General features: G+C 38.0%; 1 protein-coding gene across 1 annotated transcript; it reads right to left on the bottom strand.

The window, feature by feature from the left end:
* Positions 1-43,851: 43,851 nt before the first annotated feature.
* CCNL1 (cyclin L1) lies at positions 43,852-63,660 on the bottom strand. The gene is made up of 11 exons (XM_070944889.1): positions 63,288-63,660; positions 62,778-62,852; positions 62,512-62,621; positions 56,806-56,926; positions 56,444-56,508; positions 54,884-54,983; positions 53,867-53,971; positions 51,855-51,996; positions 49,221-49,332; positions 48,401-48,499; positions 43,852-47,236 (listed from the first exon to the last, which is right to left on the bottom strand). The coding sequence occupies exons 1-11, from the start codon at positions 63,579-63,581 to the stop codon at positions 46,888-46,890; spliced, it is 1,572 nt and encodes a 523-aa protein (XP_070800990.1). The 5' UTR covers positions 63,582-63,660; the 3' UTR covers positions 43,852-46,887.
* Positions 63,661-72,089: the final 8,429 nt, after the last annotated feature.

Genomic DNA, 72,089 nt, shown 5'->3' with positions numbered 1-72,089 from the left:
CCCAAAATTTCTGTCGCTAAGGGAGAATTTGTTAAGTGAGTTTTGCCCCATTTTATGACCTTTTTTAATGCAGTTGTTAAGTGAATCACTGCAACTGTTAAATTAGTAACATGGCTGTTAAGTGAATCTGGTTTTCCCATTGACTTTGCTTGTCAGAAGGTTACAACTGACAAGCACTGCAACTGTCATAAATACGAGTCGGTTGCCAAGCATCTGAATTTTGATGAGGTGACCATGGGGTTGCTGCAATGATCATAAGTGTGAAAAATGGTCATAAGTCATTTATTTCAGTACCATTTAATTTTGAGCAGTCATTAAATAAACTATTGTAAGGACTATCTGTACCCGATTTTCTACTACCATACTATCTCTGCTACACAGCTATTTTTTTTAAACTGTTGAACCCATTTTCTTCCTCTCTGATAAAATCATGCTTATGTGTAGTTCCTTGTGGTTATCTTAGCAGCAATATTTTATCCAAACATCTTTTGTGGGGGAAACAAAAACTTAAACTTTTCAAATAATGCATCAAGTATATTGTATCGCTCACTCTGAAAAAAAAAAATCAGAACTAAATTCTTCTTTACATACAAATAGAAACTTTCCACAAAAAGGAGATTTGCCAGTCCAGTTTGGCTTTTCCTAAGTCAGATTTCAGTGCTGTAATTCCCCACCTAGAACGCTGCCTTCGACCATTTACTGTTGTTCTCATTCTGATTGTAGGCATTAACGAGAACGGAGTTTCTTGTTAAACGAGGAAAATGAGTATGTCTTATCTATTTTAAATGTATAAAAAACATGTGTGCATAATTGAAACTAGACAATCTGTTGGGTCATCATTTCAGAGATTCTTCCATACCAGATTCTTCAACGCCTTCAACAATGGCAGAGTGTCTATGTGCTTGAAAAGTTCTTACACATTCAGGGAGATATTCAGAAATATATTAAAAATAGCTCATGTTGAACTGTATGACACATTCAAACATCAGGAACTGTCCTCAAGATTTTTTTGATTTTTTTGATTTTTTTGCATTATGACATAAATTGCATAACGGTGACTATTATGTTTTATAAAAGTAGTCAAATTTCAATTCTACCAAAGTCCTAGGTTTCGTATTTTGGGCGCATTCTGTAAATTAAGCCATTTGAGATATGTATGTCACAAAGGTTTTGCCCTATGATGGGCCATTTTTCCCAATTAAATGTTATAGACCTGAGAGTTTTATTTTTATGTCATAACATCTGTCAGCCATCTTTTGCATTAGGCCTTCAGGCCTGCCACATTTACTGCTGTGGGAAACTGGGAGGGGGGATTGAATGGAGCAGGAGTGATATATAGTCATAATAACATTCTTTTCTCAGAGACTCAAGGACATCTTGCCCTGCACCTGGAGGGTCGTGACTGGGAGGCATCTCCAGTTGGGATGGTGCTTTGATTGGACCATGTGATGGCCATGTGGGTGTAGGGGAAGGGACTTGGATTTTTTTTTGGGGGGGTGGGGAAAACCTGGAAGCTTTCAGGTTTGGGTTTTCCCAGATGTGCCAATATGACATCTCTAACAAAAAGGAACTTTGAGGAACTTCAAGCCTCAGAGTCTTCTTTCGTTGGGGGTGTTACTTGGAACCCTGACAACATGGTTTATACAATTTGCCAACTTTTAATTCCATAGGAGTCATGGCTCCCAGATTTTGCATGAGTTCTCTAAGTTAGTCCATTGGAGGTATCTCAGAACAAATGGTTTTGCCTTATGTTGTACCATTCTCCCCAGGTAAAGGTTATAGACACAAGAGTTTTGGTGATATATAAATTTTCCTTAATAAATCCAAATCAGGATGGAAAGGGAATATGCTGAGTTCATGCTTTGTAAAAGTTGAATATTTCTGCTTTTTACCATTACTGGGAAATAATTAATCAAAGAGGGTGGGAGGACAAGAGTGAGAGAGATATCAGGTATTGTTTCTTTTTCTACTCTATCCTTCCTTTTCCCTTCCTTTTTCACACAGAACTGTGTGAAGTATGATGAAGCTTGAATATTGGCAGAACCATCCAGGGCAGCAAAGGGGAAAAATATTTTGAAAAACACAATTCAGAATTATCAAAACATAAACCTAAAATGTAATCTAATATACTTTGCTTCAGCATAGTTGCCAAAAAGTGTTTCTTGAAAGGACTCTATGAAGTATTTTAGAACTAGATCTTCCAGAGTAAGCTTAATATAAGTGGAGAAGTCTGGATTGGGGAAGATCAGCCCAAATTATTCATTCAGCACAATCAGTGGTAGGTTGCCCCCGGTTTGGACCAGTTCGCAAGAACCGGTAGTAAAACCGGTGGGAGGCCCCGCCCACCACCCCGGATGTCATCATCAGTGATCTGTGCATGCGCAGAAGCAATGCGCACAATCCCGTTGCGATCCCGTTGTGATCCCGTTGCGAACTGGTAGTAAAGGTAAGTAGAATCCACCCCTAAGCACAATCATATATTTAGACAGGGTTTCTCAACCTACAGAACTTTAAGCAGTTTAGACTTCAAATCCCAGAATTTCCCCTGCCAGCCTACTGGCTAGAGGAATTCTGGGAACTGAAGTCTAAACAGTTTAAAGTTCTGTAGATTGAGAAATATTGATTTAGATATCCATAAGCACAATTGAAACTGAAGGAACATCCTCATGAGGAAATAATGCTTTAAAAAAGAAATTGTGTCAACTCAATTACCCACTGCATAGCATTTTTTAAATTTGTTCGGATATTTGCCTGAAAGTTTTGTGAAGGAGGAGCATGAGTGCCCCTGCGTAGAAGTTCAGTCATCATGCCCCTATATTAATGTGGCCTCCCCAGTCTAATGAATTGATATAATGGCTGGAAAAACCAGTCTTGCTTGTGAAGCTATCTGTTTAAAGATTCTCCAATAGCTTGGATAGAGCATATATTGCATATACTTTCTCCATCTGCATATCTTTTCCAATCTTTATTCTAAACTAGCATGGCTCAGAGATTAAAGAATTGCATAGGTGTGGGGTGAGCCAGTACTGTAACTCTCCACCATGAAAGCTCCCTCAGTGGTGATGAGCTACTCATTTTCTCTTAGCCTCACTGGGTTTTTGTTGCAGGAGAAAAATGGGAAGGAGAGACTGTGTTTGCCACCTTGACTTATTATGGTAAATAAAAGACAGGATATGTAAATCTAATAAATAAGTGAATATGGTGGCAACTGCTGAAAACTTGAGAGATCCATCCAGCTCTCTTCAGTGTTTGCATATTTCTTCAGTCTCCACAAATAACTTAGCTGATATGTCCCCCTCAAGCAAGCCAGGAAAGCATAATGTGTATGTATGTATGTATCAGGGATGAAATGTATCCGGTTTGGACCAGATCGCCTGATCCGGTAGCGATGGAGACACATGGTTTGGAGAACCAGTAGCAAAAATCCCTGCCCCCCCCATTGCCCAGCTGAGCTGCGCGATCATCAGAGACTTTTTAAAAAATTTTAAAAGCATTTTTTCTACAACCTCTTTGGCCGAAAAAATGCTTTTAAAAGTAAAAAAAAAAGCCTCTGATGATCGCGCAGCTCAGCTGGGATCGTCAGAGGATTTAAAAACATTTTTTTACAACCTATTCAGCCGAAGAGGTGGTAGAAAAAATGGTTTTAAAAGTAAAAAAAAAAAAGGTGGCCACGCCCATTCAGTCATATTACCCCACCACCACCAAGCCACGCCCACAGAACCTGTAGTAACAAATTTTACATTTCACCACTGGTATGTATGTGTGTATCTATGTTTACACACACACACACACACACACACACACACACACACACACACACATATATATATATATATATATTACGTTTAAGTCGCCCATCTCCCTCACAGAGCGGTGCCAGCTTCCTGTTGTGTTTTTCTTGAAGGTTATGAGAGAATACTATGGTAAATAAACAGTATGCATAAAAGAGCCTAAATTGCTCAATCTTACCATTTCCACTGTCACATTTGTCACTAGAAGCCATTTTGAAAAAAAACCCCTTATTTTCCTTTCAAGAGCTGTTATAGATAGGGGAGTTTCTCTTGGATCAAGAGCGAGACAAGGTTTTTCCCCTCACATTAGTTCTTTTTCTAAATAAGAGAAAGAAACCTGATTCCTTTTCAGCCTGTTTTTCTGTCTTCGAGCGGGGATAAGCCAACAGTAACTATTGAGTGTTGTCTCGACAAGGCAGGCAGCTGACTGTGAGTGGGAAGGAAAGTGAATTGGTCTAGCCAAATAACCTCAAAAGGATGATTCACCCCCAAGGTTCACCCTGGAGCCCTGGCTTCTACAGAATAGAATACAAGAGGTTGTTTGTATTAAGAGATATTTATATTAGTGGGTCTCCTGGAAATCTAACAACAAGGATGTGGAGAGTTCAGACATCATACTCCTTACCATATTAGGATGAAATACCCATAAGGACAATTCAAAGAGGACAGCAACACTGTTTGGGGGTGGGGGAAATAACACATTCTTAAAATAAATAAGGAGCTTCCCACACTCAAAATAACTAGTTTTGATTTTGAAAATTTTTAACAAGAGTATTACTGGATTGGCTAATTGAATGAGTTATAGAAAATTAATGTCAATGTTACATTTATGAAAATATTATTTGCACTATAGTTAAATGTTGAATAAACAATTGATTTCTTGTATAAAGTGAAAGAAAAAGCTGGACATTACTGCATGTCCAGTTCTCTCCCTCCCTCCCTCTCTCTCCCACCCTAGCATTATTTATCATTGATAGTGAAATTCAAAATGTATCAGTTATCAAATGCTATCTACCAAGTCTCTGACTAATTAGGTCTGTAATAAATACTCTTAGGAAATTCTTTAGATGTAAAGAGATTCATACATACAATACATGAAGTAGTCTCAAATGTTCAAATGTGGTTAATTAATTAATGATACATTACTTAATCAACTGTCCAGGTTTCAAATGTTATTTTAGGCTTAATGTAAATTTGCAACATGGTGGTCCTCCTTTTTAGATTCCACATTCCTCAATCCATACAGAAGTAGAGTGTAGAACCAGAGTCAGTTTGGTCTAGTGATTAAGGCACTGGACTAGAAACCAGGAAACTGAATTCTAGTCCCACTTTGCACATGAAAGCTGGCTGGGTGATTTTGGGTCAGTCACTATCAGGCCACAATGGCAGGCTTGGGCAGCAAGCTAGTTGTTCAATTCCTGGATCAACCAGTAGATCAACACTCAATTGATAAAAAAAAAAGCTAATTCTGTACTCACAAGATAAATGCTAGGATGAAAAAAATTGCAATTTCATTATTTCCCTTTCTAGCCAGATATCCTAATATACAGGGTTCTCTGTGAATTTACTCGCATATGGTTTTGCAGGATTCCCAGCATCCCTGAGGCACAATGCTTCTGATTACTACTATTTTATCAGCCGTTTCTCTTCTCTGCTTATGTAGAAGAAAATCTGGGACTGGAAGTCTTTGAGACAGTTGTCTCATAGGAAATCACCAAAGTCTGCTCCTCTCCATCAGTGATATGCAATTTAATGCTGAAGCATTTTCTCTGTATTTTGGTAGTGCAGTTTCTTCAATTGTACCATTGTAATTAGGAGCCATGTAATTGAGGCTCAAGAACTGCCAAGTTTATTAACATATGTTTTCAGTCTACACTAGGTTATTTCAGTGTTAAGAAGAGTCCTGGACTGACTATTAATTTAGCAGAGCCTTCCCTAACCTGGGTCTTACCAAATTTGCTGGGGCTGCAATTTCCAGAAGCCTGACATTGGGATGTGCATTTCCTTTGCAGAATTTGGTCACACAAATTTCAATAAATGTATGAGGAAGAGGAAGATCTTTTACTCATGTCTTCAAATGACATGTCTGATGGTCAGGTTTCCAATGGCTGTGGGTTCAACATTAGTGTCAATTGTACCTATGTGTGAGTCTTCCTCTCACTAATGCTGAATACATGATATTTGTTATGAGAAACTAGGGAATAACTAGTCATCATGGTATCCAGGAATAATAAATTGATACAATTAGTTCTTGTTCTCTTCCTATTTCTTACACCATTGTGTAAGTGTTACACTGAAGAGAACCACTCAGCCACAAATCACCGGGCCAGTAACTCTTACTCAGCCCGAGCTACTTTACAAAGTTGTAATTATTGGGAGAATATGTCTGTACTTTTGAGCTTCTGTAGAAAATATAAATATTAATATAAATGGTTCTATCACACTCTGCAAACTGACTTCAATCTTCCCTGAACAAACTCATTTTATTGGAAATACTTTGCACATGATTGAGAATATACTATAACTTATAATGTTGCCAGGTGTCCACTATTTGAGCGGACAGTCCGGTTTTTTCACATTATGTTCACTATTTTTTTTCACAAAATAGTGGACATTTTTTTTATTCAAAAGCTTTATGATGAAATTAAAATGTAATTTAATATTTTACATATTATTATAATATATTTGATGTTTTGAATTTTAAGTAAAGTTTTGAAGTGATTATTTTAATACGTGTTAAAATGTTTATAAGAAAATATATAATTTAATTGTAATTTTTTTAATTTTTTTACTACTTAACACCCGCCCCCCCCGGCTTGTCCGCTATTTTTTGGAAGCAGACCTGGCAACCCTAACTACAAATCTTACATGCCCATTTGAAAGCCGGGAGTCCAATTGCTTATCAATTTTGACAGAACCAGGTTAGATGGACCAACAAAATGACTCAATATAAGGTCCTTCCTTCCTTCCTTCTTCCTTCCTTCCTTCCTTCCTTCCTTCCTCAGTTAAAAAGCAAAAAACCCAACATTTTATGAGGGAACAAATAGAAAACATGTTCCTACACTGTCTTTAAGCTTATCTCTCACCATGTAAAGAGTCAGGAAAATTACTTTGATAGAAACATATAGGAACCATTACTTAAGCAAAAGGGGTTGAAATATTTTTAAGTTCAGTACAATGACATTCGACATAGGCAAATGTCTCCCTAATTCACTGAAAATATAAAATGAGAGACGGCACAATCAGACTTGCAAGATTCTGTGGTTATAGCCAATCTCAATAAAAATAATTTTAGCCTTCATGTGGAGTTGAATACTTAGTCTTCACCTCATGGAGGTGGTGGCCCAAATCAAGTACTGGAGAAGATGTCTAAAGTAGGAACTGTAAGAATCTGCAGGGAATTGCTGCTCTACAGAGTGGGAGCTGCAACACAAGAGATAACATTGCTCAATCCATGGTGGGACCTAAAACAATGAACTGCCTGGTCTCACAGGACAGTCAGACACTGTGAGAGACCAGATGGTTCTCCAGATAACTAGGTCCTATGCCATATAAAACTTAATGGGCAATAACTAGCAGGTTGAATTGTTCATTCAAATGACCATAAATGGAGATAATATTTTCAATAGTTCTCCTTAAGGACATTTTCCGATAGTTTCAGCTCAAAAGGGAAAGAAATGTAAGACTATTTTTATTTGCAGTCTTAAAAAAATGCAGTTCCATTTCAGTTTTGGTCACAATATAATTTCCAGTTATATTCCAATATAGCAGCTGCTTCTAACTTTCCCTTATTTTGGATACTACAAATATAAATATGAATCAGGTATTAAAGTGGGCTATTCTTGAGGTCACTTGGCTTTCAATGATCATAACTTTCTGATAGTTCCATGTGGATTAGAATGAAATCAGCCTATTACAGTTTTATGGTGTAATAATTTAACCTGCAATAAAAATGCCCATTCTTCCATAAAACAGAGCACCAGAAGACTTCCCACTGCATAATAGTAGAAGATGTGTGAGTAGGAGAGAGAGGAAAAAAGTTGCACAAAGCCCTTAATTTTTCTTCAAGAAACTTTATCTTGAACAACAAAAACTGTGTTATAACTTTATAACAAGTACTTACGAGACATACAAATTTACCTCCTCCAACTTAATCCTTAATAGCTGTATTGAGATAACTTAATTTGACCTAAATATATGCATTTTAATGTAGCTTTTTAAAAAAAAAAATCAGGGAAAATAAGGAAGAAGTTACTGGGCAATTAACTAATCAATTAACAACACTGGGTGTTTCATTTACTGGCTTTCCAAGACATCTGCTTGATAAGGGCCAACAAGACAACATATATAAACCTTAATATACCTAAACCATGTCTTGCACTCTGCTTTTGTAAAAGATGCAAAAGGATCCATTATTAACTTATTTAACCTTTCATAATCAACTGAAACCCTTCCCTGGGCCTCATGTCATTCAAGCTCTGATAAATGAGGATATTGCAGCATGGCTTAGTGCTAATTTCTGCCACATGTGTACATTTTACTGAGTAATCCAGTCAATCAAACGTTGCCAATAAACTAAATTTTCTGCTGATTCGCTGTAGGCTAATGTGCTATAGAAATTGGGACAGGTTGGGCTGACTCATTCTCCCTGGCACTGCAGGATGGAATTAACTGAGGGCTGAAATTTAAACCAACAACTTAAAAATATATATGCAAAACGGACGTGAATGAGGTTTAATTAATTTCCCATTTCTGGGAATTGCAAAATGAAAAAGAACATACAGATGGCCTTTTCAATTAAGCTAAAGATATCTTCTTATTTATTAGTCTCAATATGAATGAATGTATTCAGCAGTGATCTACAAGTGGCCAAAAATCACTGCCAGCCACTACAGATCAGCAGCAATCAAACAGTTGGTCCTGGAATGGAAATGTCAGAACATACAAATGAAATGGCTGCCCTGCCTATGTAGGTCACCACTTTCAGAAGCACTCTGAGGCCCACCCCCAAACACAGGGGAAATGCCGCAAGCATTACTAGTACAAGGAAATAATCATTAATAAAAGGAATTTGGTTGGCAGGGTTTTGTTGTTGTCATTGTTTTGCTGATACCAGGATGACTAGAATTGAGTACCAAAGGAAGGGACTGAGATTGCAATCAATGGCATCCTTCCAATACATGTTTTTCTCACATAAAATAAATTAAGCCAGTGTTTTTCAAACTTGGCAATGTATAGACTTCAACTCCCAAAATTCTGCAGCCAGCATTCTGCAGAATTCTGAGAATTGACATCCATGCACCTTCAAGCTACATGTTTGAAAAATACTGTGTTAAGCTATGCATAAAGATGACTTTCTTTCAAACTGAATTCAACTCCTGGTGATGACACAGAGATTTTAAGGTAATCTTATTAATAATACGGATCTACTTTGCCATTACCTTCTGGTTTCGTTTTGTTTTACTTTTCCATCTAGCCTACAATCCTAGGATTTTCTGATAGTTTTCCATTCAAGGGCTAATCAGGTCTAACTCTGTTTTATTTGGCTCCTCTAGATGCTGTCATCAAGTTTGTATATATATGTGTATACACACTCATATATAAATACATATAGTTCAATATGCAAATACATATAAACACAGTTTGCATATATGTATACACACATATACAAATACATATAAATACAAAATGCAAACACATATAATCTTTGTTCACGTTCCGGAAAGAAAATTTTGGCAAGTTACACTCTTACATAAACATAAGGTAGCTCATTCTTAATAAACATTAGGTAGTACATTCAGAAATGAACGGATAGATAGGTTGACAGATAAATAAATAATAAATAAATTGGGATCAGTTGTAAGCCACGTGGAACTTGCAGATTAATTGGATTAAGTTCACGGACTCTGTGCAGCAAAATCAAGCCATTTCAGTCTTTTGTGTTGGGAGGACAGATGAGAAGGAGAAAGGAAGTCAGAATAAAAGAGATACAGAGTCAGCGGAGTCCTCACATTTTTTTTTTAATTTGATTTATATGCCGCCCTTCTCCGGAGACTCAGGGCGGCTTACAATGCATTAAGCAATAGCCTTCATTCTTTTGTATATTTTTATACAAAGTCAGCTTATTGCCCCCCACAAACTGGGTCCTCATTTCACCTACCTTAGAAAGGATGGAAGGCTGAGTCAACCTTGAGCCTTGGAGAGATTCAAACCAGCAGAAATTGCAGGCAGCTGTGTTAATAACAGGGTGCATTAACCACTGTACCATCAAGGCTCACATGGTTTTGGCTTCTTGCTTAAAGCCATTTGTTACTATTCTGGAGGATATTAACTGAGATAGATTGGACTACAGTGCAGTAACTACAATCTTATTTGCAGGATCACAATTCCACTCTCACTATACATTAAAAAAATTGGGGAGAGTTCATACAGCACCACCAAACATATTTGGTTCTTTGTTCAATCTGGCAGCCACCCAGAAACCAATGCTGGAACTTTTGTGGGACTTGTCTGGAATCCAAAGAAGCAATAATGAAACTGGGAAAACTAGGAAAATCTAACCGTTACCCCAAATATTTGCATTTGTGTGAATATTGTATCAATAATTTACTTTAGGTCACAAATTTCTAGATGAATCAAGAAGGGCTGCCTACCATAATGGTACCTTGGTTCATGTGATGGCTCCCCAGGAGTGTAGTTCCCATATATTTTTATACTTTCCAATAAGACTTGATCTTGGCACTTTTCTCTTTTCTATCACTGCATCATTCAAATCATGAGAAAATTACTTCTGTTTGGAGAACTGTATTTTCTAATCTGTGTTCTCCGAGTTTCTCATTCTGGCATTTCCCACAAGCTGAAATCTTTCTAAACGAATATTTTTGATCTGTTTTAAGGTGGTCTCATATATTCTACCTTCCATACATTTCCCTTCTCCCACAGTTGGCATGAAAGCAGGGGTGAAATGCTCCCAGTTCGGACCGGATCACCTGATCCGGTAGTGATGGCGGTTGGTGGTTCGGAGAACTGGTAGCAAAAATCCCTGCGCTTCCCGCCCCCATGCCTAGCTGAGCCATGCGATCATTAGAGGCTTTTTTTTTTTTTACTTTTAAAAGCATTTTTAATTCGGCCGAAAAAATGCTTTTAAAAGGAAAGAAAAAAAAGTTGCCCACGTCCACCCAGTCACATTATCCCCCCCCACCAAGTCACGCCCACAGAACAAATCTTACATTTCACCACTGCTAAAACCCCATCCAACTACTCATAACTGAGAGACTTTCCCTTTATAACTCTGCTCTTCTCCTGAAACTGCATTGGAATTCTCTCCTTCTCTTCACTGGAGTCCTCTTCATGGGAATCACACTGAACTGACCAGAAATTTAAACTCAAGACATTGCTCCAAATCCAGGATTCTAATCCTCCATTTCCTTCACTCTCCATTCATTGCCTCCCAATCCCAATTCCATGGCTTTTTAAAAAAATCCTCCTCAGATAGGAGGAGATTTTCTTTTGGTCTGAAACAACTAGCTATATTGGGATCAGTTTTGGAGCTTGGCTTTGACTATTTCCAGAGATATTACTGTGTTTTTCTTTTGTTTGGATAAATCACAATGCGCAATTTATAATGCACGAGAGAGAGAGAGAGAGAGAGAGAGAGAGAGAGAGAGAGAGAGAGAGAGAGAGAGAGAGAGAGAGAGAGTATTTTATAGGGTTCCATATTTGTTTGTCTTTTTTGCTCCACCCAAAATATTCTCCATGCTTCAATTTGCACAACTGGCTCTTGAGATCCTCAGTCTGCTTCTGTTTCTAATCAACAATAACAAAATAGAGTTGTCAAGACAATGCTGTATTATTATTATGATGATTGGGATGAATGCAATGTTTCTAAGTCACCAGAGTGTGTGTGTGTGTGAGTGTGTGTGTTTATTCAGAGAGGTGCATATGTTTACTCTGATACCAGAATGATAAATTTTACTAGCATAACTAGGATAAATTGGCAAACATATTTCAATAAGTTTAATTAAGGAACAGTATTGCTTGACCTTGTTTCTTCAATAAAAGACTATTATTCTCCCATTTCTATTTTATATTTCTCCAGGAAAAACTGACATATTAAAGTTATTTCGAAAACAGAGGTGTTTAAGAACCTGCCTGAATTATCAACTGAATCACAAGAAATAAGGAAGTCCGGAGAATGATTCAAATGGCCCTGTCTGTTTAAAAAGCACTGCAGAAAGGGCATTTATCAGATGTGTTTCTGTTTCCTCTTATTTTTCAGTTAAGTGTAATCGATTTAACAATTATTCATAAGATGTTATAATATCCAGTATTCCAGACAACGTGGAGCCCTGGTTATGGCATTAGGATAGTGATACCCTGAGTGAGTAATGCCAATATTGAGGAATTTCTTTTTGTCCTTATTGTTAGGTAAATCAGCTCATTCGTACCTCCAGGACTGTTATGCACTGAACTATATTTGGGGTCCTGCTCATCTCCAGATTTTATGATGGAGTTCTCTGTTTAAAGGTTTTAAATAAACTTTTGGATATTAGGAAACATAACATTCATATAAAAATAAAAATACTAGGCAGGATGTTGTGTGTTTATGAGTAAGTTCCAAGTTAAGCTAAGCTAAAGAAGAAAGTTTACCAGTATTCTGATATGATGTAGAGCAGGGGTCCCCAATCCTCGGTCCATGGACTGGCACCAGACCGCAGCATGCCAGCAACCGGGCCACGCAGACAAGTGAAGCTCCATCTACGGGATGCAGGCAGCACACGAAACTACCCCTCCGGTCCATGGGAAAACTTCTCTCCATGGAACCGGTCCCTTCTGCCCAAAATGTTGGGGGCCACTGATGTAGAGCATATAATATTATTTTGAAGGAAAACCTTAGGAACTGTTTTGAAGTTCTCCACCTGCTTGATAGGGAACCAGAGGGACTGTGGAATGGAATTCAGTAAGTTGATAATGATGCAGGTGAAAAGGGGACTGCTAAAGAACCAAGAAGCAAAAGCAAACAAAGTGTCAGAACATGTGATGGAAATTGGCAAAAAAGGAAGGAATTTAAAGACAAGAAAAACAAGGATCTAAGGAAGGAACTTTGCGAAGTATTTCAGTGTCTGGGGTCATGTGTTCACTTTTTGCGACCTGACTAGCAAAGTCAATGGGGAAGCCAGTTTCACTTAACAACCGTGTTATTAACTTAACAACTGCAGTGATTCTCTTAACAACTGTGGCAAGAAAGGTCATGAAATGAGGCAAAACTCACTTAACAAATGTCTCACTTAGCGACATAAATTTTGGGCTCAATTGTGGTCATAAGAGGAGGACTACCTGTAAGGGCTTACTCGTTCCTAATAATCAGCACTCTATGAATAGTTTTTAGTTTTTCAAAGTATGATATGAAGTATGACACAAGAACTGAACATTTTATCAGACTGGATTTATTTATTTTAAATTATAAATTGTATCTCGGGTTTCTGATACAAAAAGCAAATTTATTAAAATAAAACAAAATATATGCTTTATATAATAAGTCAACTCTCCCTCAAACTGAGCTCTGCTCCTGATGAATAACTAGACAGTGCACATAAATAAAATATCCATAGGCTAAAATTATACATAGAATAATTACATATACATATATGCCAGGGGTGGGTTCTACTTACCTTTACTACCAGTTCGCAACGGGGCTGTGCGCGTATGTGAAGAAGCATTTTGATGATGTCGGGGTCGGTGGGCGGAGCCTCCCGCCAGTTTTACTACTGGTTCTATAGAACTGATGCGAACCGGGGGCAACCCACCACTGATATATGTATACATATATACATACATATATACATAACCTGTTTCTCCCGAAATAAGACATCCCCTGATAATAAGACCAATCGGGCTTTTGAGCACAAGGCAATAAGGCCAAGCGCTTATTTCAGGATTCAAAAAAATATAAGACAGTGTTTTTGGGAAAACACAGTACATATATACATAAATATAAACAGTCTTTTTGGACTGTTGCCTTCTGGCAGAAGATACAGAAGAATTAAAACTCGGACCACACATTTTCTGAATAGTTTTTATCCCAGAGCTATAATTGCACTCAGCAATGAACTAAAGGGCCACCATCAGTGAGCTGTTGGACAGTATTACTTGGCCTGTTATGTGGATGTTTGGGTAGTTTAGGGGTGGAGAATTGTGGTGGGTGGGAGTGTGTTTGGGGATTGTTATGTGTGTTCGACCTGGTCTTTGGGTGTTAAGTGAATTTCGTTGTATGGGTATACTGTGTATACACGTACAATGACAATAAAGTTATTTATTTATTTATTTTATAAATATATACATACATACATATACATACATACCCAAAATAATAATTTGTTTTCCCCAAAATAAGACAGGGTCTTATATTAATTTTTGCTCCAAAAGACACTTTATGGATTATTTTCCGGCTAAGTCTTATTTTGGGGAAAATACAGTACTAAACGCCTCTGTCTGCTGACAATCTTAACTGGGCCTTATTTTTGGGGTAGGGCTTATATTACAAGAATCCTGAAAAATAATGGTAGGACTTATTTTCTGGTTGGGTCTTATTTTCGGGAAAACAGGGTACATATACATATACATTGTTTCCAACGGTGAAAATATTCAAGTAAAAGTATAAAAACATAACCTCTTTTAACTTTTCTAAATTCTCCTTTGGATTCCATGAAACATCAGTAAAAAGAACAAGGATGTAATTTATTATCTGCAAAAAATAAATATTTTCTTCGGAACAATGAAAGCAAATTATGTCGGATAATTTTGGAAGAAAGCTCAAATTTTATTAATATCGTATTTAATACTGAAGTCAAATATTTCACTTAGTTACAGAGCTGTTCAACATTTAAAATGTTTATAACCACAACATTAACCTAACGTGACATTTTTTTTCTTGCTGGGGCCCTCTGATTTAGCTCTCCTTTTGTTCCCTGCCTCTAACCCTTCACTAGCAAACTGAAATCAAAATGCTAATCTGAATATATGTTGGGTCATGATACTGAAAAGCAAAAAAAGGCAAAAATATTAAAAAGAGAGGGAAATTCTTCATGTTTTCTTGCTTCTTTGACAGCATCATCTTGTGGCTTTGGGGGAATTATTCCCCAAGGATATTGACAACCTCTGGCAAAGAAATGGAATAATCAGTCTAAATTAGTTCCACTTATTCATTTCTGTCCATCTGCATATATGAAAACGTGTGAATGACTACCAGTCATAGAAGAAAATAGAAGAAATATAATAGGGTGAAGTCAGTGGTGAAATCCAATTTTTTTTACTACCAGTTCTGTGGGCGTGGCTTGGTGGGCATGGTGTGGCTTTGTGTGTTTTGCTTGGTGGCGTGGCGGGGAAGGATATTGCAAAATCCCCATTCCCTCCCCACTCCTGGGGGAAGAATATTGCAAAATCTCCATTCTCACCCCACTCTGGGGCCAGCCAGAGATGGTATTTGCCAGTTCTCCGAACTACTCAAAATTTCTGCTACCGGTTCTCCAGAACCTGTCAGAACCTGCTGGATTTCACCCCTGGGTGAAGTATAGCAATATAATGGGGTGAAGAATAGAAAAGCTACTGAAGCCATTTGATTTTAAAGTCTGTAGTCTGGAAAATATACTCTGATAACCATCTGCTTCTTGTTACATTTATTTTCACAGATTGTTAAATAATTGATAAATAAAAAGTATTCTGAAAGGCCACTCAGCTTGTATTTTAAAAATAGGACTAATACTCCCTAAAGACCAGAAGGACAAATTAAACTGGGAAAGGAATGTGAACTCTGCTAGCTGTGTGTTACTGGTTATATTCTACAGTACAGATTCTTGGCTGCTTCTCTTAAGAAGGAATTTTGCACAGCAATGTTTTGTCCTGTTTCTATTACTTTCAGGTGCTGCCAGCTATAGCCACTCATTGGCAGCACTGCCATCTCTTGAGGATTTAGGAGTTCGGGATATATTGAAGCTGGGTTAAGAATGATGAGAGTTTTGTCTGATTCTTTTTTTAAAATTCTGAATGACAGGTTACACGAACTATAGTGAGGCATATCATGAAGCTGGAGGGAGATGTCTGATGATCACCTCTCTACTTCACAGACCTGTCAGCCAGTTTATTTTTGGAAAGGAGTTTAGTGCACCGCCAAAAGAAAAGTAGATGTATGACTAGAAATAGACCAAGAGACAGGCCGTGGCTGGGAAGAACCTGTCCTCAGTGACCTGTCACTCAGTCAACTTGATAGTTTGGAATCTTTCTCCAGTGGCCTCCACCCATTTGACTAGATCTGTCAGAAGATGTATGCCTCGGGTTCCAGCAATTAAAGAAGGTCATCTCACAGGATTCAGGAAACATACCTATTATGTCACAATACCTGTCCTCTAGAGAAATTCATCACCAGAGATCAGATTAGTCCAATCACTGCTGGCTTTCTGTAAAGCTTTGAAACTGCTTGTTTCAATGTCTTACAACCTAGAACTAAGGAGAAATTTCCTAACAGGTGAGAGCAATTAACCAGTGGAACGGCTTGCCTTCAGAAGATGTGGGTGCTCCATCACTGGAGGCTTTCAAAAAGAGACTGGGCAGCCACTTGTCTGAAATGGTATAGGGCAGTGATGGCTATCATTTTTGCCGTTGCGTGCCAAAAGTGGGGATCACATGGGGGGGTCGCACATGCATGTGCCCATACCCATAATTCAATGGGCCCCACCCCCACACATGTGCGTGTGACACACACCCCCGCGCTACCCCTGCTTTTGGCAAGCAATGGCACAGTGGGCCCGGTAGGCCCGTTTTTCGCCCGGGGAGGCTTTCTTGGAGCCTGGGGAGGGCAAAAACAGCCTTCCCTCCCTCCCCCCCCCCCCGAGGCACTCCGGAGGCCAGATACAGCCCATTTCCTGACTTCAGATGGGCCCAGAAGGCCCAAAAATTAGCTGGCCGGCGCGCATATGCATGCTGGAGCTGAGTAGGGCAACGCTCGTGTGCTCACAGATATGGCTCCACAGGCCACCTGTGGCACCCGTGCCATAGGTTTGCCATCACAGTTATAGGGTCTCCTACTCGAGTAGGGAGTTGGACTAGGAAAACCCCAAGGTCCCTTCCAACTCTATTATTCTATATACTTGTTTTCCAAGGCACAGAGGTCATAAAGTTGTTTTGGTGATATATTGTTATTTTACTATCAACTGCCAGTTTTGTTTTGAATTATATATTTAGCATTGTATGTTTTAAAGTTTTGTATTGTGGTTTCCATTTAACTTGCTGTGTGGTAAAAGGCAGCCATCGAAGTTCACACAAATAAACAAACATGAAACACGGCTAAAGGCTTCATCCCAAGCATTGTTCTCTACATATTAATGAAGGCAGCACCAGAGGGTGGTTTCTTATACCGGCAAGTAGTGCTGGGTGGATGGGAGAAAAAATCCAGACAGGGAAATCCACCAGTTGTGCAGTTATAATGCTAACTGTAAGGGCAGAGCTCTTTGCACTCTTATTATTGAGGCAAAATACGACTCAGGCACTAGGCAATATTTTTTTTTCCCAGCTGATCTTTGCAGTAGCATTGATAAAATGCATATTAGCATGTTTGTGGTCACCCTCCTCAATAAAGCGCGTGAGGACTGAGCATTTCCCCCACCCATTTATTAAAGTACAGGTAATCCAGGGGTGAAATTCAACAGGTTCCGACAGGTTCTGGAGAACCGGTAGTGGAAATTTCGAGTAGTTTGGAGAACCAGCAAATACAGCCTCTGGCTGGCCCCAGGAATGGGGATTTTGCAGGATCCTTCCCCTAGAGTGGGGTGGGAATGGAGATTTTGCAGTATCCTTCCCCTGCCACACCCACCAAGCCATGCCCACCAAGCCATGCCCACAGAACCGGTAGTAAAAAAATTTGAATTTCACCACTGAGGTAATCCTTGACTTCAGTGGTGGGTTTCAAAAATTTTTACTACTAGTTCTGTGGGTGTGGCTTGGTGTGCATAGCTTGGTGGGTGTGGCAGGGGAAGGATACTGCAAAATCTCCATTCCCACCCTACTCCAGGGGAAGGATACTGTAAAATCTCCATTCCCTCCCCAATCCAGGGGAAGGTTACTGCAAAATTCCCATTTCCTCCCAATTAGCTGGAACTTGGAAGGCAGAGAATAGATGGGGGCGGAGCCAGTCAGAATTTTTACTACCAGTTTTCCGAACTACTCAAAATGTCCGCTACCGGTTCTCCAGAACTGGTCAGAACCTGCTGAAACCCACCTCTGCTTGACTTAGAACAGTTCATTTAATGACCATTCAAAGTTACAATGGCACTGAAAAAAGTGACATATGGCCATTTTTTCACACTTACGACCATTGGTGATGTGATTTACATTCAGCTACTTGAACACTGGTTCATATTTAGGATGGTTGCAGTTTTCCAGGGTCATGTGACCATATTTTGCGACCTTCCGACAAGCAAAGCCAGTGGGGAAGCCAGATTCACTTAACAACCGTGTGACTGATTTAACAACTGCAGTGATCCACTTAACAAACATGGCAAGAAAAAGTTGTAAAATGGGGCAAAACTCCCTTAACAAATTTCTCACTTAGCAACATAAATTCTGGGCTCAATTGTGGTCGTAAGTGGAGGACTGTATTACAAACTTTACAGCGGTTAAAAAAACTAGGGTGGGCTTAACAAGGACACAGCACATTTTTGTAAATCGGTGCTTTGCTTCAACTAAGCAGCAAAAGGTTGAGGACACTCCACAGCAGCTGGAGTGTTGCTCAGAAAATTAATGTGCTGAAAAAGGAACAAGCAACAGTGAGTTTCTTTCTTACTGTGCCTCGTCATTCATAATAGGGGTCAATTGTCATTCTGTTCTGGGAGGCAGACAAGCCCTTATTGCTATTATTACTGAATGCATCATTCAGAGGGACACAGGAGGGTTTTGGGTATACTTGTTATGTTTTTCTTTGCCAATCTGACCCGCATTTCCCCCTTTCTCCCTTGCAAGCACAAGCTGATCTCCAACACTTCACTGGGACACAGTGACCGCTCAGTAATGTTATATACTTGGATATATTTATCTATTTAAGTTGTGTAGATAATTGGAGGGGGGGGGTATTGTTTGGATGGATCTATTTCCTGTGTTTTGGATTCTTCTTGCCTTTATAGAGATAATAACTCAGAGAAGGCCGGAGTTGAACTGCAGGTCATCCCAGAGTTGAAGTGGTGTCCTGGGACTTGCGTCATGGTGCTCCTTGGACAGTTACAGGAGTGCAGGTTGTCCCCTTGGTCTTCTTTGCCTTGATCTCCTCATCATATCATGACACATTTCTATTCTCCATCTGCCTGTCTAAGTCCCCCTGCTTGCAAATTTGTTTTATTTTTAAACAACAGTTCACAGTGCAGGGGCTTTATAATTCCATCTCTTTTCAGACTACACAGGGAGAATGTTATTGCTAATGCAGCCAAATAAACACTAATCCGTCACTATAAAGTGTGTGACAGACCCCGGGAAAACTCCCTGGTTTTAGTAGTAAATCTTGTGAAAATATTCACAAAAGGATTAACCCTCCCTCCCTAAAAGGCTTTAAAAAAACAAATCCTGGGCATGTGTGTAGCACGTGCATGATTTATTTAAAGTTTGTTGTTTTAAAAAACAGTCGCTATATTGTGTATGGCACATGTCCAAAAGCATTGTTCAGAAGGTTGCAATAGAAGATAAACTGGGATTTTTCTGTTGCTCAGCAGAGTCAAACTATTCCTATGCTTTTATCAATTTCCAGCTGGTAAAGTATTTTAGATTGGAAGGTCCAAACATGGCATCTGTAAAATTATCTCAAGTTCTAGAACTTAGTTACTTTATTTTTTAAATTCTGTTTCTTTGGAAAAATAGGAAATTAACATTGCAAAACAAAATTCTAGCCTCGAGCAACAATACAGTATCTTCAGGCCCGGTAAGTACCCCAGAGGCACTCTTAGAAAGTAAAATGATTGGGAGTCGCATAGGCGCTTTTGTCTAGAACTGCTGTGCCTTCATGCCTTGAAAATAGCCAGAGGTAATTGGAGATAATATAGAGCAGGAGGCTAGAGAAGATGATATGGCACAAATTATCTATTTACCTTCTGTTAAATAATTAGTTGGAGATTGACCAGGCACCATTCTTTTTTTTTTTTTTATTGAAAAAGTTTTCAAATACAAATTTTTCCCCCTTTTTCCCCCCCCCTCCCCCCCCTCCCTAACCCCCCCTCCCCACCCTTCCCCCCCTGTGACTTCTTCGTAACAAAAAAAAAACCCTAATTCATAACAGATTACTTACTCCCTCCTCAAAATACTGACCTTTACTTACTAAAAGTATTATAAATCCCCCTTTATCCATACATCTCAGAAAAGAAGAAGAGAAAAAAACAAAACAAAAAACAAACACATTATACTATAACTATTATAAAATAACTTCTAATTTAGCATAATAGTGTTTTATATCTATACATTATTGCAACAATTCAAAACCACCTTCCACTTTAAAACTATACGATAAGTCCTACTTTAATAACATTTCAAAGCGGGCTCCCCATAAAATCTAATTTAACATTTATTCCACTCTATCCATTTCCTCCACTCCCCTAAATGTATCACTTAAAAATCCCTTTTCTTAAACTAATCAATCTGTAGCTAGCTTATTCACCCACTGTCTTACAAATTTACCATACACAACAATTCTTGATATCTTTAATTCACTGCCCACACTACTTAAAAATATATATATATATATATTCCATTATATCTAAATAAAAAAAGAAAAGACAATAACTTTAAATTTATAAACAATAGCCTTCATACTTTTGTATATTTATACAAAGTCAGCTTATTTGCCCCACAAACTGGGTCCTCAATTTACCTACCTTAGAAAGGATGGAAGGCTGAGTCAACCTTGAGCCTGGGGAGATTCGAACTTACAGTAATTGCAGACAGCTGGTGTTAATCACAATGCTATCAGTCTGCTGAGCCACCAGGCCCTACTGAAGACAGGGTATGTACGTATCAGGGGTCAGTTCTATTTACCTTTACTATTGGTTCCCAACGGGAGCGTGCACGTGCGCTTGCTTCACTCACACGCGCACTCGCACTTCTGCGCATTTGCAGATCATCAATTATGACATCCGGGCAGGTGGGTGGAGCCTCCTGCCACTTTTACTACTGGTTCTGTCCAGTTTGCAAGAACTGGACAGAACTGGGAGCAACCCATCACTGGTATGTATGCACTGAAATATATCCTTGGTGTTTGGAAAGGAGGAAGGAGGGAGGAGGAGGAGGAGGAAGAGGAGGAGGAAGAAGAAGAAAAAGAGGAGGAGGAGGAGAAGGAGAAGGAGAAGGAGGAGGAGGAGGAAGGGGGAGGGAGAGGAGTGGGAGGAGGAGGAGGAGGAGAATGTTCCCTAATGCGGTAAACTGACCAGACTGCCACTGAATCCATCCACTGAAAACTGAACAGCAATTTCCACAGCACCAAAGACCAACAGAATCCCTTGAAACAATCTTATTCCTAACCCCTTGCCATTGTTTCCTAGTCTTGCAGCACTTGGCATCTGATGAAATAATAATATTGCTTCTAATGATAGGGTCATCCCCTCAGGTTCAATTAGTTTCTTTTCTGCTGCATGCGTGATTACATTTTAAATGAAGTATTTAAAAATTAACTTTATTAAAAAATATTGGTTTCAACGCACTTACATTTGAAAAACAGTACAGTCCTTTTATGACTTATCATAGGAGCTAGCAAATCAGCTTGGTGCAAAGCAGCTTCGATTATAATCCAAAGAAATTGATTTCCCCTTTAAGAGGCGATTATGAGCACACGTAGAAAAACTGCAGGTTCTCTGCTCTGATAAAGCATCCTAACTACATTTTAAAAAAAACTTTCAACTTTCCATAAGATGTATTAAATTGCAAAAGAAGCAAACCTCTACGCTATTCAGCTGCTACTTCTGTAATTTTCTTGCTCAGCAAGGAAGCAATACAAATGATGATTGCTTCCTGTTTGTTTCCAAAATGATAGTGAAGTTTTCAGATTAGATGTGCTCAACATATTTCTACATCAAGGATTTCTGTATGCCCTATTTCAAATATCTGCTGCACAAAAACAGGAAATATGATTCAACTCCCTTCTACATCAAAGTAACATTAAAAAAACCCACAGTTGTTGCTTTATGAGCTGCCTTCTCACTTAGAGTAAAATAATTTTCCAATGTTCTCATATGAACAAAACCAAGATAATGCATTTTCTAATAGTTGGAATATGTCCGATGTGAGCAATATGACTGTTGGCCGAATTTTGAAGGAAATCGCTTTTTGTGAGATGGGCAGCTATGCAAATTTGATTAGTAAATAAATAAATTCTATTCAGCAGTTTGATTAAAGCAAGAGCCAATATGATACCCAAGAAGAACTTGCAATATGCCAGCAACAGAGCCTGGCTTTATAGGAAAAGACCTGCTCATCAATCCTCAGGTTGGCTGCCCCCTAAATAATGTGTATAGTGCATTAAAGGTAAAGGTAAAGGTTCCCCTCGCACATATGTGCAAGTCGTTCCTGACTATAGGGAGCGGTGCTCATCTCCATTTCAAAGCCGAAGAGCCAGCGCTGTCCAAAGACGTCTCCGTGGTCATATGGCCGGCATGATTAAATGCCAAAGGCACACAGAAGGTGGTCCCTATTTTTCTACTTGCATTTTTTACGTGCTTTCGAATTGCTAGGTTGGCAGAAGCTGGGACAAGTAACCAGAGCTCACCCCGTTACATGGCACTAGGGAGTCAAACCGCTGAGCTGTCAACCTTTCAATCGACAAGTTAGTGTAGTGTATTACTAGCTTCTAATTCTTCTAATTCAAGATACAGTGCTAGTAGCTTTTTTTTTTTTTAAGAGGAAAGCTATTATTCTGATCATGAAATCAACAATTGAGCTTCTCTTAAAGGAGACTTTACTGTCAGAAATTTGATGAGTGGTGAAATGGGACAAATGTGAAGGCTGCAGCTATAGAATATGGAACTTGCAAGCTTTGTATGATATTCGGGTCAGTTATATTAATTCCATGTATTTCTTAGGCTCCCTGAGTTATTTTTTTCCCTGTGGTTATTGTTCACATACAGGTAGTCTTTAACTTATGACCACAATTTTTATTGCTAAGTGAGAAATTTTTTAAGTGAGTTTTGCCCCATTTTATAACTTTTCTTGTCACATTTGTTAAGTGAATCACTGCAGTTGTTAAATTAGTAACAGAGTTGTTAAGTGAATATGGCTTCCCCATTGACTTTATTTGTCAGAAGGTCACAAAATATGATCACATGACCCTGGGACACTGCAACAGTCATAAATATGAATCAGTTGTCAAGCATCCAAATGTAAATCATACCATAGGAATGCTGCAACAGTCATAAGTGTGAAAAATGTTTATACGTCACTTTTTTCAGTCACCAAATGAATTGTTGTAAGTCGAGGAGTATCTGTATATTTACAGTTCAAGATTCTGATCACTGTCACTTCCAAGTGCAATTTTTATTTAGTTCTTGATCTTTGGGTGGGAAAGCAGTCAACAAGTATGCATAATACTCAGGGGTGGGCTTTGAAAATTTTAGCAAGGGGTTCTCTGCCCGGTTGCTAGGTGGGCATAGCCATGGTGGGTGTGGCCTAGTCGGCCTCCTGCACCACGGCGGGGGGGGGAGCGTTTTTGCCCTCCTGGGGCTCCGGACGCTTTATTCGAGTCTCCGGGAAAGCGAAAACAGCCTCCCCCGGCTCCAGAGGTCCATTTCTGGCCTTCCCAAACTTCCGGTGGGCCCGTTTTTCACCCTCCCTGAGCCTCTGTGCACACCCTGCACTTATCTGCATCTAAAACAGGCTGTGGGGACTCCTGGGAGGGGAGGGATGGGTGGGGCGTGGCCAGCCAGGAGTGGGATTTGGGGGTTCTTCGAACTGCACAGAATCTTAGCTAGAGGTTTTTCCGAATCCCTGCGGACCCCCAGCAGCCCACCCCTGATAATACTTATACATACAACAGATTGGATTGTCTTTTCTGTAATTCAACCTGCCAGTTGTTTTCAGAAGTTCCATCTTAGGTTACTTTCAATGCAGAAACGGCCCCACAAGTTAACTTCATGGAGCTGTATAGTCCTCAGCATGTTGCCTCCTGTTCTCTAAGCTTCCCTGGCTCTCTGCAACCTTAGAGACTGCTTTGTTCACTTGTTTGTTAAATGCCATGAATTTGCTGTGGAATTACTCTGGCAATTTGGCTGTTGTGTTGGGAAAGAAGAATTCCTCTTCTGTCAAGAGTGATGAGTGATTGCTATCCTAATTTGCCCTGTCATATGTTACTGACTAGGCCACGTCAAACACACTTTGTCATCCTCCCAATGGACCAACTACACATTGGCACTGTTTGCTAAGCCTTCTGCACGGGGACTGCGATGTACCTGGTGGCCTTAGCAACCAAATCAGTCTCATGTATTACAGGAAAAGGTGGACTCTCGAGAATTTGTTTAATTTAACAATTGGAATACTCCGCTGTGCTGAAGAAAGCTGCTGCTGTTAAGAATGGCAGCAAGTTCAAACAACAATCAAGTAGAAAAGAGATGAAAAATTCAGCCAATCACAGCAGAAGGGGAAAAAGGGGGAGATGCTTGATTATATTAAGCGCAACAGAAATTCTACCGGGAAAGTGAGCAAATTATATGAATGAACCACTGTAAACAGAAACCTCTTGTTGCAATATTTTCAGGATCAGACTCAATAAAGATAATAGAAGTTATAGGTTTAAATATAATTCTCTTTAATCATAATAGGCATTCTATATTCGCTGAATATTCAAGATAGAAGCAAGGAAAATGGGGAGGATGGCTCCTTTTATATACAAGGGGCGGAGCCAGGAATGGGAGTGGTAAAATATGAATACATTAAAGCTCAAGTAATAAGTTAACCCCTGATGTTCCATATATACATTATTTACACATTAGAGAATAAGGCATTTACATCTGACAAATCCCCCTCTAAATGCCGGTTCGTTATACAACACCAGTTACATTCAGATTCAGGACAATATAATACATATAATTTAGAAGTTAAATATTTGTGTTGTTTAGAAGGTAAGGGTTTTGTTAATATGTCAGCTAATTGTTCAGAAGTATCACAATGTATTGCTTTGATGAATCCGTCTTGAGATAGTTGTCTCACGTGCTTAAATTTTATATCAATATGCCTGGACCTTTGTCCAATTGCATCGGATCTAGAAATTTCAATGGCCGCTTTATTATCTTCATGCATAATAAATGGTAAAGTAGGTTTCTTCCAAACATCTGTGATCAAATCATTGAACCATACAAGGTTATTTGCAGCTTTAGACAAGCAAACATATTCTGCTTCTGTGGTAGAGGTGGCTACCAGTTCTTGTTTACCAGTATACCAGTAAACTGGACAATCGTTCAATAGAAAAACATAACCAGAGGTACTCTTTCTGCATGATGTATCACCAGCCCAATCTGCATCAGCATAACAAGTAATTTTTGGTTCTTTGTCATTATTGGGTTCCAATATTAAACAAAAATCTAATGTACTTTTCAGATATCTTAAAATTCTTTTGACAGCTTCCCAATGATACAAGGTTGGTTTGCTAACATATCTTGACAATAAATTGAGAGGTAATGCAATATCTGGCCTAGTCCAATTAGATATATAAAGGAGTGAACCTATAACTGATCTGTAAAATGTGTTGTCTTTAAACTCAGGGGAAGATTCATCATTGTTTCTAAGAAAATCAGTTTGCATAGGTGTGTCACATGTTTTGGCATTATTTAAGTTACATTTGTTTAGGAGTTCAATGATTTTATCTTTTTGAGTAAGTTTGAATCCCCTTTTTGTTTTGTTAATTTGTACACCAAGGTATTTATTCACTCTACCTAGTGATTTCAATGAGAAGTGTTCGTTTAACTTATTTACAAAGATTTCCCTGCTCTCTTTATGCTTTCCAATATATAAAATATCATCCACATAAATTAATACAAATTCAATATGATCATTACTCTTTTTTACAAAGAAACAGTTATCAGCAGTGGTGGCGTTGAAGTCCATGGTCTTTAGTACTTTTACCAAACAATCGTACCATCTTTTGCCAGATTGCTTCAATCCGTACAGACTCTTATTTAGTAACCAAATTTCGTTCTTATTAGTGTATTGACTGTGTGGTGCTCTTACATATATTTCCTTATCTAATTTTGCATGTAAGTATGCAGTCTGTATGTCATATTGAAACACGTCTAGATTGAGTGCAGATGCTACTACAAGAGCTGTTTTGACACTCTCTGTTCTCACTGTGGGTGAATATGTGTCAGTATAGTCTTCTGGATATTTTTGTGCATAACCTTGTGCAACTAGTCTGGCCTTGTATAAGGTATTACCTCCTTCTAAATTCTTAATTTTATAAATCCACCTGGTACCTATAATTGTTTTATCCTTAGGTGCGATCGCAGGTGTGAATACATTTAATCCTTGTAAACTTTTCATTTCTTTTTCCATAGCTAGTTCCCATTTTTCTCTTTCTTCACGGGGAAGTTTCAATACTTCCTCATATGTATTAGGTGTTATTTGTTCTCCATCCATATGCATAATATAATCTTTGTATTTATTTGGTATTTGGTTTCTATTATTTCTAATATTTCTTTCAGGTTTGCTATGGTTGTCATGCAAATATCTGGCTTCCTTTTTTGTTAATGTGTCTGTCTTTATTTTATGCTGACTATTTGTCCAAGTTTTGGTTTTGTTCTTACTTTTGTTAATATTTTGATTTTCTGTTGTTCCTTCCTCGCAAGATATATTATCTTTGCTTTTATTAGGAAAAATTTCATTAAGGTGCAACTTAGACCAATTGGCCTGCTCATGAAACACAGCTGTTCTGGATACTATAAATTTGTTATTATTATCGATGAATCTGTACCCTTTGGTTCCAGTTTCGTATCCCATGAATCTTAATCTCCTGGATACGTTTTCTCCCTTTCTCCTCAATTGTTTAGGTATGTGCACGTCTGCAGTAACTCCAAATATGTGCATGTGTGCTAATTTAGGTTTTCTATTGTACATCACCTCATATGGTGTCTTATTCACAATACTGGACCATGTTCTATTTTGAGTGTAATTTGAATAATGTAAGGCTTCTGACCAAAATTGTTTGCCTAAACCAGCATCCTCTAATGTGCATCTAATCATGGTTTGTAGTGTGGAGTTCTTTCTCTCTGCAATCCCATTTTGAAAGGCAGAAAATGGATTGGACGTGAAATGTAGCATCCCTCTATCCTTTAACCATTGGGAGAATTCTTTAGACATGAATTCACATCCCCTATCTGTCATAATTTGTTTTATTCTGATATTATGTTGTGTTTCTATGCGTTTGTAGAATTCCTTAAATTTCTGAAAGGTTTCATCTTTGTGCTTTAATGTGTAAACAAAACCATAGCGACTGTAATCATCCACTATTGTTAGGAAGTAACGTTTTCTATAGGTAATTGATGGAGTTAATGGACCAACTAAGTCCATATGTACCAAATCAAAAATATTGTTAGTTGATCTGTTAGATTTTTTTGGTCTAGGACTGGTTTTTAGTTTGGTGGATTTACATACTGAGCATTCTAAATAATTTTCACAATTTTTTATTTTTACACCTTCTGCGTGTTCAGTCATTTTTTGTACTACAGGAAAGCTTGCATGTCCTAACTTCCTATGTAAGATATGAGCACACTCATCATGAATTGGTTTACCTATTTTTGGTTTCTTCTCATTGTGTGTATTTTTGTTATCATGAGTTATTTTACATTCATCATTGTCACTGTTACTGACATTTTCATCATCTGCTTCAATACAATCTTCCATATTTGAATCAATGTTATGTAACCATCTTTCTTTGGTTATCAGATAGGGTAGACCCCCTTTTATCATCACAGTGCCTACATTTGTTTTGTTCTTTTCTATAGTTGCTTTCCCCTTTGAGAAAACTATATTGATGTCAGATTCTCTGCTTAGTTTTATAGCACTTAGTATGTTGTGAGGTATTTCTGGGATTAATAATACCCCCTCTATTTTCCCTAAACCAGGCAAGGTCACATTTCCTCTGCCTAATACTTGAACCTTTTCTTGATTAGCTACCTTTATCACAAACTTATCTTCTGTAAATGAAGATAATATACTTTTGTTATTAGTGGTGTGATTTGTTGCACCAGAATCAATAAGCCAATTATTGTTCTCATCTTGTTGTGTTTTGGTGCTGTCTTGTTTATTTAGCCCATTTAGTGACCCAGATTTTCTCTCTTTTGAATTTTCTCTACCCCCTCTACTTTCTCTGTAGTTTGGTGGACTTCTATATTTGTGTCTATCTGTGGAAGATTGTCTGTAATTGTATTTGCTCCTATATTCTGGCCTATGTCTCTCCCTTGGGACTTTGGGACAGTCTCTTCTACTGTGTTCCCTGGATCCACAATTGTGGCATCTAAAGGCTTCATTATATTTATCTTGAAAGACTACTTTCCTAAAAGATTTGTGTTCTGTTTGGTTACTGGAACGATTTTTTCTTGAATTGTCTTCTGCTATCAATTTGTTAGATAGACTTTCTATTGATAAATATCCCAAATTAATGGTATCTAAGTGTGACATAAAGCTATCCCATGATGGATCAAGTGAATTGATAATAACACTTTTCATAGTTTGATCTGAAATCACTTCCCCCCTCAATTGCAGCTCAGCTCTTATTTTGTTTAGATTTATCAAATGTTCACTTATAGAAACCCCTGGTTTCACTCTAGAAGAAAAGAAATCCTTAGACATTCTTGTGGTTGTGGCTACGCTATCGCTGTGAAATAGATTAAACATGCATTGAATTATTTCTGATACAGTTAGGTTTGGTTTGATGCTATGATACATTGCAGGAGACACGCTAGAAATTATTATGAAAAATGCTCTATGATGTAAACAGTCTATTTTTAAAGTCCAAGGTCTTCTTGGAGGACTAGTTATAAAGAATAGTAAATTTTCTTTCATAAAAATAACCTGAAGCTGTTGGTACCACTCTTGTAAATTAATGCCATCAACTCTAAGTTTTGGGAAGTCACTGGGTAAGTTCCCCACATTATTTTGTCCATTACTTACAACCTGAGGCAGTCCGTGGTCTCTCAAGTGCAGGAAATTACAGAACGGCATTGGGATGCTTGTAACGAGTCTGCGCGGTTCTCTGGCCAGTTCAAGTCTTTCGGGGCCGTCTACGTAGTTTTGCACATGCGCGTTGCTCATTTCTTCTTTGGCGCCGTTGTGGAAGGTTCTCTCCATTTCAGCTCTCTCGATCCGCTCCTCTTCAGATGAGTCGGTCTCTGGCTCGGTTTTTGGGGCTTTGGTGATGGCGGCGGTTCTTCTCTTTCTCTTGTGTGTGCTGGTACTCGATTCTGTCTGCGGTGTAGGACGGAATCGGCATGGCTCTCTGGGCTCGGGTGTCGTCGTTTTCGAAGTCAGGATGGGAGCGTGCAGGTCTTGAGTTGTCGGTTTGATTGCTTGCTTCTTCGTTGATGTCTTAGAAATTTTCAATCTTGGCCCAAAAGCAGCAAAAAGTGTTTTCATTGCTGACTCTACTTGAGACTTTGTTAAATCGTCTTCACTTTCTGATTTTGGTTCATCTGAAGAGTTTGAGACTTCTTTTTCACTTTCTTCGTCTGATAGCGTTTTTCGCGCCAGAAATTTTGAACTGAGCGTTTTGATTGGCTCTGCTTCACTCTCTTTTGAAGTTCGTTGAAACCAAGATGGCTGCCGTTCAAAATTTCGCGCGGGGTCACATCTTTTCTTTTTTACAACTATTTTCTCAGTAGTCATTTCACTCACAGTTTTTTGATCTTTGGGTTTTTCTTTAATGATGTTTTTCTCTCTCGCTGCTCCGCTGTTCCTCAGCATCTCCTGGAGGTCCGCGATGAGGCTTTCATCATTCTTTTGGCTTTTTAGTATTTTTAATATTTCTGACCTGAGTTCGTTATTTTCTATCTCGATTTCTTCCTGGTCGTTATTTTCACTCATCAGTTCTTCTTCTTCAGTGGTGTATTCTTCGGATTCTCTCGAAATCGCATTAGTGGATTCGTTGATCATCTCTTGATCAGTTTCTATTTCTTTGCTGTAGGCCCTGGTGTTGGGCCTATCTTTCTTGGACATTTTTAATTACTTATTGAGTCAATTAACCATCCTCTGCTACCAGCTTGTTGCAATATTTTCAGGATCAGACTCAATAAAGATAATAGAAGTTATAGGTTTAAATATAATTCTCTTTAATCATAATAGGCATTCTATATTCGCTGAATATTCAAGATAGAAGCAAGGAAAATGGGGAGGATGGCTCCTTTTATATACAAGGGGCGGAGCCAGGAATGGGAGTGGTAAAATATGAATACATTAAAGCTCAAGTAATAAGTTAACCCCTGATGTTCCATATATACATTATTTACACATTAGAGAATAAGGCATTTACATCTGACACCTCTGTTATCAAAAAGATTTGGACATATTAACTGGAAAGGTGGAAGAATCATTTGCATAGGATCTGGAAAGTGATCGTTTATATGCTGCAATCTAATGTGTGTGTGTATGTATAATAGTCACAATTTCTTTCAGCAAAGACTCCAAAGGTTCTCTCTATTTCACAATGCAGAAACAAAGCATAAGGACAATGGTGACTTTGCCTAAGCAGAAAACACACCTCCCCATCATTGTCTATATAAGCACTCAACAACAGGATAAAACATGAAAAGGGGGGGGAGAGCAGGTGTTTCTTCGTTTATGAAAACAATTGGATACTACCAAATATTATTAACATTTTCAGAAATGTTAAGTGTTCCATTATTATGCCAATCAGAATTGGAGAGTCATGATAGTTGTTTCTAATCACAGTGATGAAATAAATGCAGTTGGAATATGGGCAACAGTCAGGAGATATGTAAAAGTCAGCCTTAATGTATTTTTCAGTGCTAATTGTTTGGATGTGTATGCTGATGTCTTGTAAAAACTCACAGAGGCTTATAAAAAAGCCACAGTAAAACAATTGCAAAAATAACATTTAAAACATCTACTGTAAGTATGTAGTAGTATGGTCCGTCCCATATTTGGGTAGACCAGGTTGCCCTGATAGACCGGTTTCACCAGAAAAACACTTAATCTCTCCCCTGGTCTAGCCAACAAAGCGAGAGGAACCTGTGGCTTAGAAGTTAATACATCTACCTAATATGCAAGTAGCCTGAGTTCAAATTCCAGAAAGTGTATGGCTAGCTGACACAAGTTAAATTGCTTGAAATAGATCTATACTAGTCTCCCTTGTCGGTAAAATATAAATTCAACATCCACAGTAACAGTAATGAAATGTCCACAATAATGACAGAACTAAAATGTCCATTGTACAATGAGTAGAGAACTTCCACGGGGGATAGATAAAACATTAAAACGTTGACAGTTTCCATGAATCTCATTTTATTCCCAAAACAGTCCAAAGTACAAATATGATACCAAAATATATATCTTTATCTGGACGCAGTGGCATACTTTAAATGAGTATCTTTCAGCCTCGGCAACTGTAAGATGTGTGGACTTCAACTCTGTGGTGCTTTATTTTGAAGATGTGGTTAACAGCTCTTGATGCTATCTTTTATTCGGTTTTACAGTTGTCTTAGCCGTGTTCAGTGTTGCTATTTCTGAATACAGATACAGAATTGCACCATAGTCTTCTTTCTTGTAATTATGTATTTTTACAGATGTGGGTGATTTTTTTTTTTAACTAGGAACTTGTTTTTGTACCAAAATTGGAACCATATATAATTATACAAGCTGACAAAAAATGTTCATTGAAACAAAGCATGTGTCTGTGGTCAGATAGTTTACTGCTGATATCTAGAAGCCAAGAAATAATCAGTCCAAAATCAATATCACTATGAAATAACTGCAATGTCACTGTTGTTTAGAATGAGGTTGCGTTGAATTTCACATACAGCCTGTTTGTATCTGTTTCTGGATGCTATGTTCCAGTGGTAGGTGCAGATGAAATTGACACCAGCAGCCAGCACGCACAGTGAGAAATTAGGCACTGTAACTGTGAATAAATGGGTAAAGCTGGAACTGAATTTAATAAATAAATACAGCTTGAAATTAATGCCTTTTTTATGTAAAACCAGCCAAGGAAAACAGGAACGGAAAACGAACTATAACCCACTAAGCTGTGCATAAAAGAAACTAAAGTGATAAGGCCAAACGCAATAAACAAAATGATTCGGAGCTGGGCTGGACACATGTGTTATTACTCTGCCAAGGTCTTTGGTGTGACCTGCCCAGCTTGTGGGTCATGAAGCCAAATTAAATTCACGGTCTGTATATTAATCCACGGGGACTCGCATATGTTTTTGTTGCTTGTCTGGAACTGTAAAACCCAGAGCAGGGGTCTCCAACCTTGGCAGCTTTAAGATTTGGGGACTTCAATTCCCAGAATTCCTCAGCCAGCAAAGCTTTGCTGGCTGAGGAATTCTGGGAGTTGAAGTCCCCAAGTCTTAAAGTTGCCAAGGTTGGAAACCCCTGTCCCAGAGTATTGTCAAATATCTGGCTTGCCGAAATGTTTCCCTGATGTTCAGCTGGGTGAACCTTTGGTATCCTGAACCTACCCCACATTAAAAAGTGTGAGGGCAGCAGCATGCCCTGGTCTCGTTGCTCATCGCTGGATGTAGAGATTGCCTGTCTGACCAGCACAATTTATGTCCCTTTGCTTTCCTCTCAACATAAGAGCGAGAGGAAAGAACACGTACGTGGCCATCTGTGCAGGTAGTCCTTGACTTACGACCACAACTGAACCCAAAATTTCCACTGCTAAGCAAGACAGTTGACAAGCGAGTTGCTCCCCATTTTATGACCTTTTTTTTGGACACAGCTGTTAAGTGAATTATGCGGTTGTTAAGTGAAACTGGTTTCCCCCATTGACTTTGCTTGTCGGACGCCAGTGTGTGTGTATATGTGTGTCTGGGTGTGTGTGTAGTTTATAGTCACAATTACAAAAGGTGATCTCATGACCCCTGGATAGTGTCATAAATACAGGCCAATTGCCAAACGCCTGAATGTTGATTATGTGATCATGGGGATGCAGCAATTGTAAATGTAAATTGAGGACTATTTGTGGCCTGTTTGTTGAAGAGCCCAACAATACAGTATGAAGGTTCCAATATATCAATTGGGGATGTTTCAGCTCAAACCTCTTTGTGATAAACTGCAATAGTTCCCTGGAGAGTAGACATGATTATTTTAGGTCACCTACATCAACCCATTTCTTGTCCCTCCGAAAGCCGTTTGAAATCATCCTGCAACTACTACGCCCATTTTCTACTGGACACACAGCAGACACTCAACGTTCTCTGAGCTAGGCTGCTATATTTCCAGAGTATCCACCCTTACTCCTATCTCCTTTTCAAAAACATCTTCCAGATTATCCAATTCCAATTCCATTTTTATATCTCTCAAAAAGTTTTTCTCATCCTCTTGTTTTATTTGGTGGTTTGTCTGTTCTATCTTTTCCTCCATTCTTTCCATTGCCTCCTCTCTTTCCTGGACTCTTTAATCTTCATTCATTGCCAGTTCTATCATATTTTCTACTTTGTCACTTATGCCTTAGATTAAGTCTTTTATCTCTCTTTGGTTCTTTATCATGGTATCCCTGATGCTTTGAAACATCCGCACCATTTCTCTTGAAATCTCACTCATTTCCCCCTGAAAAGGCATCTTGTTTTAGTTTAATAAGTCCACTTTTAATCAGGGCCACAAACAATATATTCAGTTCCAGTTTTGCTCATCAAAGAGTTCAATAATCATAACATCTCAGGTTTAAATGAAATCAATTTCATTTAAATAGTCCAGACAGTTTTCACACAACAAAAATCACTTTATTTTACTTAAAAGTCTTCCTTATCACAATAGTAAAGTAATTAATTATAGGACAGTTAGTATCACCACAATTCTTCAAAAAGATGTTGCTTATTTCTTCTGTCAAAATTTCCTAGATTTGTAGGGGTGTAGTATATTCCATTCACCAGTAAATGGCAGCATCAACAGAGGTTTCAGCATTATTTCAAACATGATAAATTAAAACCCAAATTTAATCTGGTTTATAGAGACAAAATAATCCATAACAATGCCTACCCAAGTTTAAAATCCTATTTTCTTTGAATAAAAGATCTTTAGCTTTTCTCCCCTCGGTTCCTTTCATTTGGGTAAAGGATTTTTCTCTCTATGTTTATTCGCCGCTTTATAAAAGGTACTTCTAAGAGTCTCTTTTCTTCTCTGGATTTTTTTCTTTTTTCCTTTACTCCAATCACTGTTCACTAACTCTGCTCCAGCACCAGTCTTAGGTGTTCCTCAGCTGCCCCAGCTTCTTGGCAGCCATGTTTAGGCTGCCTCTTCTCCTCATTGTGGCTGAGAGAGAACCCCCCCCCCCCCCGGTCAGGCAGGAGAGTTGCGACTCTCCACAACCACACAGGGCACCCCTTTGCTTTGCCTCCCCTACAGGGAGGCTTTGGCTCCTCTCAAAGCCTACCAGCAGGAAGGATTTGGCATGGGAGCGGGGAGACCTGCTCCTTATCTCTGATCCTGCTGTGACATCAACCAGAAGTTCCAATGAGGAATATGTCACTGTGCATAGACAGGGATTCCACTCTCTATGACAGGGATTAATGATTGGTCCTCAGAGGAACCCCAGCCAGTGTTTCCACATGGTTGGGGCTGAACCTCTGGGTTCTGCCTTGTTGTGGAACTGAGATGGCAGCCATGCAAGCGGCAGGTCAGATTCAAGGTTGGCAGGACCAGAGTGCTGTGGACATCACCCATGCTGCCTGAAGCTTCCTTGGGGGGATTGATGATGGTCTGTGCACTCTGAATCCAGCTGGCAGCCTCTCTTGGGGATTGGCCCCTCAAGATGCTGTCGGTGCTGGCCTTGGGTTTGTCCAGGGCAGGACTCCGAAAGGGGTCCTGTCCGAAGTGGTGCACTTGGGGGCTTTCACCCTCAGTGTGCGTGGATTCCCTCTGTCCTCGGGGTTGCACCTGGAAGTCCTCAGAAGGGACCCAGTATCCAGCGGAAGCTGGATACCCATAAGAAAAAAAAAAGAAGAAAAAGATTAGATGAGCTACTGCAAATTCTTAAGCAATAGGTATGTCAACATTCCAGCTTTACCAAATAAAAATTATGAAGGCATCTTGTACGCATGTATTTGTTGGCAAAACAAACAAATAAACAAAACCAAAAACAAGTGGTTGTCATGAAGATACACTTGCTGCAAAGACAACATTCCTTCCATATTGAAAAAATGCTATGGTGGTTAAATGATAGCCTGCTTTTGATCAGTTGATTAACTAGAGTATTGCTAGCCAGCAATCAAATTAGGAAAATCTCTGAAACTTTATTCTGCACCTGTCCGCTCCAAAGGTGTATCTTGTAAAATAAAAACAACACATTTGCCAAACTCAGATCAGCATCCAAGAATGAATACAAGCAGATGTTCCTCAAATCATGAACATTTATTTATTTATTTATTTATTTATTTATTTATTTATTTATTTATTTATTTATTTATTTATTTATTTTCAATTTATATACTGCCCTTCTCCCTGAGGACTCAGGGCAGTGCACAGCCAGAATTAAAAACATGAAATACAAATATTAAAAACAATTAAAATCTATATAAATTTGGCCCAAAATTTAAAAAACCACAAACCAATTAAACATTTAAAAATTTAAAAAATTTCTTCCTAAGCCAGCCCGGCTTGCTGGAAATAGTGGGTTTTAAGGGCACAGCAGAAGGCACTGAGGTCTTGGATTCTCCTTATCTCTGGGGGCAGCTGATTCCAGAGGGTAGGTTCCCCCACAGAGAAGGCTCTCCCCCTGGGGGGTCACCAGCCTACATTGTTTGGCTGATGGCACCCTGAGGAGGCCCTCTCTGTGGGAGTGCACGGGTCGCTGGGAGGTCGTCGGTAGCAGCAGGCGGTCTCAAAGATAGCTAGGCCCTATGCCATGGAGCGCTTTAAAGGTGATAACCAACACCTTGAAGCGCACCCGGAAGACCACCGGGAGCCAGTGCAGCTCGCGCAGGAGCGGTGTTACATGGGAGTGCCATGCTGCTCCCATCACTACCCGCGCTGCTGCGTTCTGGACCAGCTGGAGCCTCCGGGTGCCCCTCAAGGGGAGCCCCATGTAGAGAGCATTGCAATAGTCAAGGCGAGAGGTGACGTGGGCATGAGTGAATGTGCACAGGGAATCCCGATCAAGAAAGGGCCGCAACATGAACCAAAGAAGGGAAGAGAGGAAATTTCTCCAAGAGGAAAATTTTAAATCTGGTTGTATAAGGAAGAGCTTCCTCCTCTAGCTACCTTGTAATCAAATGTTTATCCTGGAGATTCTTACAGAATTGTTTCGTCACAGCCCATAAGTCCTTGGTAAGGCATGATTTGACTTTCACACAGCATAAAATCTTATTTTTGCCTGCTATTCCCTCCTGCCAATGTGAATTCTGCAGTACTAAACTTTCACAACATTAGACTCCACCTTTTCGGCTGAATTTTGCAGGGGAATGAGCTACACCCGAGTGAAGGCAGTTTAACTGGTAGAACTACGAGTTTTAATTTAATCCCTTCCTTAGTGGTTTTAGTGGTCCTTCTTAATGCCTGGTGCCTCACCTCATCACACTCAGTAACTTTATGATATGCATGAATTCAAACCTGCAAAATAGCCAACTCCATTTGGTCTACTGCAGGGGTGGGCAAATATGGCCCCTTTATGACCTGTGGACTTCAACTCCCAGAATTCCTGAGCCAGCTTGGCTGTCTCAGGAATTCTGGGAGTTGAAGTCCACAGATTGTAAAAGGGCTATAGTTGCCTACCCTTGGTCTACTGAGTTCATTTAAACTCTGATGCCATCAAACCCCCCCCCTTTTTTTTTTTTTTTGCTTATAATATTCATTTAGGAAGGGATGAAACTTTGGAGGACTCAGAAAGGAAGAATATATGTGGCAAGCTAGTCCTATTGTGTATGGAAGCTTCCGGCTTGTTCAGTTGAGTAGGATCTTGGCCAACTCTCCAAACTCTTTAAGTGCAACCATTAAACAAGCAATTCTGCAGTTTAAGAGATGGCCTTTTAGTTAACAGAGATGCTGGTTTTATTAGTTCTCTCAGTGTACTAACATCTTGCTGAAACTTCACTCCACAGGGACAGTAAAAGGATCATCACAAAGCATAAAATTGTGGAACTGTTTATCTGAAAAAGCAATAGCAACTCTACCCAATGACGCATGAGGTAGGTGCATGAGTTCCAGGAACCTCCCCTCCACCTAGCAAAAATTGTTAAGGAAAGATTTTTCCAGTCTGAACCCTCCTCCCTCTCTTTTTTTTTTCCTTTTGGAAAAAGAGGATGATACAAAGCAATAACTAAAAAGAACATTCTAATGATCTTTCTGAATGTTCTCCTTGCCCCAAAGTCACAGAATTAAATAAACAATGAAAACGTCTATTTAAAAGGAAGCCTATGTTCTAAGCAGCATCCCTTAAAAATGTTTGTGTCCTGGTGACAGGGTAGTGGCTGAGTCCAATACTTTGCCATGTACCTTTTTAGAAGGTACATTTTGTAACCATTGCTAAATGCATCGTATTTTGCCACTGGAAAGAGTGCCGTAAATCACATCTTTCCTGCAGTGCGGTAAGAATTATTTGTTTCGTCAACTAGAGCTTTAATTTATATGCCGCCCTTCTCTGGAGACTCAGGGCGGCTTACAATGCGTTAAGCAATAGCCTTCATTCTTTTGTATATTTATACAAAGTCAGCTTATTGCCCCCACAATCTGGGTCCTCATTTCACCTACCTTTGAAAGGATGAAAGGCTGAGTCAACCTTGAGCCTGGTGAGATTTGAACTTGCAGTAATTGCAAGCAGCAGATGTTAATAACAGTGTTTTAGTCCACTGTACTACAGGCTCTTCTTTTAAAAATGGGAGAGGAAAAAAAATTAAAGGGTGTTTATTTCTGTCCACCTTCCCCATCGACATTGTATAGAATACCCCCGGCTCTATCCACAACAATTCTCTTGAAGATGGATTATTTCCTCTCTCTCTTCCCCTCCGCCCCCAGAGTTCATTAGGTTACAGCCATATACCCTGAGCTACACTTGATGTCTGTCTTTCCTAGACAGAGTGAGTAGGTTTTTTCTGGATATGACAAGCTTACTGTCAGGGTTCCAAGTAATAAACCCATAGCAAGCAAAACTCCAAGGCAGATGAATTCCTCAAAGAATAGCTTTATTGCAGATATCATATTGGCACAGATCTGGTGAAAACCGACTCTGAAGATTCCTGCGGTTTTCACCTAATTAAAAGATTAAGTTTTCCCTCAACCCCAAACAATCAGTCACATGGTCCAATCAAGACGCTGCCTGGTTGCCTGGTAACCTCACTCCTCCTCCCACGGGCCAGGTGTGAGAATGTTCTTGGTTCCCAAGAGAAAGTATTTTATTTTAGCTAGAAAACCCCCGTTATCTCTAATCGCCCCCTCTCTATGCCTCAGATTCAGTGTGGTAAAACTGAAGCTTCAAGATGGCTCCGGTCAGGTCAGCTTCAGGATTGATACTTATTATGCCTCGTCTTGCACTGTAAGTCCTAAATGTGTGCAAGCACACAAATCCATATCTACACACATGCATGGAATGGAAATGAGATCCATCAGTAGGAATCCTTTGATACTTATCAGAACAGTGCATTGTATTGTTGGTGGCAAAGATCCTTGGGCGTTGAACAATTTCATATCCTGATTTATTAAAACTATGTAAGAAAACTAACCTCCTCTGCCATTTTGAATGGTCAATGAAAAAGTTAGTTCCTGCAGATTTGAAATCTTATTCATCTCTTTGTAATGATTAATGCAGGAATCTTGAATCATATTTCCCATGTGCTTCCCAGGTGGCTCAGGGGCTAAAACACTGAGCTTGTTGATCAGAAAGGTCCGCAGTTCAGTGGTTCGAATCCCTAGTATAGGTCCCCTGCGTGAGCAGGGGGTTGGACTAGATGACCTCTAAGGTCCCTTCCAACTCTGTTACTGTTACCTGTTACCCTACAAATCCAGAGCACTCCACATTGTTTATGTTGGTCTGGCAGTAGTTGACATAGACCTTTTGCAAGATTTAGGGTGTGTATAAGATGTTTGTTTACCACATTCTGGACAATTGGAAATATTGTCATAGGCACCAGCGTAGATTTTAATCAACAAATAGATGACAATCAAGTGGTTTAAAATTCTAATTGAAAGATTATTTGTCAAAATTGTTCATTATATTTTTTAAATTAAACATATCCACATTATCAGCATAAATGTATTGTAAAGAAGCCATTATCTTTACTGTGCATGTTGGAATCTGCATATGTGCACATTGGAGTCTGATCTAACTTTATCAGAAGTCCAAAATTTCTGATCTGAATAACTCAAGGCTAAAGAAATAAGCAGCCAGATACCTAGACAGGAGACTAAATCATCACATTTTGCTAACGGCTGCAGAAACGGGCAACCATGAGCCTCCAGATTTAAGTTAACTACAATTCCTAGAAGCCCTAATTCACCTGTCCTTTAGTGAAGGAGCATGGGAATTGCTGTTAGCAATATTTGAAAGGCAACATAAATGACATTTTTATAATAGCTTTCAAGTAGTTTAAAAGTGACAGTCAGTGGGTTCTTATGAAGAAAACGTCTATTGGTTTATTTACTTATGTGGCTATCCATTTGATGTGCCACCACTCTCGGTGGCTAACAACAGTAATAAAAAAAAGAACTGTAAAATTAGAACCTGGCACTTCACCAACACTTTTCAACAATCAGTAAATAGAATCCCCCGATTCAAATCTCATCCAACCCCAACACTTGGTAAAGAGCCAGCTTTTTATGAATTTCTGGTAAGGCTAAAAGGGTGGAAGCCTGCTGTATCCGAGGAGGAAGGGTAGATGGCAACATCTGAAGAAACGGACTTGGGCACGGCCACCCTATCTGATCCCATGGAACGGGCAGATATTGTCAGGAATTTATAGTTTCAGTCCAGAGGTTCTTCAAACAGTCCCTCGAAAATCATCTTGACATTCTTCTTTCCACAGAACATCAGAATACTTGTGTCTGTTCCAACAAAGATTAGGTCCTTCTTATCCAGTTGTTCTATTGCATGTTCATGATTGCAGCTCCAGAGAGTTGAGAAATCAGAGTTAGACTTCCAGGATGATTATTTTATAATCTATTATATTTAATGTTTTGGAGTGATAACTTTTCCCTGGGCAGAACATGCAAAAAAAAAAAAAAGGATATGTCTTTAAAATATGCATCTATTAAGGTCTAATTAAGAAAAAAAAAATAACTCTAGCTAGACATTGAATGAATTGGAAAAATTAATGCTGCTCTTCATAATGGAAAATGGGACTGGAGGCAAGGAGTGAAAAGAGAACTTACCTCTTATAGTGCCCTGAAATGTATAAGAATCTATCGACTTGAGTGTAGGTCCATGCACAGATTAAATATATATAGCAACTTTTCTCCAGTAGTTATCATTAGAACGATTTCACAAATACTTTTCTCTCTCCCCTCCATTATTAATGTGTAAGTCGGGATTTTAATCAGTTTCATGTTCTTTCTGATTCTAGAACAATATTTTGCAGCCTCAGGAACTTTCATATATATGGACTTCAACTCCCAGAATTCCTCAGCCAGCATGGGAATTCTCGGAGTTGAAGCCAGCACATTGCAAAGCTAATGGGGTTGAAAAACGGATCATAGTTCAAACATGTGGCTTCTGTGGCAGAAGGAGGGTCAAATCCTTTTCCACACGGCCTTGTTTTGTTCCAGGCGACAGATGTCTGCTTCATACAGGTGAATAAAGGCAAAGGTAAAAGTTCCCTCGCACATATGTGCTAGTCGTTCCGGAGTCTAGGGGGCAGTGGTCATCTCCGTTTCAAAGCCAAAGAGCCAGCACTGGCCGAAGACGTCTCCATGGTAATATGGCCGGCATCAGTGGTGAAATGTAAAATTTGTTACTACTGGTTCTCTGGGCGTGGCTTGGTGGTGGTGGTGGTAATGTGACTGGATGGGCGTGGCCAACTTTTTTTTTTTAACTTTTAAAAGCATTTTTAAAAATGCTTTTAAAAGCCTGACGATCCCAGGCTTGAGTTGCCTGATCGGCAGAGGCTTTTTTTCTTTTAAAAACATTCGGCTGAAGAGGTTGTAGAAAAAATGCTTTTAAAAGCCTCCGACAATCCCAGCTGAGCCGCACAATCATCAGAGGCTTTTAAAAAAACTTTTAAAAGCATTTTTTCCGCCGAAGAGGTTGTAGAAAAAATGTTTTTAAAAATAAAAAAAAAGCCTCTGATGATCGCGTGGCTCAGCTGGGCATGGGGGGGGCAGGGATTTTTGCTACCGGTTCTCCAAACCACCCACCTCCAACGCTACTGAATTGGGCGATCCGGCCCGAATCGGGAGCATTTCACCCCTGGCTGGCATGACTAAACGCCAAAGGCACATGGAACGCTGTTACCTTTCCACCAAAGGTGGTCCCTATTTTTCTACTTGCATTTTTTACGTGCTTTTGAACTGCTAGGTTGGCAGAAGCTGGGACAAGTAATGGGAGCTCACCCTATTACGTGGCACTAGGAATTCGAACCACTGAACTGCCGACCTTTCAATCGACAAGCTGAGTGTCTTAGCCACTAAGCCACCATGTCCCTTTGTGAATACTGATGAATACCAGTTGTATTCACAAGTGAATATTGTGGCATTAATGTGTAGAAAAAGTGTTGGCTGGAACCAGAATAAATATCATAATACACTTACCCAAACAATTTAACCAGGTGTAATTTGCCATGTTATCAGTCATATTCTTTTTTTAGGCTTTGTACTAAAGAGTCCAACAAAATCTCTTTTGAGAAATTTCATTAATGTTTTGGTTTCTTGTCCAATCTTCTTCCATTATACATTCAAATACTACTTTCAACTGTTTTGCTTGATGATGTTTTATGACCAATGGAAACACAAAATAACTGTGATTATAGAAGAATGTGTCGTACGGTATCCCTGCATTTGATAAACATTCTTCTGTTTCTGCTAAAGAAAACTGCAGACAAAAATATTTCCCTTTCCTCATTTTGTTATGTTCTTACTTTGTTATCAGGGCGTACAATCTCATGACTGTCAGCTCTCACAATAACTCCACGATTGTAGATCACTCCATCACTCCACTCAAGATCCTTGTAGTGCGTGATTTCAACTGATAGTTTTAGGTTGGGGAATTTGCTGGGAGAGCCTTCCAAATGCCAGCTTGAAGCTGTACACATTATGAGACTCAAGTGTACTTGTATGACATCAGGGCAAAACCATTTGTCAAGATCAAAGCAAATATTTAGGGGAAGGCGAGGAGTTGAGAGGAGAAAGATTCATGATGATCAGAAAGAACAATTAATCAACGGAAAGGCTTGCCTCCGAAAGTTGTGGGTGCTCCACCACTGGAGGTTTTTAAAAAGAGATTGAACAGCTTTTTTGTCAGAAATAGTATAGGGTCTCTTGGCCAAGCAGATCTCCAAGGTCCCTTCCATCTCTGTTATTCTGTATTATGAGCTGTTGAGTAATTAAGTAAATGCTCTGTCTTACACATTGGCAATAAAAATCAGAACACCAAATACAAATTGGGCGGATACGACCTCGTAGACGACCCTCATTCTGTCAAGGACCTTGGAGTACTCATCACAAACGATCTAACTGCAATAGCATTGCCAAAAAGGCATTAAGAGTAGTTAATCTAATCTTGTGAAGCTTCTTCTCCGGTAACATTGTACTGTTAACTAGAGCATACAAAATCTTTGCTAGACCCATTCTCGAATACAGCTCGTCTTCCTGGAATCCGCATTGTATATTGGACTTTAATACAATTGAGCAAGTCCAGAGGTATTTCACGAGAAGAGTCCTTTCACTCCGCTACTCACAACAGAATACCTTATGCCACCAGGCTTGAAATTTTGGGCTTGGACAACCTAGAACTACGCCTACTATGGTCTGACCTAAGCCTAGTACACAAAATTATCTGCTACAACGTCCTACCTGTCAATGACTACTTCAGCTTCAACTACAATAATACACTAGCACAAAATAGATACAAAGTCAAGGTAAACCGCTCCAAACTCGAGTGCAGAAAATACGACTTCAGCAATAGAGTGGTCAATGCCTGGAATACACTACCTGACTCTGTTGTTAAATCCTCAAACTCCCACAACTTTAACCTTAAACTGTCTACTGTTGACCTCACCCCATTCCTAAGAGGTCTGCATAAGCGCATGCCTTCTGTTCCTGTCCTACTGTCCCCATTTATTCGTACCCATTTCCTGTGTTCATGTCCATATTTGTACTTGAAACTGTTATCTCATACATGTTTGACAAACTAACTAAAATAAATAAATAAGTCATATGAACACAATACAACCAGACCACTTAGATCAATGGTCTAAGACATCTGTTTTATTGTCTCTGCAAACTGATATTTTCCTGGCTGTGACCCTACAACTGTTCTGCCCCCATGACCTTGGTGATTACCCTATATGAAGAATACTAAAAGTTTGTTTGCTCTAAAATGATTCTTATTGCATTCAGTAGCAATAAGCAATTGTTCACATCTGATGCAAAATAACAGTAAGCTGGTGATGACATCATGCAAATGCTATGAATACAAATTGGTGTCATAACAACTGATAGAAATGGTATCATTCCATTCCTGTCATTATCTGACCTCCCCTTTATCCCCTTCATTGTGTTTTCTTACACTTATATATATAGATCTTCAAGTCAGTAAAATTTTTTAAAATATGCTATCCCCAAACCAAAAATATAAACATCTACTGAAGCAGTGAAAATGTAAAATTGTGATTAAACAATTCAGGACACAACAGAAAACCATTTTTTAGCAGATAAAACTCATTGCTTCATATTCACAAGAGTATTAAGAAATTAAAAATTTATTTAATTGAAAATATCAAACGTTGGTCTCTTCTACATTTCTGCTTCACATATTTCCCTACATGTAAGTTTTAGTATTCTTCTAGTTGGGATTTTTTTTTAGTAGAAAAATGTACAATGTTTGATGTGTTCTTCAGTGTCTACCAAAGTGTGCTAGCAAAGACATCTTGCAAACCGTTAGTAGACTGTCATCTAGTGGCAAATAGAAAACTACAATAGTAAATCCATTCAACTTCAGTTTAAGCTTTACATATTAGTGATTTGAGTGTTGTAGGCTGAATCTGTGGGCTTCAAGCTTTCTTTAAAATGTCATATTAATTTGTTGGGCCAGAGAACCGTAATGGATCTGTTTCCAGTAGCAGGAATAAAAGTGTAAATAAATGATCTTTTATTTTCTGGTTTTAGTCATTTTAGACCTACAGGCACTAGCATATAGTATGCTGTCAACTGTGTATCTTTCCTATCTCCGTTAAAAATATAAATGAATTAAGCTAGCTTAGAAAGTTAGAGGCTTAGAGTGGGGCAGTTTGTGTGCATGCTAATGTTTCAACATAGAAAATTACCATGTAAATTGAAAATAAAAATAGCCCATAGAAACTGAGGAGGTGGAATTCTGTAGAGAGCAAATGGATACCCTGAACAGTAAGCCAAAAACACACATAGTATTTTAAGAATGTTATGTAAATTGCAATTTAGAACAGGTGTGGGCAGATACGTGTGGTGTGTGTGCAGATTATCAGCAAGGATGTTGTCAGCAGCAACAAAATGATTTCTGTTTCCTGGAGAATGTTATGAATCAGCAGGAGAATGCAGGAGCTGGAAGACTGTCACTTCTAGTCAGTTCAAGGCTGCAAACAAATTCCTGGTTGTACAGTTCTTTAATTCGGTGTGTATTTTTTACATCAAACCCGATGACTGAAAAAAAAGAGAAAAAAGATCCTACAGGCATGAAGTCTGCTGATGTCTATCTAATCTCTAGCTCTTAGAAGAAAAAAAACCTGTTTGCATAAAAGAAAAATGATTGTGGTTACTGACACAAAACTACTCCGACTTGCATAGAAATTTATATACCCGTTTCCTAATTAACAGTGTGAGTTGAACTGCTTCCTAAAGCATACCATCTTCTTCATCAAAGACTTAGTAGCACATTTGTTGCCTTTCCTTCTTCTTACTCCATCTGTCCTTCCTTAATGACAGTACAATCATCTCTTGACATAGCAGTCAACCCCGTTTAGTGACATTGACTTAATATGAGCCAGATCTAAATTATATCATTTTCGCCCCCTCCTTCCTGATACATCCAGGAGCAGCCGCATGATTTATTCATGTTACACTTCACCAACCCAATGGCGGAAGTGAAACACAACCTCTCCCTATCCATCTCTATTATGGAGATAAGAGCAAGGGAGGATGGCACAATTTCAGGATGGTGTCTTTGAAGAAACAAAGACTTGTTATAGAGTTAAGGCAGAGTCTCTTTGAAGTTTCTCTTATCTTTCATATCCAGATGGACTTTTCTTCTCAGATAAACTTACAAACCCCTTCACACTCACTTTTCCAGTCCCTCACATTCCCTTTGTTCCTGGTCAACCTCTTCTACTATGCTATTTGTTTAAATAAGAGCTTGACATGGTCCATGTGAATTGGAAAGAGAATCACTTTGTATATAAGTCTTGAAGTTAAATAGGATAATAAATTGAAGTAGTGTTGATAATGAAATGCTGGGATCAGTTCTGTACAGAGGAATCCACAGCTCAGCGATTGGAAATTATAGAAAACAAAAAGAAGTTTTAAACAAAAGTGCTGTTCCAAGTTTTTCCACACTTTGATTTGTTATAATACAATGTAATTTAAGAAAAACAAAACAAAGATTCCTGACAAAGCCTTGGTATTATGCCCTCAATTGGATGCAACAGAGGCAGTGTAGGCATCAGTAACGAGCAGACTTCGTGCAGTATTATCCTCTGCCAACTCAAGGATGGAGGGAAAAACTTTACAATTCAAGAGAAGTGAAAGGACATCTAACTTTTATAGCCTTGCAAAAATCCAGTCTAGTTGCAAAGCTTTGGCCACCAGAATAAGAATTAAAATCAGGTTTTTGTTGCTCAGATTTAATTCAGAAGCCGGAGGCCTTCTATAAAAGTGTCTTCATGAAAGCGATGGTCTTAAGAAAATACAATAGAAACATTATAAACAAATTATAAATCTCAATTAAAGATTTATAAATGCTGATATATTACATTGCAGCAAGGCAATACATCAGCATTTGTAATAGTCCAGGAAGAAAAATTCAAACCAAGAAACCTCAAACTATTATTGTTTCAAAGAAAACCTAATACATTATGCCCAAATGTCGACTCAGAATTGAAGGTTTGAATTTTAATAATGACCTTCCATCTGATTCAGATTCAATATTTAATCTTATTTTGAACAGAAAACAAGTCTCTCTAGTTTCAACATTCATTATCTTTTTTGAGAAGTTTCTGTAATGTTTAAATGGTATTTCAGAAGATGCCTCTCCATATTATCTGAAGAGCAACTAGGAGAAAATAATGACTTGTTAAGAAAGCATCAGAATTTGACAAAAGATTGTTTAATGAGGTATTCAGCAGGGTAGTAAAAAGTTGTATATTTTATTTTATTTTTTTGTAAAAAAAATTTACACATGCAGACTAAAACCAGTGTAAGAAAGTACCCACCATTATCTTAAACAAATAACTATACTTAAATAGAAATGTCTGCAATATGTTTGTATAAAAATAAGATACATTTGTACAGAAACAGATCTCCAGTTTTCATATTGATACCACAATCCTAAACACATACAATTTAACCTGATTATTGTTTCAAATTAGATGATACTGCTAAGGTATTTTATGTGCAAAAATTCAACATTTTTTTTTGAACGTCGTGACTTACATTCTGGACATACTGGGTTTCAAATTGAATCGTAATTGACTTCAAGTTTCAAAGAGTCCCATACCTTGTATAACATCCAAACAAAGGTAACAACCCACATTCAGCGCCTGTGCCTGCTATGTCCTGAACGGCCAGCACCATGGTGCTTGCTTTTATGTGATCTCTCAAATGAACGAGACCTTTCTCGCCTGTCTCTGTGGTGTCCTCGCTCGTGTCTATGTTTTTTAACAAGGTCTGAATGGTCCCTAGATTTGCTCTGAGAACGTGAACGAGACTTTTTTCGCTTGTGACTGTGTCTATTTACTCCTTTCAGTTCTTCTCTGCTGTGCTTTGGTTTTAGATGGGGTGATCCATGATTATGGTGTCTTCGAGGACTGCCACTGTGACTACGTGATCTGCTTCTGGATCTTGAGCTGTAGGTTCCCGAGAGACTCCGTCTATTGTTGTAACTTAAAACACAACGTTATGACCTTTCAGCTTGTTATGCAAAATACAGCACCGAATTACCTACTGCTCATATTTTGTTAAACATTATTGTTTACGTTACTGAAATTACTTCTACCAGGCTACTCCTATTATATTTGTTTGCATACAACAAAATAGAAAATTAGGAAATCTAGTCTGCTAGAGTTTGATATGCAAAACTCTACTGAATATTGTGCTATCATTTATGAGAGAATACCACTGCTACAGAGGATCTAGAAAAATATTGTGTATTTCATACATTTCTTTTTAGGGCACTCAATTCAGCTTTCAACCCTGCAGTGAAACTTTATGAGTGTGTAGGAGATCAAAATGTAAGATAATTTGCAGCAAAATTTATTTGAACAACTTCAGTTAGCTAGGAAAAAGGGCACTGCTGGCAGGGTGCCTGAAGTAGCATGGCATAGCCTTTTAGGCTTATATACTGCCCCATGGTCTTTACAGCACTCTGGGCAGTCTATAATGTATAAGTATTATTTGCATACTGCTCCCAACAGTCTGGGTCCTCCTTTTACTGATCTTTGAAGAATGGAAAGCTGAGTCAACCTTGAGCCCCATAGGGATCAAACTCCAGGCTGTAGGCAGTTTGCCTGCAATTCTGTACTTTAATAATTGCACCACCAGGGCTCCTAAGTAGGAAAGAAAGGTACCAGGGAAATTGGGAGTTGACGTGCTGGCCAATATTTAGTGCTTGCAGCCCAAGCTACTGGTAATGGCAAGGAGGGGACAGGGAATGGAAAGCACTGGGAAAAATGATGGTTGCACTAGAATACAGGGCACGCTGATGAGTGGGGAAAAAGGTGTGAGATACACCTGCCTTGCCCTATTTGTCTGTGTTGATACCTTCAGACAGTACATTTTTTTTTTATCTGAAAATCAAATTGTGCTGGGTTTTAGATCTCAGCTGCAACCCTCCTGGAATGCTTCAGTTGAATTTACAAAACACTGATCTGTTGATTTGCAGGCCCAAAATCGGAATGAGACTCCAAATCGTTCTCAAAGCATTCACAACATGAATACATTACACACACTGTTAAAACTAACCTTCCTAAAGTACTATGCAGTAAAATAAAAGTACCTTTTGAATAAAATTGTAATATATGAAGTAATCATTTTTTAAAAATACTTACTGTCTCCTTGGAGAATGAGACCTGGATCGTGATTTTGTTCTTGACTTTGATCGGCTACCACTTCTGCTGCTTCTGCTTCGCTTGCTCTCTTTTCTCATTCTGGTAAGGGGAAAAAAAGGAATTAATTACTACATAGGCTGCAACAATTAAGTTGCTTTAACTGAATTAGCATGGGACCAAACTTATTACAAGACTGTTACTTCTAAGTATGAGGAAAATAATTTGTGCTGAAATCATTCATCAGAGTAGAGAACAGCTGGTTTTGAGAGGTTCATGTCGTAACCTAAACCCAAGTTTCAACTGGTTCCGTCCATGTATGTAATGAAAAAGAGGTCCAAACTTAGTTTTTCTAGATAGGTGAGGTAGAAAAAAGCCAAGGATGTTAGAGGCCGAACAGAAGGGAGGAAAAATCTGAGATGATGAGCAGAAGTGCATGATGTAGAGCTATGCCATGCTAGAATCTGTTGGAGGAAGAGAACAGAGACAACTAATCTACTTGTCTAAAATAAGATTCTGGGATCACTCAGAATTTTGTTTTGCATGATATATAATATAATAAATATAATATAATATAATATAATATAATATAATATAATATAATATAATATAATATAATATAATATAATATAATATAATATAATAAATATAATATAATATAATATAATATAATATTTAATATCATAATAATATTTAATTAACTCAATAATGGTTTCTATTTTACCATAATTGAACAGTTGGGCAAAACTTGTGAAATACAATGATTTGTCCCAGCTTTGGAAAAAAAATGTTATTTCTGTTTTGTGCAAACCCCATCACTTACCCATTATAAGGACTTTTGGAAACCATCTGCCTGTCTTCTGGTTCTTTTTTGATAATTTTTGCATTAATACACACTGGAGATTTTTCTTCTGTTTTTATTTCTCTTGGAGATGCTAAGAAATAAAATAATCCAAAGTAAATATCCTTTTTCTGTAACCAGTAACTAGATTCTAATTATCAGCTACCATTAACTTAATTTTTCCTGGTTTAAAACATTGACATCTAACCCCTTAAAAATATGACTAGCCTTCCCTTTCTGAAAATTTAAAATCAGTAGCTTCCAAAGAAGCCTCTCCCAAACAAATTGGATTCCTATTATTTGAAATAAATGATATCAGTATTTTCAAGGTAACATAGGTTTGTGAACCTGTTGGAAGTTTCAGTATTTTTTCATAAATATGATTTAAAATGTGATCTATTCTCCACATAAACCCTGAAACTAGATAAAATGAAGCCAATTAAACATGAGTCAAAAACAGTATCTCCATTTATTTAAGAAAACTGTCCAAAGCTAGATATATATGTGCGACAAAAGTATGTGAACCTCTAGAATTATCAGTTTATTTGAAGCAGAAATTAGTCAGGTATTTCAGTCAATAGAATGAATCAAGTATGAATGTGAGAGGTCCTACCCTATTTAAAGAACAGAATTCTTGGTACTCAATAGTGAAGTCTGATTATCACAACACAGGTACATGGGAGTGTATAATGGCTTGAACAGGTTATCAAACTATTTCTAAAGAGTTCAGACTCCATCAATCCACTGTGAGGCAGATTGTCTTCAAATTCAAAACCATTGTTAACTTCCCCAGTAATGGTTGGCTAACCAAGATCACAACAAAAGCAAGGCATGTAATACTCCAGGAGATCTCAAAATAATTCTAGACTAACAGAGTCAGCATATTGCCCCCAACAATTTGAGTCCTCATTTTACCCACCTTGGAAGGATGGAAGGCTGAGTCAACCTTGAGTCTGGTGAGATTTGAACTGCCAAATTGCATGTAGCTGGCAGTCAGCAGAAGTAGCCTGCGATACGGCACTCTAACCACTGCGCCACCATGGCTCATAAGAACCTTATCCCATTTGGGAAACATGGTCAAAGCACACAAGTTATACGACTAAAGGATGGTTAAAGCACAAGAAAGTTAAATGTTTTAGAATAGGCAAACCAAAGCCCTGACTTTAATCCTATAGAAATGTGTGAAGGATTAGAAGTGGGAGGCTCCTGTGAGGAAGCCCACCAATGTCCCCCAGTTGATACTGTTCTGTAAGGAGGATTGAGATAAACTTCCTGCAAGCCAATTTGCAGGACTGAGCAACAGTAATAGAAAATATTTAGTTGCCGTTATTGCTGATTAAGGGAGAACACAGCAATTACCAATAGCAACATACTTTTGCCACAAACAAATATGGATAATTTTCAAGTTTGTTTTTAGCTTATTTATTTAACCGAGTTCTCTTCATCTTGCTTTTAGCACTTGTGCAGAGCAGAGGTCATATTTTAGGTTTCATTTACACAGAAATATTGAAAGTTTAAAAGGATTCACAAATTTTTAAGCACTACCATATGTTAACTTAATTATTGTAAGGACCATTGGGTAGATTCTATTTTCACATCCATGCTTTCCAAAATGCTTACATATTTTCATTTTCATTTCATTTTCATTTTATTAGATTTCTATACCGCCCTACTCCCGAAGGACTCAGGGCGGTGCACAGCCAAACAATAAAAACACATACAATACAAAATTTAAAAAATAGAATAAAATCAAATTAAATAATTTTGGCCCCGACAAATTTAAAACCCCAAACTTTTAAAACCAATTTAAAATTGAATATATAAAATACTAAGAGATATTTAAAATTTTAAAAATCTTTTATAAGAGAGGGGGAAAATTAGGCCAGGCCGGCCTGGTGAAATAGTAAGGTCTTTAAGGCGCGGCGGAAGGTGCGCAGATCCTTCCACAAGTCAACTTGTGTTTTGTATTCCCCAAGCTGGCCATTTAGAAAGGAGTTGCTAAACATTAGGAATATGACAAATAATTGATGCACAAACAATTTCAAAACATGCATGCTGGATTCAAATACAGAATAAGACAAAATAGGAAAAAGGAGTCAAGGATATAATGAAGCAGCTAAGACGGGGCAGGGAAGGAGGACAACTGAGTAGACTACCAGGGAAGATGGTGAATTATGTTGTGCTGCAAAACTGAAAATTGGAGGGCCTGGCAGGCTGGTAAGGTATGCTATGCTGACAGCTATTGAAGAGGGATAGACTAATATTCTAGAATGGATGGTAGAGCTTCCAGAACACAATGCACCTGTTGAGTTTGAAGCAAAACAGTTTTTAGCAGGTTTAAAAAAAAAAACAAAACTGCACACCTTTGTTAAGTATATAATGGCTGCAACATTTGAGGAGCAAGGATTCAGGGACTTAGTAAGTCCTATTATCCTATTCAATAGGTTTCAGAACATAGATACTTAACTACCAAATACTGTGACAAAAGCTGATTACATTATTTTGCTTGATCATTACAGCAACTTTGGAAGCAATATGTAATTAAAAAGCATAAAATCTGGAGTTGATTGTGGCTGCACATAGTCAAAATGGCAATGACTAGTAAATAAAACTTACAGGGCTTGGAAGCAGGTGAAAAACCTCCCAATGTTGAAAGAGCTGGAGTTCCATCTGGATTTAATCCTTTGGCTTTTAATTTAGCTTCCTGTAGAGCCATTTTTCTTTTTTCTACTTCCTTATCAAGCAATTCATAATTAGGCTGTAAAAACATGAGTCCAAAAATCAGTTCATACCAAAATGGATACATAGATCAGCTTGTTGTACTCTTAACATTCCTTTCTAACAGTGAAATTTAGGTGGCAGAAACATATTTGTGAATTAAAATGATCCATAAATCAGCAAACTACCGTATTTTTCAGAGTATAAGAGAGGGTGAAAATCTGGGTGCGTCTTATACTCTGAACGTAGCCCTGCCCAGCCTCGCAAACAGAGATTTCAGAGGCTGAAAGAAGCCTCTGAAAGAAGCTTCAGAAAAAAAGCCTCTGAAAGGCTTTTATGTAAAATAATATGGCAAGCAACAAAAGAAGAATCAGTAAAGGTTCTAACCAAACTATGTTAACGAATCTGGAGAATGACACAATAACCATCAGATCTTAAGCAGAGGTTAATTTACATACCAATACCAAAGAAAGAGATTGAACAGAGTACAGATAGTCCTTCAGAATAAAAGCCTCTGAAAGAAGCTTCAGAATAAAAGCCTCTGAAAGAAGCTTCAGAAAAAAAGCTTTTTTTTTCTGAAGCTGTTTCAGAGGCAGGAAAAAAAGCAAGGCACAGAGCTTACAACCAACTAACCTGTTGCTAAAATTCACCTCTGGAAACAGCTGATTGGTGGTATTCGGGGAGGCAGATCTGTCAAGTATTTGCAAGCCACTGGCACATGTGTCATAGACACCAGTGGAGGCAGAGAGTGTCTCCACCCCTATGTGGAAAGGAGGTGCTTACCCTGAGTATAAAACCCCCTCCAACCTTTTCCACCTTGCTCTCTCTCTCTTCTTGCGTTTGTTCATGAGACTTGATCTCTGATCAGGGTAGTCACACACTGTGTGCCCCCTATCCTATAATGAATACTGAGACAGCCTTTGTACATAGCTAATATGCTTTATTATATGAATAAATACATTTAAGACATTTATTCATGCACCTGCCTCTGAACTCTTCTATGCTCCTGGGTGTTTTTATGATCCCAATTCCACAAGATCCACCCACCAATCAGCTTTTTTCTTATTTTCCTCCCCAAAAACTAAGGTGCATCTTATACTCCTGTGCATCTTATACTCCGAAAAATACGGTATATAAAAAGTTAACTTAAGCTGGATGACAGAAAAAGAAGCTGACCACAAAAGGCCCCTGACATTAAAAATATTGACTCATTCTTTCTGTGTTGGAGATGGAATAAATGTGAAGTTCTTTGATAGATGTCATAGGGATGTCCACTTATAACTCATTATTAGTTAGACATTATTATTATGGTGACCTAGTTCTTCGATGGCAACTAAGAGTTCAAATTGTTAAAATTTTATTAAATTGTATTTACTAAATTTAAAATATTTTAATCTATAAGGACCTTTTATCTCTAACTTGTTTGTTGAGAAAAAAAAAATGACCATATAGTCATGGAAGAATGCATGTGTTCTAGATTCTAATTGTTGGCTTAACATCTGTCAATTCCCAGCCTTTGAATCATATGTGTAGTAAAGATAGGTAAGACTGGACAATATCATTCTGTATGGACTAGGTATAATTCATTTTATTTGCTCTTGTGTTAATTTTGTTCCTGTTTCTTTGGTTTTTCTTCTTCTCCAGATGATTTAGTACATTTTTACTTTGTTTCAGTATAAAGCTTTTCAACATAGTAAATTAGGTTTTTTTAAAAAACTACAAGTCTTTTCTACAGTAGTAGATTCACTATTACTACTTCCCTTTTCTTGAAATTATCCCCAAGTCTCCATATTTGCTGACTGGAGCTACCAAAACTAACAAATACACAACTGGAATGCATATGGTAAGGGCAATGGCTACACTGTAATATTTGTAATGCCATTTATATATATATATATACAAAACATTACCTTTTTCCTAGTGTAAAGCTTAAGTGTTGTTAAACATATCTCCTGAATGTCTTCTTCAGTAGTTCCAAAAAGCAAAAACCAATGAGGACGGTTAGGTAAAGGAATCTAGAAGACAAAATGTTACCAAAAAAGTTGCAAATTTATTTTTTCCAATTAATTAATAATTAATTATTAACAATGAATTAATAATTAATTAATTAATGAATTAATAATGAATTAATCTGAAGAGTCTGAAAGGACCCGACGGATTTCTCAAAATGTAGGGCCTTTTATCTCCTATTGACATTAACTTCCAAGGGAGTTCATACTGAAAATCTATACATGTAATGTTTTCATTATTCATTAAATAAATTTATATAGCTGCCCAACTTAAGTCATGGTGACTCTGAGCAGTTTATAGGAATAAAACCTCAAATACAAAATCCAATCCACCCATACATTCAACGACATTTAAACAAGCCATTTGATGAGCTCCATATCAACCTAGGATCCCCAGGCCCACTGGCAAAATTATGTCTTCAGGGCCTTTTGGAGGAGTATCAAGATGGAGGCCAGTCTTAACTCTGCTGGGGAAAAAGAAAAAGCCCTTCTTCTTGATCTCACTAGGAGGATTTCTTTGATGGAGGAGATCCATAAAATACCCACTCTTGCTAATCTGATGGGTCAGGTGATATAACTGGGAAAAAACAGTCCTTCAAGTAACAAGCCATGTAGGGCTCTAAAAGCAATAACTAGTGCCTTAAATTGAACTCGGGACCAAATCAGCAACCAATGCAGCTTCCCCAAGAGAAGTGACACATATTACAAAACTAGATTTACACATAATAACGCAGACTACAGTATTTTGAACCAACTGAAGTTTCTAGGTACATTTTAAGGGCACCCTCATTTGTATGGGATTCCAACTCCTTTGGGATTGGATTCCATTCGGTTAATCCCCATTATAGTTCATAGAATCAATATAAAAAATTGAAAATATACAAAAGCTATGAGCAAAGGAGAAAGACAAATACTTACTTGAAGAGCTCTAGCAGCCAGATAGATGCAAGCACAAGCTATTGTTTCTGGTTGAAATCGAACAAATACATTGGTTCGAAGAGTGTCATTCATGTAATTCCTGAAAAATATAAACCTCAATGTGTTTCCTGTTTAAGAGATACCATGAAATCAAGCAAAGAAAGTTGGAGACTCAATCTACTTTATTATTTTTTCTTTTATTTCAGTAATTTAGGTTCCCATTTGTCAAAGAATCTGCCATAAAGACAAAATGCCTCAAATGCCCCTGGACCACTGTAACACAGGCTCTTTTTATCTCTCTAGAACCCCATGAAAGTACAAGCTGAGTTTTGAGTTCAGTCTTTACTATTATAATGCGGGGCACCTCAACACAAAAGGCTTAATAAAACTTTATGCAATTTTTTTTAGTATTCTTGGAAGTGTCCATCAACTAAACTTTAGCTCCAAAATTATTAATTCATGTGACCAATTTTTTTTTAAAATCACTGTATTGTGTATTGTTACTGATCTGTTAATTTCATACAGATTAACATGATCTACAGCAAATTTGTAGCAATCAAAAATTAAACTTATTACACTACAAAAATAATTTACATCCCATTACATTGAAAGGATTGATATAAGCATAAGTTTTAGTCTACTATGGATCTCAACCAGGTTCGATTTAACATTCTGTATTTACAATTACTTTTAGACCATCTGTGAGGCCAGAAATAGATTTGAATGATAGCTGTACACATATTTCTATAGGTACAATATAAAATTGCAGGTTAACAATTTAAACATTTCTTACAATGCAATAGTCACTCCTAATCTAGAACTAAGTAATGAAGTATTTTTCTAAACCTAGCAGGTAACTTCCAAACATGCGTACAGCCCTATTGTGAATTTTCTGTGTGGAAAACTTCACTCATCAATATGCCTATGAGACATGTGCTAGCTTTTGGCATGCACAGAGGAAAATAATCCCCCAATTAGGCAACCTCCCCCCCCAAATAAATAGATACTTGGAGGATAGAATTAAAGCTTATATGATTTACCTTAATAGGTAATGTCATAAGCACATTAACTAGGACAACAAGTATACATTTCATGATTATGTATATTGAATAGGTAGTTCTAGAATCAAATATACAAATCCTTTTGACACCCCGACAGAACTAGAAGATGCTGCCCGCTGGATATGGACCACTTCAGTAAATCTCGGCTGAGAGCTTGCACTGGATTGACTGGAGAGAGAGGCAGCCAATCAGGCCATCCTCAGATCATGAGCTGTGGTGCAGAGGGCAGAGTTCTATGACTTACCATCGGGGACTACCCTTTAATTAAAGAGTAGAAAAAAGAAAAAAGTTAAATTGAGTTCTCCAAGGAAATGCATTATTGAAAGCCATGAAAATAGTAAGCAGAAAACAAGCAGCAGCACACACCGCAAGATTTTGCTTTGTCTTTTGGTTTTTTAACTTACAGTTCATTACTTGGTATTTGGACATCGAGCTTGTTTTTTTTTTCTGCTACTATTTTTCTGGCTAAGAAAGATAAAACAAGAAGGAAATAACTTACCAGGCTGTCTGGACGAGAGTTTGATTACGTTCACATTCTAAGACTTGCAAGTACATAACAATGATCTGAGGGATGAAAAACAAACAAGAAACATGTATTAAATCAGTTATTGAAATAATTAACACATTTTATGTGTTATACTTTGAGCATAAATCAATCATAATTAGATTTAAAGTTTTCTAGCAGCTTCTGAAAAATCAAAACTACCCTTTCTACTGGTTACAAGTGTTATCTTTTTTTGAAGAAGGCATTTATACTTATGCTATAGTAGTGCAAATTTAAAAAAAAAACCTTTACCTTCTCCATCATTATGAAAATACACAGAATTTAATATTGAAAAGCAAACACTTATGAAGACTCACCTTATGTGGATGCTTGACATGAACACAAAATCCCAATTCCTTCAGCACCCTCCTTTCTGCTTTGATTACTTGATTTTTGGTGCTTATGTAGTTCTGATCAAGTATCAATGGGCTTGGAGTCCTACAGTTTGTAAGAGATAGAGTCAAAACGCTTTTCTATATCGAAGACAGCAGCTTCTCTGTTTTCCCTTTCCAACCAACTAATGGCAACAGAAACCAGATTCTGAACTCCTGCAAACAAGTTTAAGCTTTAATCTTGTGCTGTCCAAGTTAACTAAAAGTCATTACCTAAAATTTTATTTACCTGTAAATATTTGAAATGAGACATTTGAAAGATACTTCATTAAAAAGACAGTTCAGCTACAAGACAAAAGAGTTCCAACAGTTTCTCAGGGAAAGTTTTCATTATCTGAAAAGGAACTTACTGGTATACACATTTAAATTTCTGCCGCCAGTTTCAACTCTGTAAAATAAATCTGTTATGCATGGGTAAGTAAATGAAAGCCTTTAATATTTTTTCCCTGCTATTCATAGTGAGGAAATATATGCATTGGTCTATATGTATGTAAAGAAGACAGAGAGACATGCACACAATTTCTTCCATTATGAGAAATCATCAAAATCATAAAAAAGTTAGTTAGAATATTTTGGACGTGTGATGTGACACCCAGAAAAATACCGCATATTTCACTTAATCCTCCAAGGAAAGATTGAAGGCGAATAAGGTCTATGCAGAAGATCATCATGGCTTCAAAATCTAAGGGACTGGTTTGGAGAAAACTCAACAGCACTTTTCCCTGCGGCTATATAGGATCACCAACATCCATTGATGGATATGGCACAAGAAGTTTAAAAAGCAATGACAAATTAGAAATCATATTAATTTCTGTATTTCTTCATTTTGTAGAAATGTAGATAGTCTATGATTTTGGATAATTCTCACTTTTTAACAAACTAAAAAAATAAATTAGTGAGTAGAAGAGAAATACTAAAAGTATAAAAATATACTTTCATTGATAGCCATTCAAGCATTAAAATATATATTGTATACAATGCACAAAACAAAATGTTTAGCTTATTATGCAGCCTTGCATATTACTACAATTTTTCCCACTGTTTCCCTATTTGACATTTAGATGGTCAGAGAAATGTACTTTGACACCTTAGAACGTTAGGGATTCTACTTTACTCTGAATTCTAGAACATTTCATATTTAACAAAAAGCTTGGGGAAATTATATTTTCTCCACTGGATTGCAAAAAAAACAACAGAACAAAAACAAAAAAAACCCCACCATGGACTCCGAAAAGGTGGCAACCTCTTACCTTTGTTATTTGATAATAGTGTAATATTCTGAATGGTACCCATTTTTAACTGGACAGAGAGAAAAACAAATCATATTCCTATTTTAATTAGTTATGCAGAGTCAAATGACATCATATCTATCAGATTAGTTTTATAAATATTGTTTGTTTCAAATGCCTTTCATAGTTTAGAACTACAGGACATCTGAGAAATAAAAAATATGGAGAAGTATCATCTCTATGATGTTCCAATTATCTTGCTGGTGTGCAACTTAAACAGGTAAATGTTACTTATTATGGTGCCTGTAGTTATTTGTCCTACTAAATTTTTCTCCAAATTCACATTTTTTTTTTGAGGTATGAACAAGCAAATCTCATCTTCAATTTTATACTTATTTACCTCCTGAAAATGCATGTATTTTCCCAATTTTATTGAACTGCTTCTTACACAAACCTGCAGTTTTATAACCTCAATTAAAGTTCAAACTGTATTTTGACCTAAAATTATGCAGTTTGTTTTTAAGGCAAACAATAAAGCTTTCCAAAAACTATAGAAATATCAACAAGTTTATCTGTAATAAGATTTAAAATCTCTATTTGGGTAGCACTTGGCAAGTGACCATATTCCTTAAGCAAAATCCATAAGTGAATTTCACTTATAAAATAAGCAGTTTGTAATTGTTATGAGAAAGTTCTGATAAGGAGCACAAAACTAGTGTGCAACAACTGAACAACTCCAGGATGTTCCACTCATCCTTTGAAACACGAATAACCCTAGCATGGCATGGAGGGAAATAGAATATTCTAGAGGTTTTTAGATAAATTTGTACATTGGAAGGTATTAGCTATTTGGATGTGGAATGTATTTCAAGATTAAAAGGCTCAATATTTTATTTAATACTATACTATTTAGAAATTTTAACAGAAATACTTTTTATATTTCCTTTCTCTGAAATAAATTCACCAGAGTATAAGGCAAGATAGTTTTTATGGATTTTTATGAGAAATATGTTAATTGAATAATGAGGACAGTTAAAGCACTCATTTTAGAGGGATATATGAGATGAAACAATTGCTCAACTGCTTCCAATATTATTCCACCATTGGAATAAAAGTGATGTGCCCAACTGTAAGATATTTAGACATATCAGAAGATAAATTAAATACATTTTACTGGAAGCAAATTATGAAGCTGAATTATCTAATTATGTGTAAAACCATTACAATGTGAAATATTGTCCTGAACACACAACCAGGGGGTCAAATCATTAACTCAGTATCTCTCTTTCTCAATCTAAATTTATGTGCCATATGTAATTTTAAATTTGCATGTGTCTGTGTACACATACACATACCTACATGCCCAAAGGCACTTTTGCTTGCCTGCATTTACTGCGTAACTTTTAAATCAAATTTTTATACAATCCATCTCCCCCATAAGGAGACTGTCCTTCAATTTTAACTCAGTGCTTGAGTGCTCTGATGAGAACTGTATGACGGCTTACAATTACAGCAGGATACGTAGCAATAGAATTTCGGCTTATATACCGCCCCATAGTGCGCTACATCACTCTCTTGGTAGTTTACAATCTAGAAGCATTATTTGCATATTGCCCCAACAATTCGGCTCCTCATTTTACCAACCTCAGAAGGATGGAAGGCTGAGTCAACCATGAGCCCTGTCAGGATTAAACTCCAGGCTGTGGGCAGTTTATCCACAAAATTCTACTTTAACCACTGTGCCACCAGGGTTTTGTTTATATTTATAGAAATAAACCCTTAGGTCAGTGAGGGGCATTTAGGACCAAAATATATAAAGACAGACACTTAGCTTTAACATCTGTCTGTTATCAAGTCACAGTGTCTCCTATTTTTATATAAGTCTGTTTTATATTTCTCCCTGCTAAGTACCACCTATATACATGTATATGGATTTAGCATCTCTTAAGATTTTGGCTTCTCACATCTTAACCTTCTTTATGTTCCATTTTGCGTATTGTTGATAAAGCACAAAAAAGAAAGTGGAATAATCCATATGCTATAAATTTTAGGAAAGTCACATTCTTAAATCAGAAATGTCTTCTTTGGAATAGTTCTGGTTTGAATAAAAAACGTGGAATTTCCAATACATACATTTTCTGCATTTTCAGTGAATTCCTCACTAAATTTGTTAATGGTAAATGCAAATATTGAATTTATCTAAGAAATTATCTAACATCTAATATTTTATTCTGTAAACTAAACCAATCATATTATCTATTATAACAACACCTTCTAAGGTGCTCATGCAATACTTTAATACCTTAAAATGATGTGACTGGATCTTCACAAGCAAAGCATGTATTTTTTCAATTGCTAAACATGCATATTTACCTTTACTTTACAAATCCTTTTATTTTTCCAAAAACAATTATCTTATTCTAAATGAAACAAAGTACACATTTCCCAGTATCACTGAAAATTTATGCTAATTACATTCTTAAAAATTAATCTGCATATTCAATTGATTTGGGTTTCATGAAGAAAAATACTTGAGTTTTAAAACAATTTGTAGAAAAATATCATTCAATAAAAAGCTACACATTGAGAGTAGTCATTTGTACATAGGAACACTGTTGTAAAGGTGAAATATTCACCACGGACCCTCACATTCAGCAGAATAAATTATTATGAAATAAAGTTATTCAGCACAACACAGATAAGATTTGTAGTTAAAATTCACATATATACACATACATTTTACTAGTTTGCAAAAACCTGGACAGCAAAGATAAAAGCTTAACCCAAGATACAGGAGTTCTTCCAAATTGTTGGTCACCCAACCTGTCAGTCCCCGGTTCCAGTGACCTATTCTGAGAGCACTGGCTTCTCCTTGGGGATTTTCCATACGTCACTCACTGTTGCCATGACGACAGCTTCATCTCTATGAACCACTCCACATCACCCAGGCTTTGGTAAATGTAGCTGGTCGCTGTATAGTCGGTTGCAAGGGAAAAAAGAGCTAAAGTTAATAACGTGTACAACTGATTTGTTTGTAAAATTGTAACACGCACAGAAATATACTTACATCCTGTTAAAAAAAATGAACCTGCATGCCAAATTTTAAGTTTCCATAACCAGATTTGTTGCAGAATTTTCAGAGAATATTTAAATTAGATTAATTAGAAATGTAAATGAAACATAGTTTCCCGATATAACACTGACACCTAAAACAGTATGCCAATGTTTGGAATGTTAGTTTATAAGCTTTGTAAAAAAATTAAAATATATTCAAGTTGTTAAATCAGAACCTAGATAATTAAGTCTTAGACTCACTGGCCATGATATATTTGCTTCACTTGAAATCAAAAGATAGCAGAAAGTGCCCTTTCTGCATTTGCATTCAAAATGAAATTTGCATTGCTTATTTTAAGAAAATACTTGAAAAGTAAATAAGTAAGATTAAGCCACATGTATTTTGCCAATACAGGCAATGAATATTTTTTATTCAGCATAAATAGCTAAATATATCCAAAATATTTATCATGTTAGAATGGCCCACTATCATATAACACAACAACTACTTTTTGGCAACTTCACTAAATTTCAAGGAACCACTGAAATCATCTTTATCACTACTAAATTCACTCAGACAAAATTTATGGATTAAAACAAGGAAACAATCTAGAAACTAAAAGATTTCTTTAAAGATTTCTTAAGCTTTCCAATTTATTTTTAAAAAGCTCCCTAGTTCAAAGCTTATTTTGTATTAAAAGCTGAGCAGTTCCACAACAAAACAGTTCTAAATCAATCATTAAAACACGCAAAAGCATGATGACAAGTCTGGTTCATGTTCCTAGGTTGAGATGGTTTTCAGGTTTCATTTGCTTATGATAATATTAAAACAGGTATCTGCTGTAAATCAAATTGCTGTCAACTGTCCAAACCGATAATATTGCTGCCAACTTGAAAACAATTAAAAGTAGATATTCCAAAGTACTATCTTAGATAAAATCTACTTGGTTCTATAACAATAACTCTATCAATACTTTAACTGGAGTGCAGATTTAATAAGTCACCATAACGAAGTCTGATGCAACATAAACAACAAAACAAGTACCAAGTTAATGCCTTAGACTTCCATCAATTTCTGATCAATTAGTTATTAAACGTTAGACCTCTAACCTTAATTACAGAGGAGTAAACCAGCTAAATAATGGACTATAATCTGGAGACCATTTTTTTTAAAAAAAACATACATTAAGAGACCTGCACAGAAATAATTCAAAGACCCCTCAACCTACTAAAGTAACCCTGGTGCAACTGAAACCTCCACAAGTTTGAGACTACATCGTGTGAGAGTGTACAATTGAACAAAATACACAGGTATGTTTCAGGTAATAAAAAGTGGAGCTTGCCTTACCTTTTTATTCTTAGTTGGCGTAAGTGATGGAAAACGTTGATCACATCTCTTATCCGACGGGGAGCTTCTTCAATTTTGGAAGCAAGATTAATGCAGGCCATAGCCACAATCTGGGGGCGAAAAAAAGCCCATTTTTCTGTGAAAACGGCCTTTGAACCCGACCCTCATATATTATTACAACGCACAAAAACATTCCAAAACACCTTTTTTTATTCCCCCCCCCAAGTCCACCCAGTTTCCCTTTCCCTGATGCCCCCAGAACTCACCTCGAAACTGTGCTTGACGAAGGACTTCGAGTAGAAGAAACGATGGAACAGCACCTGCCCGGTCGCCATCGCCACCTGCGAAGCCAATCCCCAGACGGGGAGGAGAGAAAGATCAGCCATCTCAGGCGCCCGGAGAAAGGCGCATGCGCAAGAGCGCCAGCGCTTAAACCCCCCCCCCCCTTCCTTCTTCCCGGAAGCGGCGACAGAGCTGGGCCTGTCAAGCAAGGCCGAGGTCGCGAATCCGCCGCCATTTTGCGTCAAGCGCCCGTTTCCTTCCCCATCCCCCCTTTTTTCCCCCTTCTCCTGCGTCTCCGGCCTAGTGGGCCTTTCTAACGCCCCGACTTTCCTAACCCTCCGTTCTCCCGTTGGAAAAGTGGAACGGCCGGGATTTCGGGTAGGCCGAGACCAGGCCTTCCCGACCGTCAGTCCCCCCCCCCCACCACACGCCTCCTTAACCCACCACCGCTTTCCCTCCTTTCCCCCCATTTGTTCGGCTCCGGTTGCGCTGACCTGTGGCAGACGAAGGAGTATGCCCGCGGCCTGGATGAGTTCGCAGCCTAGGATCCGGAGGTCGGTTTCATTCTGCAAATCCAGCCCGTCCTGCATGGAAGGAGTCGGCGAGAGCCGCTCCTCGGGGATGAGCGAGTGGTCGATAGTCAGCGACACCTCCGAGTACAACCGGTCGCCGATCAGAATCCCGGCGGGGGGAGGAGGAGGAGGAGGAGGAGGAAGAGAAGGCGGCGGCGCTGAGGAGAGCGGGGCGCCCGCGACGGCAGGAGAAACGTGAGTCCCAGCAGAGGCCATGACGAAGAATCGCGGAACTGAACGCACGTCGACCGCACCCGGAGCCGGCCACGCAGAGACTAGCCCCGTTTGCGCCCGGCCGTCGATGACGCAGCACAGAGCGGTGCACGCTGGGAAAAGAACCCTCGCCGCGCGACCGTGTCTGAAAAGGCAGCGCCGCCCTCCTTTCCCTTGACGTCATTGGCGGTTAGAGAGGAGGGCGGGGGGGGGGCGTCTCCGGGCTATTAATAGCTCAGCTCTAAGCAGGGAGGCAGCGGGGGCATTCGGGTGTTGTTGCCTCAGTGGTAAAGACACAGCTCTGGCAGCGGAGTTTGTCAGCTCCCAGGAGCTCCCATACACATCATGCTGGCTGGGAAATGATGGGAGTTGAAGTTAAGACGTCTTAAGTTACCAAGCTAGAGAAACAGTTGGTGGGGCTTCCATTTCTCTTAGCCCCCTCCCTTCAGTCTACTTGTGATGGGAAAGGTTTGGGGCAGGGGTCTCCAACCTTGGCAACTTTTAAGACTTGTGGACTTCTACACCCAGAATTCCTCAACCAGCAAAGCTAGCTGAGGAATTCTGGGAGTAGAAGTCCACAAGTCTTAAAAGTTGCCAAGGTTGGAGACCCCTGGTCTGGGGCATCATCACTTTTCTATACAACCTGCAAGGAGTCCCAAAAGTGCTTTTTCAGGAGGCAACTGGAACTTCCTTGTTTTTTTCCTTTTGAAGACGTTTCGCTTCTCATCCAAGAAGCTTCTTCAGCTCTGACTGGATGGTGGGGAATAGAAGGATTTATAGTCCTTGCAGACAGCTGGTCATTTGCATCCTTTTAGAGCAGTGTTTCTCAACCTTGGGATTCTGGGTGTTGAAGTCCACCCATCTTCAAGCTACCAAGGTTGAGAAACACTTTTAGAGGGTTGTTGAAGCACTTGGAGGTGTTCCCAGGGTCACCTGAGTAGTGCTAAAAGTTCCTGTAGTCTGCTTTTTTTTCTTCTGGAAATCCGTTCATACCTGCAAGGAGTTTCCACGATGGACAAAAGTCTACAGTCACATAAAAGTGAGATGGACACGAATAAAAATCAATTAGCCAATCAAATAAATAATCAGTTGAGTTCCCATTACAGGTAGTCCTCGACTTACGACCACAATTCAGCCCCAAGTTTATGTGCTAAATGAGAAATTTGCCAAGTGAGTTTTGTCCCATTTTGTGACTTTTCTTTGCCACATTTGTTAAGTGAATGACTGCAGTTGTTAAATTAGTAACACAGTTAAGTGACTTCCCCATTGGCTGGCTTTCCCATTGGTTTAACTTGTCAGAAGGTCGCAAAAGATGGTTGAATGACCCTGAGGCACTGCAACTGTTCTTAAAATGAACCAGTTGTCAAGCATCTGAATGCAAATCGCGTGACCATAGGGATGCTGTAATGGTCATAAATGTGAAAAATGGTCATAAGTCACTTTTCCATTGTAACTTTGAACGGACGCTTAACAAACTCTTGTAAGCGAGGACTATCTGTACTTGCTGCCCCTGTTTTCTACTTGAAAGGACTGGTTGGGCTATAAATGCTAAAAACTCTTCTAGTTTCTAACGCAATAAATTATTTCACTAACTTTATCTCAAAAAGTTTGTAAGCTGAGCATAAGTAAACCACTGACACATATCGCCTTTCTTTTCCGTTTTTCTGGTTTTTAATTTAAACTTTCAGAAAATGTCAGTAAATCAGCATAAGTCATTTTAGTATGTAACTATCATTTCTCTTCTAAAGAAAGCTTTTTGGGATGACAACCATAAAGGAATTTTAGGAGTTAAACTTGCATATTTATATCTGTTGCAAATCTTCATCATATCATGCCTAAGAAAATATTTTTGAAAATCTGTGTTAAGCTTAACTTTGCCACACCATAAATAACTGTGCCACCCAAATCTCAAAGCATATCTTTCTTGCTCCAGTAACCTCCTATACCTTAGTGTCACCCAATATTTTATCCAGACTAGACTATACAAGCAGGAATTTTAAATCAGGTAATCTTAGCTCATCTCTTTCTTTGACATCTTGCCATTTAATTCTTGATTTTTTTTACCTTGCCATATAGAAATATCTTTTTGCTGTTGTTTAAATGGCACATCAGTTGTCAATATTGGTATTGTCTGAAATAGAAATAACATCCCCAAACATTCATCTTACTCAGTGAAATTCTACCCAACAATGACAGTTGTAGTTTGTCCCACCTTAAGAAGTCTTTCTTTAATATCATTCCATACCTTAATATAGATATTTAACCTTTTCAATTTTAAAACCTGCCTTTTTTCCACATCTCTTGGTCTGGTGTACTCATATTTTTAACCGACATCTTCATTTTTTGTTTATTTATTTTATATCATGCTAATGTACTAAAGTCCTTCAATTTCAATGCCATGCTGAGGTTTTTGTAAAATCACGACTAAGTAATCAGCAAAAGCCCTCAATTTATAGGTCACTTTTTTATTTTCCAAACCTATTATTTCCTAATCCTGTCTAATATTTCTATTCAACACTTTAAAAAGAAAAATAGCAAAGGAACAAAGGACATCCTTGTCTTGTACCTTTCTGTATTTCACATGGTTTAGTTAGGTCACCTGGTTGCAGCAGTTTGAAAGCTGGGATGCACTGCCAAAAAGGATTTGGAGCCACATCTCATTTTTACCAACTATCTTCCTAAGTCAGTATGGAAGAATTCTGCTCTGCCTGGATTGTATCCTGCCTGGATACAGATGATGAAGATTCTGAGAACTGCTGAGAACAGATGGAATTTTCTAAATATGTGTTTAATTACATGCAGATTTGTGAAAAGTTTGTACCAGAGTTTATTTGTAAAGTTCTTAGTGCTCTCTGAGTTTTATTGTTGGCTTGCAGTCATTTTGCTACCCAACTGATGTTACCAAGTAGGTAGCAAAACATCTACAAGCCAACAACTAAGTTCAAGAATTCTACAATACAATACTGAGGTACAGAATTTATTCGTTTCTGAAGCTATCACCTATTTGGAGCACTGCATCAGAATTTATCATGTTTATATGGCTGCCCATCTCACTGTAAAGTCATTCTAGGTGGCTTAAAACAAGTAAAATGTAAAAAGCAGGATGATGAATGATAAGTGACTACTGTTCAATTCTTCAACTACTGTTATCATATGCCAAGTTGCTCATGAGCTTGTCTGCCTTGTTTTGCAGCCGCAGGCAGATAACATGGCTCTACAGAAAGCTTGATCCTTGGGGGGGGGGGGGTGTCCCATTTTAATGTGTTTAGAATCTCTAGCCATTCAGACTACTGAAAGTGCACCCATCATTAGATTTTTAAAATTGCACATTTTAAGCAGATTAGCATTTAATCTTTTGAAGTTTAGATGTATCAGAATTATCCAGACACACTATTTAGGGGTCAAGCAGGCAGATTCTGCATGTGGGGAAAACTGATTTTTATATCTTAGTGAAGCTCACCTGGGTATTTTCTCCAATAAAATATAATAGTTCTATGTGCACATTCATGGGAGCAGCTTCCAAAACTGACCTGTGAGCCCATATATACCCATATATATAACAAGTGACTTCTTTCAAAGGATTTATACAGTCCTGTTATTAGTCATGACTAGCTAAATTTACCTCCCATCTTTCATGAGATTTTCTCTTCATTTTACGCTGAAAAAAATAACCCTCTGAAGTGGTTTTAGCTGAGAAAAACTGGCTCAAAAGTCACCCAGTGAGTTTTCTTGGTTTGAGGGTGGACAATTTGACAATCCTACACCATAATCCCTAAAACATACTGGTTGGCTGACCTATTAGGTAACAAGAGCACAATTTAGCCTGACTGTTTATCTAGTGCTTTCTGGTTTTTCAGAGTATTAATACTAACATGCTTCATTGATCCCACTCTTGTACAGCCAAGAATCTGTGGTAAGAAACAGACTAGGGACTAATAGCCTTTGCATTTTTAAAGACAGAGGCGGAGGCTGTTTGATGTATCCTTGAATGCCAGGTTGCCATTAATTGCAGATACTTCCAACAACTGCGCTCTGTCTCCAACTGCCATCTCGTACTGCCTTTGGACATCTGATTTCACAACTGTAACATTTGGCTTAGTTCTTAAATTTTTTTCCTTTTTCCCCATCCCCTGTATTTTATCATCGTGTGAAGAGGCTTTGGAGAACTGGAAAGATTGTCTTCCATTTTGTTGCCCCCCCAATAAATTAAATTGGAGTGGTGATGTTCCCCTCATGCATTGATATAGCAAAGCAAGTATATCACATCTTAAAAAAAAAACAAAAAAAACTAGATGAAACAGTAACCAATGTTACAGAATCCCATATACAGATGGAATATTATATTTAAAAGAAACATCAGAGAGAGGCTCTATCATTAAAGAGGTGACTTTGACCGGATAAAGAAATGTAATTCAGTCTTTTGGGACATGGATAAAGGTTTTTTGTCCCATTTGAGAGTATCACTTTCTCTTTTCCATCTGTCTTGTGGGAAGTATTTGAGAAATGGAAGGGAGATGGGAGGGGGAGTCGGGGTGAACACTGCTTCAGCCAGAGAGTTCCCCTTCCTTGTAAATAACCATCTGTCACCATCTGTTCTATAAGAAGGATCCTGGCAAGTCATTATCTTTTTGTGTTTTGTATTGTGATTTTATTCCTCATTGTTGATGTTACTTGGAAACCACTGGAAAAGCATATATCGTAAAAAAGCTCCTTTAAATAATGACAGTATATAAAAATATTTACAGAGACACCACTATACGTCTCTCTTTCTAGTTTACTTAGGAGAAGCACTCTCCAATGTTATAGCAGATGTGAGACTTCTGCTTTGCAAGCTGAATTGGTTAACAGTATGCTCTTCGGTACAATTCGGTACTGGTGGCTTGGGTTCAGGTAACTTATGGGCCCATCTCTCTCCACTGGTATTTACCCATCTTGTTAAATCTGAGAGAGGAGCACGCTCCAGGTCCCATCCACAAGAGAGTTCCATCTGGTAGGAAGAGAACCTTTTCTGTTGTGTCATCCAGAGATATGTCTTAACTGTCTTCATATCTTCATAATGAAAAACTTCGAATAGACACTTGTGGATTGATCCTGGTAATGTTTTTTTCTTTAATCATTGGATGGAGATGACTGCTATGCGTTGTTGCTTGGTTGCTATTTTAATGTTATTTATAGTTTTGCTTATGGTTTTTGTTTCAAAATAATTTATTTTGTTTTCAATTATTAGTCACCCAAAGTCATGCTTTTGAGACGGGTGGCCATACAAATTTAATAAATAAAAAAAAAACCCTGAGCAAACGTCCCTGTTTTCTGGCTGTTCCCAGGTGGAGGCATCCTTCTGGGTTCCCAGTTGTAGAACTGCATTCAGAGAAAAGTATGAAGGGATGTTTTGAAATGGAAAGGGCAGGTCGGGTTTACACAAGGACACTTGAGAGGCACACCTCTACTTCCCTTATAGAAACTGGAATTTCCTGTTGAGTTGTAGAACCTGAATTGAAACAGAATCATTTTTATTTTATTTTTTATTTATTAAATTTATATTCTACCCATCATCTCTATAAGGTGACGCTGGTGGCTTACAGATTATAAATGAATCACAATTTTGGAGAATGAAATTTCTGTTAAGAATAAAAAACATGTTTGTCATACAACCAGAATTAAATTATACATAAAATCATTTTTTGTATACAGCAGTTTCTCTCTCTCTCCTTCCTCCTCCTCCCCCTCTGATAAAACATATGGGAAATGGGAAAATAGTCCACAAAGTAGGGGCAGAAAGGGGAAACAGTTTGAAGCTTTGTTTTATAATTTTTTCCACAACACATAGACAATCCTATCTCAGCAATGGTACCCATGTTATGAAGATACCTCCAGAGATATGACTAGCTATCTACAAATTGGTCTTACATAGGACAGTCACAATGATATATTTATATTTTGAATAGTCATTTATGGATTGATTGATTGATCAATGAATGAGGTCTTTGAATGTTTCTAGCTTTATGTTTCACTGTGTTAGAATAATATATATTGTATTGATTATCTATTATTATCTATTATCTGCTTGAACGGGGTTGGACTAGAAAGCATCCAAGATTCTATTCTATTCCTATTCCTATTCCTATTCCTATTCCTATTCCTATTCCTATTCCTATTCCTATTCCTATTCCTATTCCTATTCTATCCCTACTGTATGTTCTTATGTGTTATGTACAATTATGTCTTTAATTTTCCTAAATTGCCAGCTGGGCAATAAACAAACAAATAATTCTACTCTCCTGTACTCTGTCTCTGCAGGGTCTGAGAAGTTAATAGATAAAATGTTGTTTTCATTTTATGCCAGGGATTTTGGTCAACACAGAAATTAGAACAGCCTTCTATACGTTAATATGCTCCAGGTATATTTTCAGTTCCCATAATTTTCCAGAGATTATGGGAGATATCAGATGCAACTGAAGGGCTCAAAACTGCAAATGTTTAAATAGGAAAAAGACCTGCAATACATATGAAGACATGTATTGTCTTCATGTGTATGTATATGACACAGCCTGTATTTGGTCTATAGACAATGCTCGTGTCTTGTTTCTGAACAAGACGAGAAGATTCAGGCTATTACTAATATGGAATCAGATCCCTTGTTATAAGCTTATTTACACAATTTTTAAGATGGGCCTATATAGGAGTTTGCGAATATTCTTCGTTCCATAGGATTTCTGGTTCCTCCAGAAAATAATCCTAACATTCATGAGTGAAATGGAGTCTTAAAATTCTCCTTGGATTGACAGTGAAGTAGGCATAGAATATTTGTTTCATGCTTGTCAAACACAAAAATAACAGGGATTGTAATCCAGTTTGGTATCATTTATGTATATATGATTTTATGTATTCGTTCTTCCAGGTTTGTGTTTTTCCTTTTTCCTAATTTTGCATCAAACATTTTTTTTCCTAATTTTGCATCAAACCCTAATAATGTAATCTTTAATTAATATTTTTTCCTAGTTATTTAATTGGTCCTATTTTTTCAGTATTTAAATGTAATGATTGCTACAGCGAAAAAATATCCAATTTTCCTTCTTTTAATCAAAATAGAAGCCTTTCAGCATTTTCTTTTATATCCAGAAGGTGTCAGCATTCCATCGTAAGAAGGGTCTTCTGAACCCATAAAAATACTGCAAATAATTTAGAGCACTTCTGAGTAAGTGGTAATTATGATGTATAATACCTTTACCATTTAACATCTTCATCCTATAGACAAGTATTATACAATATATGGATTTGATAGCACTGACCAGCCTACCAGCCTAATTTGTAGTTTCCTATCAGTAAAAGTTCATTAGACACAATTGGACTTGCTTCCTAACCAATATAATAGATTTGGATGGTGATGACAGGGAAATCTGTCTGAGCCTGACATGAGATTTGACTTTCAGATTTCTTAAAATGGTGCCTCAAAGTATAGAAACATTTTCAAGAATCCAGTAGAATAGGGAAGGATACTTTAAAGCTAGGATTACACTTCCGTGTCACTGCATGTGGAACAGTGGTGAAATCCAAATTTTTTTACTACCAGTTCTGTGGGCATGGCTTGGTGGGCGTGGCTTGGTGGGCGTGGCAGGGGAAGGATACTGCAAAATCTCCATTCCCACCCCACTCCAAGGGAAGGATACTGCGAAATCCCCATTCCCACCCCACTCTGGGGCCAGCCAGAGGTGATATTTGGCGGTTCTCCGAACTGCTCAAAATTTCCGCTACCAGTTCTCCAGAACCTGCTGGATTCATCCCTGATGTGGAGGAATATATGTATCGGAGATGGTTGCATAGCTGTTGCATTTATATATCTGTGAATGTTAACCTGGCTAGGCGGTGCTCAAAGAACAAAGCACGGAATTGGATCAGCCAATCAGCATGCAGAATATGCATCTCCACACAACACGTTCAAATTTGGGAGGTGTGCACATTGACCTGTTTGCAACCACCTGCAACCTACACATACCCATCAACTCTTTCTCAGCATAAGTATGTGTCGATGCCTATGCGCGGTTGCAGACGAGTCTAAATCAAGCTTAAAGCCATATGGGAATGAGAATTATCAGATTATCCATCCCTATTCTATGGGGTTCTTGAACATCCCTTCCAACTCAGTTGTTCTATATGGCCATATAGAGGAATATGGCCCCTCAACCCTTTTTTGGGTACATGCTTTTTTTTTTTATTTAAACATTTTAAAAAAGAAAGAATCTTAGTTGTAAATGTATCATTAAAAAAAAAAGGTTATGTGCCATCAAGTTGTTGTTAACTCTTAGCAACCGCATAGATAGATTTTCTCTATAATCTCTCCTTAACCTGATCTTTCAGGTCTTCCAACTTGACTATTTTGGATTATTCCTCCATCTTTGCCTCCTCCCTAAGAATGATAAGTGCAGCTCTTGCCCACCAAAACTTTCTTAATTTACTAAGTATGTTTTCTGGTACTTTTTTTTTTTTTTTTTTGGCGGTAATATAGGTTACAAA

The sequence above is a fragment of the Pituophis catenifer genome, unplaced genomic scaffold (genome assembly GCF_029215685.1).
Source record: "Pituophis catenifer annectens isolate HBS135680 unplaced genomic scaffold, rPitCat1.0.hap2 SCAF_6, whole genome shotgun sequence".
NCBI classification, from domain to species: Eukaryota; Metazoa; Chordata; class Lepidosauria; order Squamata; family Colubridae; genus Pituophis; species Pituophis catenifer.
This window is presented reverse-complemented; position numbering and strand designations above follow the sequence as displayed.

Excerpts from the sequence above, each read along its gene's own strand:
- CCNL1 (XM_070944889.1), bottom strand. The coding sequence starts at position 63,581 with ATGGCCTCTGCTGGGACTCACGTTTCTCCTGCCGTCGCGGGCGCCCCG. Across the intron at positions 51,997-53,866 it reads AGCTTTACACTAGGAAAAAG|CCTAATTATGAATTGCTTGA; the intron begins GTAATGTTTTGT and ends ATGTTTTTACAG. Across the intron at positions 48,500-49,220 it reads TCCAAAAGTCCTTATAATGG|AATGAGAAAAGAGAGCAAGC; the intron begins GTAAGTGATGGG and ends TCCCCTTACCAG.